At 38.2% G+C, this 72,089-nt stretch overlaps 2 protein-coding genes and 2 long non-coding RNA genes across 5 annotated transcripts; 3 read left to right on the top strand and 1 right to left on the bottom strand.

The window, feature by feature from the left end:
- Positions 1 to 3,308: 3,308 nt before the first annotated feature.
- On the bottom strand, positions 3,309 to 5,939 carry LOC103430983 (uncharacterized). 2 transcript variants are annotated; one of them, XR_003768595.2, is made up of 6 exons: positions 5,778 to 5,939; positions 5,451 to 5,628; positions 5,185 to 5,313; positions 4,721 to 4,816; positions 3,967 to 4,070; positions 3,309 to 3,556 (listed from the first exon to the last, which is right to left on the bottom strand). It is a non-coding gene; the product is annotated as an uncharacterized lncRNA (long non-coding RNA). The 2 variants fall into 2 exon arrangements; XR_003768596.2 differs by having other exon boundaries at positions 5,785 to 5,935.
- Positions 5,940 to 29,733: 23,794 nt separating this feature from the next.
- LOC103454167 (E3 ubiquitin-protein ligase PUB24) lies at positions 29,734 to 31,361 on the top strand. Its single transcript, XM_008393757.4, has one exon. It carries the CDS (start codon positions 29,950 to 29,952, stop codon positions 31,159 to 31,161), a length of 1,212 nt encoding a protein of 403 aa, XP_008391979.3. The 5' UTR covers positions 29,734 to 29,949; the 3' UTR covers positions 31,162 to 31,361.
- Positions 31,362 to 39,765: 8,404 nt separating this feature from the next.
- LOC139191428 (uncharacterized) lies at positions 39,766 to 41,316 on the top strand. The gene is made up of 2 exons (XR_011575485.1): positions 39,766 to 40,677; positions 41,090 to 41,316. It is a non-coding gene; the product is annotated as an uncharacterized lncRNA (long non-coding RNA).
- A 9,726-nt stretch (positions 41,317 to 51,042) lies between these two features.
- Positions 51,043 to 51,474, top strand: LOC103454231 (uncharacterized). The gene has a single exon (XM_008393824.3). The coding sequence runs from the start codon at positions 51,043 to 51,045 to the stop codon at positions 51,472 to 51,474; it is 432 nt and encodes a 143-aa protein (XP_008392046.3).
- Positions 51,475 to 72,089: the final 20,615 nt, after the last annotated feature.

Consider the following 72,089-nt stretch of genomic DNA (forward strand, 5'->3'; position numbering starts at 1 on the left):
CTTCGTTTGGAATCTAGAAAAATGGATTTACAATGCTTTTACTCTCACAGCATAAAAGTGGAGATCCCTATAAACTTTAGGCATAAAAATATAGTCGGCAATATTCTAATGCATGAGAGAGAGAGAGAGAGAGAGAACTTGCAAGCTTAAGACAAAAACAAAGAACACCAAATACTACACAAAGACTATCGTTTGGCCAAGTATCAAATTATTTATGGGAACTTTAACGAAAAGCACCCGGTACTGTTTACTTTAACGAAAAATCACATTTTTACACTAAAAAATCAATCCTGGTACTATTCACTTTACCCTTTATTTTGTCCTTATCATTAAAACTCAAAGTTTTCAAGCTCTTTTCATTAGTTTTCCTATTATTTATATGATTAAAACACAGTGAGAGAGGCCATTTGATTTTTCTTTATGTTGTTTTGAGATTTCTCGTATGCCAAACACTAAAACAATGAGTTTGTAAACTATAGGCAATTTGTCATTCTAGAAGCAGATAAAAAACGACTTGTAAATCTTAAACCTTACTCCATCTCATATTTTTTTAGATGAGAGTCAACAGAACAGTAAGAGCACCCACAAGATCATAACCAATTCCAATAAATAATATTTTTGTATGTAAAAGGGAGACAATTCTCACTGACATCTCTCTTCAAATGAGGCATTCATACTTACAAAATTAGACCTTAATTTTCTTCGACTTGTTTCGTGAAGAACCCTAACAATTCCAATTTCAGAGTAAATAATTGTTGCTTGCCAAATTAACTAAAAAAATAGAAATAAAAAGTAAAATATCAACATTGGAAGACAGAAAAGTAAGTTTGATTCCGCTGCTTTCTGTTTGCTTCTCTTTCTCTGAGTGGTCAAGTGGGTCTTTTGGGTTTGAGACCCATCACTATATGAGGTAAATGAGGCCTAACATGTTGGATCAAATATTTTAGAGCCCATATTTTACTTATTTCTTTGGATCTTTGTTTAAAATTAGAAGTTTGGGTTTACATGTATATTTCGTCTTTTGTTTTTTGCAGTTTTGTTTTCATTTTTTTTAAATACTTGCCATTGCCAAACGAATTATTTATTTTTCTTGTTTTTTAAAAGGTGAAAAATGAAAATAAAATGATTATTAAACTTCACCTTAGCAATGCTCTTATAGCATTTTATTGCCGTTAGTTTTCTTCACTTTGATAAATGAAAACAAATCTCTATTTGACTTAAAAATTGACAAATATGAGGCAAACTAATATGTTTTGAGAGATTATGGACGCTCATATCAAATGAAAGTCCATTGGATATTCGGTTGACGTGTGGTTTAACGCAAACCTCTTATAGTGTACATAAATCAAGCTCGTAGCTTTCACTTTCACTCTTACCGATGTGGTGGTTTTGCTCCACCATTATTGCTTTATCCCCTCTGATGATATGAGTTATATGGGATCCACAGTTTCTTGCACAACAGAGCCTCTCGATGTGGCCGGTGGTTGCAGCAGTCGGCGGGGGCTGTCTCGGACTCTCAGCTACCGTTGTTGCACATGGTACGAGTCAATGGGTTTTCTTTTGGAATATCAATCCTTGCTATATATGCAGACAATGAGACCCTTGGAAGTTCTTGCTTTCAGTTCCACGAAGCAGCCCAAAACTTGTTACAAGTGGAGACATAATTTCGACAATTAATCCTATGATACATTTGATTTTATTTTTAAATGTTTCAATAAACATAGAATCTTGAAATTAAGAGATTACATACTTGTGGGGTAAATTTGGTATAGCAATAAAAATGAGGTGACTCATCCGACTTATATTTCAACTAGCCTCTCTGCACGCGCTCACGAGCATGAGAGAGACATTTTTACATCACGGGTGCTACGTGCCCCAAAAATGTGTTCTTTTAGATATTCTTATATTTCTTAAGTGATGACCAAAAATAGATAGGATGTCATTGCCAAAGGAGATGGCCTCGTCCAACTATTTAGGGAAAAACTTAAAATGTAATTGAAATTGAGAGACTCTCTCAAAAGGGGATTAGATTCTTTCCCCTAAATCGCAAATGAAGTGCTTGTAGTGACTCTCATTGTTTCTACCTCGGACTGTATTGCTCTTTTTTTTTATTGTCAAATGATAGATTTTGTTAGATTAGCTATTGACGGAGTTCGAACTCATGCCTTCATGCAAGGAGTCAACATCTTTCCACCATTATGGTAAAGGGGCCACTTGCAGGACTGTATTGCTCTTTGCTAAAAGATGAACTAAAATGTGTAATCTGAGGATGTTTTAACCCTCAGATTACTCAAAAAGTCATTGCTCATTGTTCATTTGGTTTAGATATTAATAGTGTCCCTATTGTTTGAAGTTACAAGCAAACTAATTAAGTCTGAGTGGTCAAATAGAATTTCTCCAAGTTGAATGAAATTTGCATTCTATTGAGAAAAATACGTTATATTCTTCTTTTAACAAATTCAATATTGAATAAAACTTGCTCACTGTCTGGATTATTTTCTAACAACCCACACAAAACAATGAGCATGAAGATCACAGTTACCTACTAGGCAAAATAGTCAAATACAGATATGTACCACAAAAGATCTTTTACATATCTCAAAACCATATACATCATTTGACATAGGATTCATCATAGTATTTGGTAGAGAAAATTAAAATTATTTTTTTGTTTACACCACAACACCGACACCATAAATATTAGCAACAAAGGCAGTCAGTCCCTTTCATTATGCAGCCTATAATAGGAAAAAAAAAAGAAGCTCAAATATGTCGGCTTACTTTGCAATAGTAGATGTTGTACTAATAATTTAGGATGCTCTTCTCTCCAAATTTTCTCAAAACTATCCTTTTCGTATAGCTCGTATGAATGCAACTCGAAAAATTGCTCGGAAGAAATATATACAAACTAAAAGTAAGCTATTGAAAGAAATTTAGAAACACACAAACATCATAACAACTCAGACTTAAAACTCAACAAACACCAAATAGTAGAAACTGAAAATATATATGCTCTTGAATCGAGAACTTCATCAAACGAACAACAATAAATCTAATACAATCTGTCAAAAACCAAAAGGGAAAGAGATAATTTCAAGGCACTGTAATGTCGAGGCCTCATACGGTAACACAATAATCTTGTACAATTATACAATTTCAAGGCTTTGACACGAAATGATTGCAAAAAAACCTTTTTTTAATCACAGCGGGCTGCGCGCAACTCACATTTTAAACGTATTTATCTATGTGAATTGCTTCACTTGTTTGTATTTCATTATTTTCTTTCTTTATGAGACATATGAGAAACATTAGAGAAAGGCGATTATCATGTCACATAATGCAGAGAGCAATTCAAAGTTTACAGAAGTTGAGGGAGAATATTTTATAGAATTGAAGCATTGTTCGTACCAAGTAGGATAAAACCCCAAACGGAGGAAAAAGACATCCTAACACTGAGAACAATTTATTTAAGAAGATGACAACCTGTGCTATATTGCTCCTATCATTTCTCTCCATACTTGATATGTTGAACTCCTGTTGAAAACTTTTTGTATTCCTACATAAAAAAAATAAATAAATAAATAAACACAATAATTTATTTGACAAAGGAAATGAGCACATAAGGGAAAAAATTACTGAAACAGTTAACTAACATATGAAAGTGATACTATCTCAAATGTGTATCATCAATTTAATTAAACTATAGTGAGCATCACATTAGTCTTTTTTATTTTTTGTTTTTCTTTTTTTGTACGTGCAACAACATAGTGCAAGGGTTAGAATATATTTGCACGTATATGTTGCATAATATAACATGCGTAGAAGTTACATATGTGTTTGTGTTTCTTCAATTTTGAGTTCAAAATGAACGTCATAATTTCAAGTACTTCATCTAATAGCTAATAATGACAATTGACATGCCAAAGAGGTGGAAGAATTCAAGTGATTAAGGCATTTGAAATTCACCAGTGGGGCTGGAATCGTCTTTGAAATAAAAAAGCTGCAGAATTCGTCCTCTCTGAGAAAAACTTAGTTCTTCTCTGAAAATTGAATCACCCTCCCTCAAGGTCCTATGGATAAATATGAATGTTTTCAAAGCTACTGTCAATGCCAAACACAAAAATAATACAAACAAAGTTTAACAGGAATCAAAACATATGTATACATATACATTAGCATATTAATCCATAAGTCAACGATGATCCATATACAACCGATAAGAAAAGTGTCATATAAGTGTTGCATCGTCCCATGTAAACTGGGACAACATTGAACTGGCCAGTAGAAGATTCACTTCAGAATAGTTAAAATTATATAAACTTATTTTTCCGTGTAATTATGCAATCAAACTCTTGTATTTACTTTCTTGCTCATCCATGGTATCACAAATTAGTGCACCATTGACAATGGATTAAACATTGCCCAAAACAGCAAACACCAAGGCCTGCCTAACCAATGAGGTTGCACGTACAGATCCTCTCACATGACTCTGTTATGTAAATCATCAACACATTGTATGCAGTGAGGCAGTGAACAAAGGACTACCTTGGTTCTTAGATTTTTAGGTTTAAGGTAATAAGCAATTTGTAAGCTAATAAGCAAGCAAGACATCGATATTCCAAAATCCCATGACTTTTGGCAAATACTTACTAAATCTCAAGTCCATATAACAACTCAAAACATTTTGAATTGCACCAAGACAGAAAGCTAGCAATCATACCTCAGCTAACCCACCAGCAATGACTTCGATCGACACAAAGGTTCGAATCTGATCCACGTTAACAAAAAAACCCACTCGCTAAAATCAATCCAATACCTGTTTCACAATTACAAAATGCGTTAAAAACCAAAAATGGACGAAAAAGCAAACAAGAAGCATTCAAGAGATTAAGGCATTTAAAAATTAGATAAAGTGGACAGAGATCAGTAAAAAGTTGGGGAGGGAAGTGATAATCTTTGCAGTGTGGCAATAAAAAATGAGTCCAACTAATCCAATCTATTCCCTTTTGTCTACTGGCTATTGTGCCACATAGTCCCAAAGTTTAGTTTTCTAATTTCATATGTTTGATAAATGTGTCAAACCCATTTAAATAAATACACTTAAAAGAAAATTCAATGAGAAAAACGTAGGAAAAGTAAGTATTCAAACTCTTCAATGGAAAAGGAGAAGGCGCGGAGAATTACCGTTTCACTCCGTTCTGGGCTTCAGAGAGTGAGGGAGGTCTTCATCGCAACAACTTTATTTCCATCGCTATAAACCGAAGCATAAACCTTACAAACTTCCATTACAGATAGGAGGGATTACATATGAACCTGTGCATTGAAAAAATTAACATCTAAAATTTCTTATTCGTGAAAATTGAAAGGAAAATGGATGACTGAAATGGAAGAAGAACAAAAGCCCAATCACATACTCGAAAGGAACACAACATATATAGCTGTAAACGTACCTTTGCAGACCTTCTCTTTGAGCTTTAGGAACCGGATTTGCATTTACTGTAAATCCGAACTGAAATGAAAACCCAATGAGGGGAATCCCTAATCAAAACAACATCCATCCCTGAACGTGGTGATTCAGTTTCAGCTGCAACAATCCTTCCCTGAAAGTATAGCCCGTATGCTAGCAGCCTAAAATCCAAAAAACACATAATAAAAAATTCAAACTTTGAAGCGATTTCACAAATTGGGATCAATAATCTGAAAACGTAGTTCAATTTTTCATTGCTCGGATGGAGAAAATTGAGGAATGAAAGAAAAAATTAGGGTTAAGATTGAACTTGGCACTTGAACTAGAGACAGTTGGCCGAGGCCGGCGTTGTAGAGAGCTTGAGAAACCTTATCGAACACACCGAGTGACGTCCACGAAATGCTTTCTTCAATGAAAAATTTATCTCATCCGTCGTTTTTAGTACGCAAAATTTATAGTATTTTGAATGTTTCATTATTTTAAGATGTGCACTTTATATATAAAGATATAATATAATATATATACAGGGAGCTTAAGGGGAGGGATCCCCATTTTTTAAAAAAAAATGGGGACACGCTCCCCACCGTTAGATTGACTTTAATGAAATTGTGTGGTTGGGATTAAAACACAGGTCATAGAATCTCAACCACAGGATTTCATTTAATTCAAATCCAACGGTGGGGAGCGTGTCCCCATTTTTTTGAAAAAATGGGGATCCCTCCCCTTAAGCAATTCCATATATATATATATAATCTTATAAATATATATATAGATGATAACAAATAAAGTGTATTATTTTTAATAATGACTTTAAAACGTGGACTTATATCAAGTTTATTCATTTTTAAAAATAATTATTTTTTCATTTAATTTACATGGCATGATTTGTGGGCCCACAATAATGCCATGTCATAATACGATTTATTTTTAGATATGACCCTTAAAATTTGATTTTGATTTAACTTTGCACCGTGAAACAAAAAAATCAACACTTTGTTTTGAAACTCAAATTTCACTTCATTTTGGCATGTTTCCATTAAATTCATTAAACATCCATTTAATTTGCTTATGTGGCTTATGTGTAAGACCCACCACCTAATATGCCGATGCCACGTGTCCAAGACAACTAAGTAATTAACTATTTAACATTTTTTAATGATTTCTTTTTCAAAACCAAAAGAAACCCACCCATGAACTTTTAATAAGACCTTTAATTATGCAAAACCCTAAGGGAGGCTACGTTCTTATCGAAGAGACCTCCTCCCTTCTCAATTGCCCATCCCTTTTCTTTACCACGTATGCTTTTTTTTCAAGAGAACTTTAATAAAAAACTCCCGGTATTATTCATTTTAACGAAAACTACATTTTTATATTAAAAAGTCAATCCTTATAGTATTCACTTTATTCTTTATTTTGTTCTTATTGTTAAACTCAAAGTTTTTAAATAATTTTCATTAGTTTTTTTTTTTCAATCTACGTTAGCATATTTGACAGTTTTTTAGACGAAATTAACAGATAAGGGCAATGTGAAGCAAAATTAAGTTTCAAGGAATAAACTACGACTTTTCGATTTCGGAAAAAAAAAAAATCAAAATTGAGTTTCAGAGAGTGTGGCTAAAAATAATCCTCAGGATAGTAACAAAAGTTCTAATGAAAGTGGACTGTAGGGACAAGTTTGATGACCAAAGCAATAATGAAGGACCAAGTTAATGAGTTTAAAACATAAAACACCAAACTGATGATTTTCCAAAACATAAAAGTTTGTGATAAAACCCCTTAATTATATTTAGATATACAAATATGTAACATAATTTATGTGGGAAGAGTCAACCCCTGCCTCTTGGGCTGGGGAAGACACATTTACAGGAGTGGGATATAATGAGCCCGAAGGACAGCTTGATTTGTATGTGGGCCCGAAAGCCCTAGATCGGTAGGGCAGTCATATGCCAGGCCCTCTGAGGTCTGGTGTGGTCTGCTCACGATGCCAAGGGTAAATTTTATCATATTAAGCTAAAGGTTAACTGATCGTTCCCTTATTTAATATGGTTAATTTATATATATCTTCACAGTTTATATAACTTTTAAAAGCAGTCGCAAGCGATATCGTTTAAATAAAAAAAACTAATGTTCGCTTTGCTCTTATTTAAAAACTATTGTGTGTAAACATTTTTTAATACATAACTGTAAAGTGAAGCAATTTTTTAATAAAAGAAATAAGGAAAATTTTATTTAAATCCATGTAACCTCTTTTTACATCAAACTTAGATTTTAAATGTAAATGATCATTTTTACCCTATTGCATAATTACCATCAAATACAAAATGAAATTTATAATAAAATTAAAATTTATCAATAAACCCACACTATAATTAAATCTTACTATCACTCATTGTTTATTATGTGTTCATTCTGACTGAAACCCTAATAGCTTTTAAGGAGAAAACAAGTTTTTTTTTTATCGATGGATGGTGATTTTTAAGTTTTAAATTCTCCAACAAAGGTATGACTTGATTTATGGAAATTTTTGCTCGTCAGATTTCAATTTTTTTTAGAACGTAGAAGATGAATATTTGGGTTTCAATTCTTTTTTCGTCAACGAGGCTGCACATAGTTTGTTAAACTTTCTACAATAGTCGTAGTTTGTTAAACTTTCTACAATAGTCGTAGTGAAAGTATTGATATATAAGACCTTTTATATTGAAAGTGAAAGTATTTGTAATTTGTTTGGCTTTGGCATATCAGAAAGCGATAGTTGTTGCCATGCTAGTCTGTCCTCCTATACGAAACTCTTCACTTCAACTTCATATTACAATTTGTTGTCGTTCTGATTGACATTTGTTATCCTTCTAATAAATTGCTTGGGATAGTGCATGTTAGCGAGTGCAGGTTTAATGAATTTCTTTCATCAACAACAACAACAACAACAACAAAGCCTTTTCCCACTAAGTGGGGTCGGCTATATGAATCCTAGAACGCCATTGCGCTCGGTTTTGTGTCATGTCCTCCGTTAGATCCAAGTACTCTAAGTCTTTTCTTAGAGTCTCTTCCAAAGTTTTCCTAGGTCTTCCTCTACCCCTTTGGCCCTGAACCTCTGTCCCGTAGTCACATCTTCGAACCGGAGCGTCAGTCGGCCTTCTTTGCACATGTCCAAATCATCGGAGCCGATTTTCTCTCATCTTTCCTACAATTTCGGCTACTCCTACTTTACCTCGGATATCCTCATTCCCAATCTTATCATTTCTCGTGTGCCCACACATCCCACGAAGCATCCTCATCTCCGCTACACCCATTTTGTGTACGTGTTGATGCTTTACCGCCCAACATTCTGTGCCATACAACATCGCTGGCCTTATTGCCGTCCTATAAAATTTTCCCTTGAGCTTCAGTGGCCTACGACGGTCACACAACACGCCGGATGCACTCTTACACTTCATCCATCCAGCTCGTATTCTATGGTTGAGATCTCCATCTAATTCTCCGTTCTCTTGCAAGATAGATCCTAGGTAGCGAAAACGGTCGCTTTTTGTGATCTTCGCTAGATTGCTCCGGTCATTAGTGTGGATAAGTATATAAATGGATAGAGATAGGAAAGCAAACACAAGATGTACGTGGTTCACCTAGATTGGCTACGTCCACGGAATAGAAGAGTTCTCATTAATTGTGAAGGGTTTACACAAGTACATAGGTTCAAGCTCTCCTTTAGTGAGTACAAGTGAATGATTTAGTACAAATGACATTAGGAAATATTGTGGGAGAATGATCTCGTAATCACGAAACTTCTAAGTATCGGAGTGTGGTGTCGTCTTGACTTGCCTTATCTGTCTCATAGGTAGATGTGGCATCTTCTCTGGAAGTACTCTTCCTCCATCCAGGGGTGGTATCTTTAACTGGTGGAGATGCACAAGGTAATGTATCAATTTCACTTGAAGCTTACTTGTAGTCTCAGGCTTGGTCAAGCGCGATACAAACCATGTAGTAGGAGTCCCCCAAGTCGCCGAGCTAGGGGGTCTGCTGAAAGAGGTGACAGACAAGGTAAGCAATCAGAGCTCCGACTGATTGTTCACCTTCTCCCCATCTTGCAGCAGCATGAAGGATAAAGAGAAGAAAAATGAGAAGAGATGATATGAGATACTTTTGCTTTTGAAGAAGTAACTTTCCACAGGCTTATTCTTGAACTGAGCTGGAGGGTTTTCTGGTTTCCTCCAGAGTATAAGGCCGACTGAAGAATTTGAGGGTCAAAACAAGTCCATCAAATCTAGAGTACGTTCCACCCTGCTGATATGGGATACTTTTGCTTTTGACAGAGTAATGGGTGTATCGGCACGTGTGCTGTTACGCTTGTCTCCACATGCTTCCTTGTATCCTTCGCACTTGCCCTATCTGTTCCTCAAGCAGATGCGGAATCTTCCCTGGAAACATAAGATGTTGAAGATGAGTACTCGAGAGCAATGCCAGGTAAGTAATCAGGTAAGGGGTTCCAGGCAGTCAGTTCCTGGCTGGAAGCTTGATCCAAGTGCTGACTGATTGCTCTCTTTCTCCTTGTCTTGCAGGTAAAAACAAGGCCAAAGGAAAAGACAGGGAAAAAGCATGATATGGGATACTCTTGCTTTTAACCCTGATGATATGAGATATTCTTGCTCTAGTATAGCTTGTTTGCAGAGGTATTATCGGGGGGAAAGAAAGCTGAATATTTCGAAAGGCTTCGTTGGGAGTGCCCTCTCAGATATGATGAAAGGTTGAGCATTTTTGCAGGTCTGCCTGTCCGTTGGGGATGGAGGTCGACATATATAGGAGTCTCCCTAACAACAAGTAGTAATGCTATTCCTTTACCCTGCTTGGTCATAGCACGGTAGTGGGAGCTGCCAGTTTCACATGTTTTAACTCTGTCAGAGCACTTTGAAAAAGTGGTCTGTGGTATCTGGCTCTCGAGATTCGGAGAACGATGCCTTTTCGATTTTTGAGAAAGCAATCATGCTGGGGGTCTGGCTCTCGAGATTCGTAGAGCAGTGTCTCTTCGATTTTTGAGGAAGTAATCATGTTGGGAGTCTGGCTCTCGAGATTCGGAGGGCGGTGCCTCTTCGATTTTGGAGCAAGCAATCCTGTTGGGAGTGTTGTCTCGAATGTGAGTAAAGGTTGGGCATGTTTGCTAGTCTACCTTGCCACGAAGCACAAAGGTTGACACACAGAGACTTTCCAATTATCCAGCAATGGTACTGTTCCTTTACCCTCTCTTCGCTTTTGAGAAAGTAGTCATGTTGGGAGTCTGGCTCTCGAGATTCGGAGGACGGTGCCTCTTCGATTTTGGAGCAAGCAATCTTGTTGGGAGTGTTTTCTCGAAAGTGAGTAAAGGTTGGGCATGTTTGCTAGTCTACCTTGCCACGAAGCACAGAGGTTGACACACAGGGACTTTCCAATTATCCAGCAGTGGTACTGTTCCTTTACCCTTGTGGGTAATAATATGGTAGCTAGACCTTCAAAATTTATGTGTCTAAACTTTGTTAGTGCTGTTTCTTTGCTATTCTTTTACCTTTCTTGGTCAGAGCGATGTAGTGGGAGCTGCAAGCTTCACGTGCTCAACTTTGGCAGAGAACTTTGGCAAAGTTATCTGTGGTACCCATGAGCTATTGTTGCGTGTGGGAAGTGGGTGATTGAACAGTAAGATTCATGTGCTTTCTACTTCACCAGAAGTCTTCGACAGAATGCCCATAATTTCTGCAAAGCTGAGTGTGCGTGTGACAGGTGCTGACAAGGCTAGAAAAGTAGGTGCCTCTTCGATTTCTGAGATCGGCCCTCGTGGTCTCTGAGCAGCCCAGCTTTTGAGAAAGCGAGCGCCTCTTCGATTGATTCGGAGAACGATGCCTCATCGATTTTTGAGAAAGCAATCATGCTGGGGGTCTGGCTCTCGAGGATTCGGGGAGCAGTGTCTCTTCGATTTTTGAGAAAGTAATCACGTTGGGAGTCTGGCTCTCGAGATTCGGAGGGCGGTGCCTCTTCGATTTTGGAGCAAGCAATCTTGTTGGAAGTGTTTTCTCGAATGTGAGTAAAGGTTGGGCATGTTTGCTAGTCTACCTTGCCACGAAGCACAGAGGTTGACACACAGGGACTTTCCAATTATCCAGCAATGGTACTGTTCCTTTACCCTCTCTTCGATTTTTAAGAAAGTAGTCATGTTGGGAGTCTGGCTCTCGAGATTCGGAGGACGGTGCCTCTTCGATTTTGGAGCAAGCAATCTTATTGGGAGTGTTTTCTCGAATGTGAGTAAAGGTTGGGCATGTTTGCTAGTCTACCTTGCCACGAAGCACAGAGGTTGACACACAGGGACTTTCCAATTATCCAGCAATAGTACTGTTCCTTTACCCTTGTGGGTAATAATATGGTAGCTAGACCTTCAAAATTTATGGGTCTAAACTTTGTTAGTGCTGTTTCTTTGCTATTCTTTTACCCTTCTTGGTCAGAGCGATGTAGTGGGAGCTGCAAGCTTCACGTGCTCAACTTTGGCAGAGAACTTTGGCAAAGTTATCTGTGGTACCCATGAGCTATTGTTGCGTGTGGGAAGTGGGTGATTGAACAGTAAGATTCATGTGTTTTCTACTTCCCCAGAAGTCTTCGACAGAATGCCCATAATTTCTGCAAAGCTGAGTGTGCGTGTGACGGGTGCTGACAAGGCTGGAAAAGTAGGTGCCTCTTCGATTTCTGAGATCGGCCCTCGTGGTCTCTGGGGAGCCCAGCTTTTGAGAAAGCGAGCGCCTCTTCGATTTCTGAGATCGGCCTTCGTGGTCTTTGAGAAGCCCAACTTTTGAGAAAGCAAACGCCTCTTCGATTTCTGAGATCAACCCTCGTGATCTCTAAGCAGCCCAGCTTTTGAGAAAGCAAACGCCTCTTCGATTTCTGAGCAGGCGCCTCTTCGATTTCCGAAGCTCCGTCGAGTGCAGATTTTTATAGAGGCTGACATTAAGTTCCAAAGCACACTTGAATCTCCACCAGTAGAAGCTTCATTCTTGCACTTCTAAGATCTTGATTTGTCCGACCTCTTCTCTCTTCAATACCTTTGAAAATGTCTGGCCCCTCCGACCGTCGTTTTGACTTGAACCTTGTTGAAGAGGCAGCCCCGCCTTCTCCAGACAACATATGGCGCCCATCCTTCGTCTCCCCTACTGGTCCTCTTACCGTTGGGGATTCCGTGATGAAGAATGATATGACCGCTGCGGTGGTGGCCAGGAACCTTCTCACTCCCAAAGATAACAGACTACTTTCCAAACGGTCTGATGAGTTAGCTGTTAAGGATTCGTTGGCTCTCAGTGTTCAGTGTGCAGGTTCTGTGTCTAATATGGCCCAACGCCTATTTGCTCGAACCCGCCAAGTTGAATCCTTGGCGGCTGAAGTGATGAGTCTCAAACAGGAGATTAGAGGGCTCAAGCATGAGAATAAACAGTTGCACCGGCTCGCACATGACTATGCTACAAACATGAAGAGGAAGCTTGACCAGATGAAGGAAACTGATGGTCAGGTTTTACTTGATCATCAGAGATTTGTGGGTTTGTTCCAAAGGCATTTATTGCCTTCGTCTTCTGGGGCTGTACCGCGTAATGAAGCTCCGAATGATCAACCTCTGATGCCTCCTCCTTCTAGGGTTCTGTCCAGTACTGAGGCTCCAAATGATCCCCCTCCGGTGCCTTCTCTTTCTGGGGCTCTACCGACTGCTGAGACTTCTCCTAAGCAACCTTTGTGAAGGCTCCGTCTTGTGTGTTTATTTTGACTCATGTATATGTACATATTTGTAGCTGATCGGGGATATCAATAAATAAGCTTTCCTTCATTTCAACGTATTGTGTTAAATACACCAAAGCCTTCTTCGCTAAGTTCTTTGAATTTTCTTTTGTTGAAGCTTGTATGTTGAAGCTTTCTGAGTGGAGCATGTAGGTTGGGGTAGTGTTCCCTTAATTTCCCGAGTGAGGAAAACTTCTCGATTGGAGACTTGGAAAATCCAAGTCACTGAGTGGGATCGGCTATATGAATCTTAAAACGCCATTGTGCTCGATCCTGTGTCATGTCCTCCGTTAGATCCAAGTACTCTAAGTCTTTTCTTAGAGTCTCTTCCAAAGTTTTCCTAGGTCTTCCTCTACCCCTTCGGCCCTGAACCTCTGTCCCATAGTCGCATCTTCTAATCGGAGCGTCAGTAGGCCTTCTTTGCACATGTCCAAACCACCGTAACCGATTTTCTCTCATCTTTCCTTCAATTTCGGCTACTCCTACTTTACCCCGGATATCCTCATTCCTAATCTTATCCTTTCTCGTGTGCCCACACATCCAACGAAGCATCCTCATCTCCGCTACACCCATTTTGTGTACGTGTTGATGTTTCACCGCCCAACATTCTGTGCCATACAGCATCGCCGGCCTTATTGCCGTCCTATAAAATTTTCCCTTGAGCTTCAATGGCATACGGCGGTCACACAACACACCGGATGCACTCTTCCACTTCATCCATCCAGCTTGTATTCTATGGTTGAGATCTCCATCTAATTCTCCGTTCTTTTGCAAGATAGATCCTAGGTAACGAAAACGGTCGCTTTTTGGTATTTCTTGATCTCCGATCCTCACCCCTAACTCGTTTTGGCCTCCATTTGCACTGAACTTGCACTCCATATATTCTGTCTTTGATCGGCTTAGGCGAAGACCTTTAGATTCCAACACTTCTCTCCAAAGGTTAAGCTTTGCATTTACCCCTTCCTGAGTTTCATCTATCAACACTATATCGTCTGCGAAAAGCATACACCAAGGAATATCATCTTGAATATGTCCTGTTAACTCATCCATTACCAACGCAAAAAGGTAAGGACTTAAGGATGAGCCTTGATGTAATCCTACAGTTATGGGGAAGCTTTCGGTTTGTCCTTCATGAGTTCTTACGGCAGTCTTTGCTCCTTCATACATATCCTTTATAGCTTGGATATATGCTACACCGAAACACAAATAAATCAAAAACAGCGGCCATGAAAAATGCTATAATGTTGTAAGCAGCTCCAGTAGAAATTAGAAACTTTACCAAAAAATCAAGTAAGATGCAGTGAAGCAAAAAAATGCAGGAAGACATTTGAAAAACAAAAAGCTCAGTTTCTAAAGAGCTCAAAGGGGAGACAAAGGACTCAGAAGTTCTTTTACTTTCGAGTTTATTTGAGATTTTATTTTATAATGGGTGTAAAGATAAATATACTTTTTAATTGGGTTTGATAGGATACTTTAGGTAATAAATTTGGATTTAAAGAGATATTAATTCTTTAGTTAAAAATAATATAGGTGTAGAGAATAAGTTGAATGTAGAAAGATGTTAGATGGGTTCAAATAAAATTTTCCAAGAAATAAAACTCTAAACGAGGGTATTAGCAAATAAAATGAGAAAGAGATATATACGGTCATCATAATGTTTGCCAGCTTCTCATAGAAGATTTTGTTTCCTTTCCTGAGTAGGTTGGGGTATTGGAAGTTGGAACCTCTTTTAAAATATATCACTAAATCAATAATTAGTTGATTCCGTTGAAATTATAAAATGATAAAAACACATTAATATAAGTAGTGCTACATTTATCATTTATTTGTATCATCTCTCTAATAGAAGTAGGGCACACCAACACATGTGGACCTTATCTCTATTAGGGAGGTGGTACAAATAGATAGTAAAAATAACATTTTTGTATTAATATATGTTAGGTTAACACCTAAATTTAGAGCATGCTGCATGCATATATATCCATTACTTGATGCAAGAATAAACAATTGTTTGCAATATCTTTCAATTCAGGGCGTGTTTACTAATCGGTAATCAGATTGAGAGGAATTGAATTGAGGAGAAATTTGATTGAGGAGGAATTGGAATGAGGTGGAATCAGAATTAGATTCATGTTGAAGTTGTTTACCAAAACTGTGTGGAATCGGAGTAGGAATGACATTGATGTATATAAACTGTTTACTAATTCACATGAATCAGAATGATAACTAATGTGATTACTAAAGTACCCCTATTTTAACTAATTTATTTTAGGGGTGTGCTATCCACACACCCCATTTTACTTCTCACACACCCCTTAATAATGTCTGTCCGTTGATCTTCTTCAATTCATCTGATACGACGGCCGAAAATTAAAAAGGTGTCTGAGAAGTAAAATGGGGTGTGTGGATATCACACCCCTTATTTTATATGCTAATTATTTTTAGTAAAACTTTTATTCTTTTTTTTTTAATTTTTTACTAGAGAGAAGAATTTTTTTATCTTTTATAAAACTTTTAAATTTTCCTAATCGCATAGATTACTTCAAATTTGATATGAAAGAATCATTTTTTATTTGCTTCTAACTCTTAATCACCCTAAACCCTATTAGAAATACCTACATAAAGTAAACTAAAATATAATTTTACTTCCTTCTCTCACTTCCCCCTTTCTTTCCCCAATCTTCTTTGTCTACAACCCCTTTCTTTCCCTTTTCTTTCCCCAGTATGCAATATCCACACCCCACCATCCAATCTCAGGATGAACCACGACCCACCCCATCAACCAAAAAAAAATTCCAATTTTAAAGGTGAAAGTGATAAAAGTTATTTCCTTCTCTTCTGTTTGGGTATGCAAATCGCAATTTCCTTGAGGATTTGGGCGTTCGTTGTTCCATATCATGTTCATCATTGTGGCGTCGTTTCAAACCCCGGGCGATCATTGTTCCAAATCGTAGGCATTCGTCGTTCAGTGCTAAGGCATCATTTCAGATTGCGAAGGTGGGATGGTATGTGCTGTGAGAGAAATAAATACATAGGGGAGTGATTGATGAAGGTAGGAGTTGTTTGAGGAATATACATGGGTATTTTGCGTAGAAAACTTTGATTCGTGGTGGAGCCCTCTACCCGGAATTCAATTACCACCTTTACGGAGGGAATCCAAGTTTGGAGAAATCCGGAATTGAACTCCTGAAATTGGCTGGACCCCACATAAAATATGATTCCCCAATTGCTAGTAAACAGCAGAATGCTTGGGGAGGAATTCAATTTCATTTCTCTCCATTCCACTCCCGATTGGTAAACACGTCATCAGAGTAGTGGAAGAAAAGTAGTAGGTTGGTCCTGCACCTTTAACTTCCTTTAAAACGTTTTCTACACATCAAATTTGTAAACTTTTATCTTTTATATATAAAGCCAGAGCCCTAATTTGGGGTCACAGCTTTGATAAAAATATTAGGATAAAATTGCCCCTCAACCAAAAAAAATGGGAAGAGAAAAAAAAAAATGGAAGGATGAGTGAAAGTTGATCATGCCCACGTGAAAGAGAAAGAAAAATATAATAAAAAAAATAAGAAAAATCATGAATGTTGTATTCAAAACATCTTAAGAGGCAAGTAGTGCCGGTGATAAATTAGTAAAGTTTTTTTTTTTTTAAATTAGTACCTTACAATAGGCTAGCAATAATGTAATTCAATCAGATGTTCATGAAATATTATTTTCTCTAATTTTAAATACGTTCAAAACATCTTAAGAGTGTATAATGCCGGTTATTAAAAAAGGTATTTCCCATGCGGATAATAATATGATTAAATTTGTTGTCAAATGATTATTTTTTATTTTTTTTTTGAAAAAATGATGTTATTTTTATTAACATTAAATTAGTTGTCAAATGGTTTTTTTTTTTAAACAAATGATATTATCTACACTATAGGGGAGGGGATGTGCTTAGCCTCACAATGGGCTAGCAATAGTGTGATTCAATCAATTGTTTATTTAATATTATTTTCTCTATTCTTAAAGTAAATTTTATAGAGACCGATTTAATTTTGTGGATTCAGCTGCTTTAATTGGTTTATGAGGGTTTTTTCTAATGTGATGTAAGATTATTCATTTACTTCAAATATTTGACTTTTTTTTTTGTCAATTTACGTATATAAATACATTTAAAACGTGTAAGTCGTGCATGGCACGCCATGATTCAAAAAATGTCTTTTGCACGCACTCTACACTAAGGGTGAGGGGGTGGGCTTAGCCTCAAAATGGTTTAGCAATAATATGATTCAATTAGTTGTTCATTCAATATTATTGTCTCTATTTTCAAACACGTTCAAAACATCTTAAGAGGCATGTAATGCCGATTGTAAAAAAGGTTTTTCACACGTGGATAATAATGTGATTAAATTAGTTGTCAAATTATTGTTTTTTTTGTTTAACAAACGATATTATTTACACTAAGGGGGAATGGGTGGGCTTAGCCTCACAATGGGTTAGTAATAAGATGATTTAAAAATTGTTTATTGAATATTATTTCTCTATTCTTAATGTAAATTCTATAGAGACCGATTTTATTATGTGAATTCAGCTGCTTTAATTGATTTATGAGGGGTTTCTTCTAGCATGATTTAAAGATTATTCATTTACTTCAAATATTTGACTTTTCTTTTGTCAATTTACGTATATAAATATATTTAAAACGTGTAAGTCACACGTAGTACGCCGTGATTCAAAAAATATTTTCTGCACGCGCATGTGCAAGAAGGCTAGCCGATAATATGCGGAATGGTTTTCACAATTGTAACCTTGTGAAAAGTGTTTTCCAATTCTGAACTGTTGTAAATAGTGCGTATGTATGCCTACATGCATATAGTAAACCTTTCACAAGTTTAATAGTGTTTTGTTTGCTTTTCAAAATGTTTGCTCTATAAATAGAGCATTACAAGTGTTCAAAATGTGGGGATAAAAGGAAGAAGAGAGGAAGAAGTGAGAAGCCACAAGGCTCACGACAGAGAGAGAGAAAAGAGAGAGGAGAGTTATTTTTGTAATCTTATTACTTCAAATTATAAATAAAAGCACTGCTGCTACGCCGATGACGTACTCCAGTCACACTGACTGTAGACGAACCTCATAAATTTTGTGTCTTGTTTGTTTATTCCACTGCACACACCGTCGATTTTACAACACATTATCAGCACGAGAAACTCTCATGTCAGTGGAAAGTACAGCGCCACAAATCATGTTCACCTCCTTTAGCTGGAATCTCACAGATAAGAAATTTTTTTTATTTCATCTTCAAATCTCAGTACAATTGATTTTCTTGAAGCAACTATATATATTGTTGTATGACTGTATATCATCCTTTGCAAAAGCAAAAGAGTACAGACTCAAAATTCGTAAAGAATTTGACAGCCATGTAAACAGCCTCAGAACTCTAACTTGCGGACCTCGGATTGAAATACTTTCTTCTTGAAAGTTGTTCGTCCGCTCAGTATCTACAACATATCAAAATTTTAGAAAACGTTAACGGTGAGATCATCACAGATGTCTGAATTACTAAACCAGTTTTCAATTTCCGCAGAAAACTGGACAGCCACCTTATGAGTACCACAACTCCATTTCTGTAGCTCAAATCAAAATTGTTTCTTCACGAAAGTTATTTGGTATCCTCTTATCCATATCATACTAAAATTTGAACTAAATCTAACGGTTTAATATTCTCATAAGTTGCAGACATTCTTGACTCCAAAACTTATGGGAACCGTTTCGACTTTTTTGAAACTCACCGGAAGAGGAACACCAATTGGAACTTATTGTTACTATTATTTACTGAGTAACCAAAATGACTTCAGAACTATGAAATAAAAATAAAAATAAAAGGAATCAAACAAAAGAAGTGGCAGACCAAGAAAAAGAAAAAGCAAAAGATGAGGACTTAATCATTGCATTTTCTGTTTTGGCATATTTATGTGCATGGTGTTGGTTTAAAGCTCATGTCACAAGTTCTATTTATTTAAAGAAATTTATTTATAGTGGGTAGAATTATTACCCTTTGCTTTAAAGCTTTGATATTTATGTGAATGTTGCTGAATCAAATCCCTTGTCACAAGCTTTATTTACTTAAAAGCAATTTATTTACCATGACTGTAATTACCGCTTATTGCTTTAATTTATTTATTGTACTTCTTTTGTCTTGAAGTTTTGATGATTATTGCATGTCATTAGCCATTGATGTTGAACACCATGTTCCTCATGTTCATACTCAAAATGATTTTGCAGAAGTATTTATTAAGCGGATGAAATTGATTACACGCGCTTTGCTCATGAAAAAGAAATTGCAAGTTTTTCTATTTGTGGACATGCCATTTTACATAATTCATTATTAAGTTTGGTTGAGATCAGTTACCAACCATCAATATTTCTCAGTATAACTCGTGTTTGGGCAACAACCAAACATTATACATTTACGAGTTTTTTTGGTTATGTTGTCTATATGCCTATTGCACTGTCATAATGTACTAAAATAATGCATCGATACAAACTATGGATTTATGTTGGATTTGATTCACCATATATTATTCAATATTTGGAACCCTTTAATGGGGGTATGTTTACCGCATGGTTTGCGGACTGTCATTTTGATAAGACAATTTTCCCGCCGTTAGGGGGAGATAACACCGTTCTAGAATAACGATGAGAAAATATCATTCCAGAAGAATGATGAGAAAAGACTGTTCCAGAAGAACGAAGAGAATTTGTCTTATTTTGATTCACGAAGCAATCAATGAGAAAATGAAGTAAGAATAATTGAATGAAGCAACGATATATCAATCAAATGCCAGATGCATTTAATGATGCAACGAAAGTGATGAAATCACATATACTTGCTGCAAATGTTCCTACAAGAATTGTTGTCCTTGTTAGACAATATAGTAAGGCAGCAAATGATTTATCTGTTGCACACCTGAAGAGTGGCAGACCCTTAGACTAAAAATATTTAGTCTTCCGAAAGAAGAAGAATATGACACTACTGAACTATTGCATTCCTGAAGCATAATTGTTGCATACCAGAAGCATGACAGTCGCCGTATAGATACACGTCCCATAAACGACAATCCACGGACATGACAGTCACCGTATAGGTTCCAATGACTCAACTCCCAAAAGTGGAGATTAAAATCCAAGCTCTATAACGCTCAAGAAGAGGTTATGATCCACATTCTCTATAACGCTAAAAAAGAAATGAAAAGTTTTTATGCATGCGCATGCACATGAGAATATGAGATCACATAATGATGATAACCAATGGTAATGTTGGTTTTTACATGTAGCTACTAAATTCATCAATAAGCCGTGTTGATATTAATTCCTGTTCTTTTTCGTCAACAAAATTATTGGGCAAAAAAATATGGAGAAAGGCAATTCCATTACACTTTTGTAAGAACGTGAAAAAATAGACCTATATACTTGAATACAATACAAATAGCTAAACGATGTTGAACCAAGGAAGTTACATTGGGCATTTGTAATACAGTGAAATACACTCACATGATATGACACATGATATTGAAACCTGAAATTATACTCTTGTAAACAAGTTCATATGAATGGAGAATTATATACGAAGGGTTGTGAGTCGCCCACATCATATCTCCATAAGTAAATTCCTCAATTATACATAGGGCTAGAAAAAAATCCCAAAAATACCAAACCAAACCGAAAAATTCCCGAAATCGAACCGAAAAATTCCCAAACCGAATTTCCCAAAAATTTCGGTACCCAATATTGAACCGATCCTGAAATTTCGGTACGGGAATCGGTCTCAAGTTTTTGGGATTTCGGTAATCCCAAACAAAACCGAAAAAATATATATATATATTATTTAATTTTTAAATATATATTTAGAATTTTAATAGCCGTTGGATTTTGTTGAAAATAAAAGGGAGTCCATAGAAAATAAAGGCTTCAATAGAAAAAAAAGGGTTCAATAGTTGCACATATTGTAGTATGAATGATTTAACACTGCAGTTTATAGAAAATAAAGGCTTCAATAGTTGCACATATTGCGGTATGAATGATTTAATAGTAAAAAGAACAAACTAGCGAGGGAGTGTGTTAGATTAGACATGTTGTAGCAGAGAATATTATGCTTGTTTTGATCCTATTTGAATCAAAAGGCATAAAGACCCTTTAGCTTTATTATATTTTGGTCCCTTATGTAGTTGCCACTTTTTTCTCCACGTTGTAGAGGAATGGGCCAATGGCTTTGTTTTGATATATAAAGCACTCTGTTTGGGGGACGGGCTTTTGGGTTCAAGTTATATGTTCAAACAGATTAGCAACCCAAAAGCATAATATGTTAAAATGTTGAATTTTAGTCCAAAAGCATAATATGTCAAATTTTAGTCCAAAAGCTTAAAATCATTTCAGGATTCCTGATTTGTCCCGAAATCCCGAAACTATTTCGGGATTCCCGAAAATTTTAGTTTGGGAATCGGGACAAGGGTTTCGGTATGGGATCCCATACCAAACCACCGCTAATTATATATGGAAGCAAGTTGCTCTGTATAAATTCCGAATGAAAATGTGTCATGAAGTTTAGAAAATCCCTGAAGGATTCAAATTGCTTGAAATAAGCCCCCGAAGGGTAAGGCATGAAATATGTACTCAATACCAATGAATGGTATAAATTGTCTTAGTGAATACTATCATTATGATATTATTGCAACATATTAAAATCTCTTGCAAGAAGTTGATTATATTAAATTAGAACTCTTGAAGAGTTGATGATAATAAATTGGGACTCCTGAAGAGTCAAGAAAGATTATAAAGTGTTGAGAGAAATATTGTCTCGAGTTGCTGATCGAACAATCTACCAACATGAATCTTATCCATGATGTTTATGATATTAAAGAACCATATGAATTGAAGATTATGAGTTAAATACTCAAATAATATCGACACTAAGAATGATCATTTATCTTCGTGAAGGTAAAGATAAATTGATATTTGGTCAAAAAGTACCATATCTTAGTGAAGTATATGCTTTATTGTATTTAGCACAATACACTGAATGAAATAAAATTTATCTATTAATATCTCCGAGAAATTACAGATATGTACATACACATGAGTTAAAACAAACAAACAGAATGAAGCATTCACAAAGGTTGCTCATGTGAAGCCTCAGTATTCGGAAGTACCCCAGAAGGGAGAGGCATTGGAGATTAATCATGTGGCACCCTAGTACTTGGCAAAACACCAGAAGGGGAAGACATCAGTTGCTTTCTGATCTATCAACGAACCTCTGGTGATCACTTTGAATCCGACTTCCGAATTCCTGCAGCTGGTCGAGCTTTCTTTTCATGCTCGTTGAGTAATTATTTGCAAGCACGTATAACACTCTATTCTTGTGCTTAAGCCTTCTGATCTCTTGTTTAAGACTTGCCACCTCAGCCATCAATGTTTCAACTTGGCGAGTTTGAGCAAGTAGGTGTTGGCCCATACTGGATACAAAGCCCGCACATTGAACAATGAGAGCCAATAAGTCTTGAACGGTTGACTCATCAGATCATTTTGAAAGGATTTTGTTATCCTTTTGAGTGAGAAAATTCCTAGCTACCACAGTAGCGGTTATGTTATTCTTCATCACAGAGTCCTCAACCGTAAGAGGACCATTAGAAGAGAAGAAGGACGTGCGCCATATATTATCCTGACGTTGGTCGTGTGTATCACTCCTAAGACTTAAATCTAAGTAAATGTTAGATGAGCAAGTCATTTTCAAAAATGATGAAGGAAAAAAAGGTCAAATAAAATCTCAGAAGTGCAAGAAGGGGAAAATTTCTACAGGTAGCAACTTTTTTAGCATACTCTTGAACACAATTGATGTCTCTATAAAAGAAGAGGCAACATAGCCACTTGTTCAGAGATCGAAGAGGCACCATTCTCCGAATTTCAAAAGCTAGATTTTCCTGAATAAAGTTTGTTGGCATTTTTCAGACGCAATCTCAGCTTTTTCTGATATCGCATGTAACTTTGTCAAAGATCTCTGACAAAGTTGAAAACGCGTAAATCTTACTATTCCAACTACAACATTGTTGCCGACAAGCGTGGATGACAAAGCCACATCCACACCACTACCTGATATTGGGGAAATCTCTCTATATGTTGACCTCCGTTCTCCATAACAAGGCGGACTTGCAAGAATACTTAACTTTTCCTCATCTCCGAAAATGCATCTCTAATAAAGCATCTCGAAATACTCAGTTTTCTTCCTCTCCGAGAATACGTCTTCAAAACAAGTCACACCAGAGCAAGACTATCTCATATCATCAGGGTATAAAGCAAGAGTATCTCATATCATGCTTTCTCCCTGTTCTTTCCTTTGTACTTGTTCTTACTTGCAAAGATAAGGATAAAGAAAACAATATGTCGGAACCTCCACTCAAACTCCCGGTAAGGAACCGACTGCCTGAAACCTTTCCTGATTGCTTACCTAGTATTGCTCTCGAGTAGTCATCTTCAATTGTTGTTAGAGCTGGGTCTCCAGTCACCAAGAAGTGATGAATCATCCAAATGCAAGGGTTGCATTCCATTCCTGCATCAGTGGACAAATTCTAGAAGAGAAGATGCCACACATGCATGGGGGAAAACCAGGGAAAATACCACTTATGCAAAGGGAACAAGTAAGGCAAGTGAAAATGATATATTGAAGCATGTGGAGACAAGTGCAACGAACACGTGCTGATTTATCCCCGACAAACTTGAAGATCACTTGCCACGTGAAGCTCCTCATCGTCCAATTTCATTCAAGATCAAGCCTCGTAGTCCTTGAAGAAATCACAAGTCCGATTCAAGATCAAGTGTCCACCACACTTGAATCAAATTCCTCTCCAGATAAAAGGAGTAAATTCAGACCTTTGATGCAAGTCTAGCAGAAAGCCCTCCAGCCCAGTTCAAGAACAAGCATGTGGAAAGTTAACAACAAGTAAAACACCTCTTTCTGCAACTCTGCTTGTTAAGGGACTGAAGCATAATGATCAATGATTAGCCTAAAAAAATTGAAATTAAGGGGAGATACTAGTCAAGGGGAGCATAAAAAAACAGATCTAGATTTTAACAAGTTAATTGAAGAGTTATGTGGGCATCCAAGGGGGAGTGTTGTAAATAGTGAGTATGTATGCCGACATGCATATAGTAAACCTTTCACAAGTTTAATAGTATTTTGTTTGCTTTTCAAAATGTTTGCTATATAAATAGAGCATTACAAGTGTTCAAAATGTGGGGATAAAAGGAAGAAGAGAGGAAAAAGTGAGAAGCCACAAGGCTCACAGAAGAGAGGGAGAAAAGAGAGGGGAGAGTTATCTTTGTAATCTTATTACTTCAGATTATAAATAAAAGCACTACTGCTGCCCCGATGACGTACTACAGTCACATTGACTATAGAGGAACCTCGTAAATTTTGTATCTTGTTTGTTTATTCCACTGCATACACCGTCGATTTTACAACATGAACATGAATCTTTGAGTGTTTTTGTAACTGTACAGCCAAACATAAATTATGTCAAATCACAGAAACAAACAAAAAGGAATGACTTGAATCACCATCGTATTCAAAGGACAAGTCCCACATCCAGCCGACATTGTTGACCAAGAATGCTTAAGAAAAGTCCAAGTAAACGCGCATGAACGTAATAGAACAATGATAAGAGACCTCCAGAAGCTGTCATCCCAAAGTCAAATAGAAGTATTTTAAAAATAATTTACTAGAGCTATTGATCAAATTGGTGGGCCTTATGATACTAAAACGAACGCCCTATATTTGAGCATATACTAAGCCTGATAGTATGAATTTGTATGTAATGCATTAAAGCGACTAATTGTATTTATATGAAGGATAAGCAATAGAGAGAGATTCATTATCATCTTGTCACATTAAGCACGATCTAAATTTTTATTTCTCATTTAAATTAAAAAAATAAAACACACCATTAATTAAAAAACGTGCTTTTAATTGATTACATTATCAAGCGTCAGATTGTGAGACTACGTGCTAAAAAAATTATTATTATTTATAAATATTATCCTATTTAAACCAAATTTTATAAACTGTATAAGATGGTTGTTGATGATTGAATTATTACTTAAGTGTTGATTAACATGTTTATTTCTTATTAGTGACACATCACATAATTTACGAATATGATATGAAAATTTGGTTTATTTAGCATTACTCATATTTAAAACAACAGAAATATGTTCTTATTCGAGTATGTTGAAAAATCTGACTAGAAAATGATTTTTTTTATGTTTTATATTGATGTTTATTGCCTGCACTGAGCAGCCTCTTTGAGCTATATCATTATCATATTTTTGGATGACTTGACTTGGTGAACGAATGTAGGTAAATACTAAATAGATGGCGATCGAATTATGGTAAGTTGGTAAATATATGCATTGACTATAGATGGTGATCGAATTATCAGAAATGAAAAATCAGGTAGTATTCCACATGTTTTGACTAAGAAGTAGTGATCCACATTTTCTGATGAACAGTTTTAAGCATGCATTAGTTGAATCAAATTGTTGAATAGTGCTTAAAGAAAGTTCATATATATGTTTTATATTTTTCTTTGGTCTTGTTTCATTTGCCATTTTTTTTTAATTTGATCATTTTCTTTGTGCTCTTAAGCTTCTTTCTTGTGTGTGTGAGTTTAGAGGAAGACCAAAGAGACAAACAAAACAAAATAAGACAACTAGGTCTTTCTTTCGTTCTTTATCACTAATTGCAACCGTAATTACAAAATTTTTAAGTTCAACTTGAATGAACCCCACTTAATTCTTTTCAACTTGAATGAACCCCACTTAATTCTTTAATTTCAACTAATTGTGTGGAAATTCTAATATTTGAGTATATCAAAGGATGTTTGTATTCTTGTTTACCAGCGTAGTTTTAGATTCGTAACTTCAAAATGCTCTGGTGCTAAATTATTTCAAATCTGTTTTTATTTCCCCAACCAAAATTACAAAATGTGTATGTTTAACTTGAATAAACCACTTAGTCATTATTAAGTTCAATTATTGGAAATCCTAATATCTGAGTATGCATGGAAGTTGCATGCTTGTATTCTTGTTTTTGGTTGTAGATTCGTTTAGCTTCAAAACGCCTTACATCCCATTGGAATATAATGATATGATGTCAATTGGCATAACTGTCGAGTTGTACTATCCTTCATGCAGGTTCAGATTTCTCATATTTTTAGAGAGGGTAATCAAGTTGCTGATTGTTTGGCCAATTATGGTGTTGATCACCCTGGTGTCCATTGGAGGGATTCATGCCCTCCTTGTGCTGCAACTGCTTATTCTCACAACCTTTATAAGCTTCCTTGTTATAGGTTTTTCTGAAATATGTTTTGAATTGTTTTTATGAATTCTTTAATGGTTTGGGTTTGGCCTCAAGTCCCACCTGACATATTGTATTTTTCTTGTTTATCAATAAATTCTCTTCAAAGTCTCTTCCCATGATAACAATGCTGGAGTGGGACGGACTTTGCGGCAAAAAAAATAAAATTAAAATTAAAATTGGAGTGTAACAGAAAAGGTATATAATTATTCAATGGTTTTCTCGGCTTGGCTTTTGAGATCAAGGATGTATACTTTTTACATTCTAATGAGGAAGGACAATATTCTTCTGCCTTGAATACAAACAATGGCAAATGACTTGATGCAAGGACGAAGCTTATCTTCTTCCCTTTCTTTATTTCTTTCTCTTTTTTTTTTTTTAAAGGGCATTTTTAGGATGATCATAAATTTATGCCTGATACCATTACATTTATCACGATGCATATAATTAAGATCCAATCAAATAAACTGATTAATTAGCGTGACATGTACACATCATTTATTATATCTGATGATACAAAAAATGTGGCCTCCCAACCATTAAAAAAAAAAAAAACTTGAAAATGAAAATTAAAGTGGGAGGTGGGGGGCTACAATGTGGCAAGAATGTGATATGCGTGTGGCCTCAACCAGTACCATACTACTGGTATTCGTTTGCTAACTAGATGATCATTGAATACAGGGACCTACCTCACGACGACTCGACCTTTTTGACTGGATAATTGAGCTACTGGCTTTAGGAAGTTTCGTGTGTTCTGCATGTTAGTCACTACATGCCATAACATTATTATCCATCACGAGAAATTCTTGTATTGGAATTTGGATCTTGTTGGGTTCCTAGTGTCCGGAGCTTAAAAATAAGGAAATTCAAGTTTTTGGTTTGGATGAAAGAGAAACTGGAGTTCTTGATTTGTGTGAGGCGGGTTAGCTGAATGCGTTAAGGGGGATTGAGTGGTCCGAATTGTCTAATTCTTGGGCACCAAACAGTAAGATTCTATGTGAATCTTTCTCCCTTGTATTAGACACAAAAATTTGGGGTTATAAATCTTCATATTATATTATAAAATATAATTAGTAACAAGCTTATATACACATAATGATCGGCTAACATGGTGTATATGATCATAATCTGTATGATTAGGGTTATACATATTGGTGTGTGAAGTTTAATAACTTTTTTATTATGTGTACGTCGATCATGAGGTGTGCCAACTGATTGGAATGCGATCTTACACTACGGGAATTTGTAGTACAAGCCTTTTGTGACCAAGATTAACCTTTTAATCTATTTATAGGGGAATTTGCATAAATACCGTCTAGACTTTTATTGGTGTGCGCATCTATCATCTAAACTTTTAATTTTATTTTTTACTACTTAAACTTTGTATTATATTGCAATGTACCACCTACCGTTAAAATTTTTGTTAGTTAACATGTACGACATAGGCTTAAAATTTCCGGCTGATGTGGATGCCACGTTGTAAACAAATATTTATTACTTAAAATATTATAAATGAATATAAAAATAAAAAAAAACCTATGATATTTTTCCTCATCAACCAGCAACACGTACGCTAGCCAACGTCTTCCCCCGCTACCACAGCTGGTGGGGGAGTTTAGGAGGGGTGTAGACACAAGAGCTGCTACCATTATTTGATTCCTTTTTTTTTTTTTTTTCCAAAATTAAGAAAAAAAAACTAATTTGTGTCCTAGAGGTGGAATGAGGATCCTCTCTGGATCTTCTTTATGAGGATTCAGGGGATTTTGTGATCATGTCCGTTAGTCATAAATCATACGATCAGTTTTCGTCAGATATTATTTGTGTTCAATTTTAAGTATAAAATTTAAAACGATTTCTGATCGCACGGTATACGATGAATGTACATTATTAGAGGAACCATGAGATTCTCACAAAAAAGATTGGGAGAGAATCCTCATTCCTAGGGGTGCACCAGTGGGATCCACGTCAGCCAAGATGTAGCCTATGTGATCCACATCATCAATTAATAGGAATTTTAACAATAGGTCGTACATTGCAAGGAAATTCTATGTGGTAAATAAAAAAAAACTAAAAGTTCAGGTGATAAATATGCACACCAGCAAAAGCTTAGGTGATATTTGTATAAAAGTATACCAATAATGTTAGGAACACTAAATTTATTGATAAAATTTGCAAATTAAATTATATGTCATCAATAGTAATAACACATTTATCAATATTTAAATAATAATTTAATCATCAATTTTTATATTATTTAATTTACAAAATTTTATCAATAAATTTCGTGTTTCTAGCATTAACTTATTCTACAGGTTACTCTGTCTGTCTGTCCATTCCCTTCCTCTCAGTCTCTGTTTTTACTGGGTCTCACCAAATTCGAATAAACCCAACAAGCGTAATTGTACCGATTCAAGAACCTCCCAGCCATAATCATCCTTCAAATGTAACCCAACCACCAGAATAAAAATATAAACAAATTTCGGATTCCCTGCTCTTTGCTTTGTTATTAAATTATTGGAACTTAAATTTAAAGATTATTCTTTGTGCAAACTTTGGCTTTTGAGTTTAATCTAAAAGAATCAGTCCCATTTCTTTTCCGTATAGGCGGCTAATACTAATTTAATAAGTGAAGTAGTCATCTAACCAATTGGCCTGGACACTAGACCGCTTGTGCCCGCCCATTCCGTCTCGCCATAAATGGAATGGCTCTCTTATTTATGCTGCGTCCCAACCCGGGTCCCTCGTCCTCTCTTCACCGCTCAGTAACCCAATAAGTTGGTTTTGCCACCACAACAGTAGGAGATTCTCTTAAAAGTGAAATTTTTTATAAATTCTTCTTAATATTATGAAATATTGTACAAAAAATATGAGATGTCAAAAAACCTATACGAAGTTTCATTTTTTAAAGTCTCCTTAGCATTGTGCCAAAAACATTCCGTGTTCCTTTTAACGAGCATCTGGCCACAAATTTCTTCCTTTTGACCACAACACTGTGCCTTGGAATGACTAGTGTTACCTTCTAGCTAGAACAATTGTCCCAATCACACTCCACACACACACACACACAGACATATATATGTACGTCGACTCCATGAATAAAGAAACTACTCTCTCTCTCTCTCTCTCTCTCTCTCTCTCTCTCTCATCACCTTGGTCAAATATGTAGCCGCATACTCTTACCACCTCCCACAAGGACAAAAATTCCCACCTTCCACACTCAATGTATCAATATCTTCATCATTTAATCCAATTTCCAGCTTCTTAGTTCTCATCCCCTCCATCAAATTTTATCATTTGTTAAACATACAACCACTTTTTTCTCATGGATGGCATAGAAGTTCCTCAGTATTTCATCTGCCCAATATCTCTTCAGATCATGAAGGACCCTGTGACAGCCATTACAGGCATCACGTACGACCGGGAGAGCATCGAGCACTGGCTATTCCAGAGCAAGAACATCACATGTCCCGTCACCAAACAGCCACTCCAGAAAGACTCCGAACTAACGCCTAACCACACATTGCACCGCTTAATTCAGGCATGGTGCATTAAGAATGCCTCCTACGGCATTGATCAAATACCAACTCCGAAAACACCTCCCAACAAAGCTCAAGTCCTCAAGCTCCTCAAGGACTTCTGGCACCCTCAGCTCCAGCTGAAGATTATCAGAAAGTTGGAGCTCCTGGCGGTGGAAAACGAAGGGAATAGGAAGTACATGGTGGAAGCCGGCGTGGCTAATGCCATGTTGTTATTCATTACAAACAGATGTTACAAGAACGACCAGGTGGATGGCCTAGAAGAAGCCCTTAGCATACTTCACTTTGTTCGGATTTCGTCCGAAGAATTAAACCGTCACTTTATGGAAAACTATCATATCATCGATTCGTTGACATGGGTTTTTGGTTGCGAAATGGAGAATCAAATCACGGTGAGTACGTATGCGGTGTTGGTCCTAAAATATATCATCCAAAAGGCAAACTCACGCGTGCTAGAAACCCTAAACCCTGATTTTTTTAAGAAACTTGTTGGGGTTTTGAGAAATGGGGTCACAGAACAAGGGATGAATGCAGCTCTACATGTCATGTTAGACGCTTGTCCTTGGGGAAGAAATCGAATCAAGATGGTCGAAGCTGGGGCTGTTCACGAGCTCATCGAGCTTGAATTTGGTGCACCGGAAAAGAGAACAACGGAGCTCATTTTTGGTATATTATTTCATTTGTGTTCTTGTGCTGATGGGAGATCTCAGTTTATTAGTCATAAAGGAGGCATCTCCGTTGTGTCAAGGAGACTTCTTAGGGTTTCTCCAGCAGCTGATGACCGAGCAGTTTTGATCCTTTCTATGATATGCAAGTACTCAGGAACCAACTTGGTGCTTCAGGAGATGTTGGAGTTTGGAGCTGTTGCTAGGCTTTGCACTTTGATCCAAGTTGACTGTCCTCCATACTTGAAAGGCAAAGCAAGGGAAATCCTTAGATCACATTATGAGGAGTGGAAGAACTGTCGTTGTCTTGGTATTTCTATGTATCCCAAATGACCAAACACAAAATGTGTTACATACAAATTAATTAAATTTACCTACTGTTTATGATATGTTCAAAACTTGAGGGGGTTTTGTGAAAACACAAAAAACCTCAAGGGATGTATGTCTAATTAATGTAATTAATTCCTATTTTCACAACAATAGTGTCAACCACCTTCAGTCTCTGCAATCTACATTGCAGTTTTACAAATTCACTCTGCATTGCAATTTCTTTTTTATTACGGTCAAATTTGTCTCACCTTTTCTCATTTTCAACTAGAACATATTTCGAATCAAGTTAATCGCTTAGGGCTTACGGTTTACATCTCTAGTTTTGTAATCCACAATCCAAAAAGCACTAGAAAATCCTAAACCCAAACCGAATTTAAACGTATAAGGACTTGTTTGGAAGTGCTTTTAAAATGACTAAAACCGTTTTTAAAATAACTAAAAAGTGGAATTGATTTTAAGTTTCAAAAGCATTTCAAGTGCTTTTTAGAAGAAGCACTGGATATGTAATTCTTGCAGCAATCATTTCAATTGCTTTTCCAGGATCCATTTTACTAAGAATTGGTTTAAACAATATTTTCACCAAAAGCGTTTCCAGTATTCTAAAATCACTTCCAAACAAGTCTAGTACTCATTCTAAAACTCCAACACCAGAAGCTAATATTAAATGCAACTAATTTGACTATAATAAAACGAAAACTATAATGTAAAGTCTGAATCTGCAAACGAAACCTGCAATTGAGGAGTTCTGTGTGTCATATTCCTTATGTCTTGTGTATTTATTTTTACTAACAAGGGAGAGAGAATCCTTTTTGCTCTCCAAGTATACAATTAGATATTTGTAGAATTCTACATATAACCTACTAGGACTTCCACAATCACACTCCTAATGAAATTAGGCCTACAATTATAATAGGATTTTTACCATCTGCAAAAGTAGGAATAAAACACTTAAAATACTTACAAGAGTACTGGATAGTTATAGTATGAATACTCATGCAAGGTCATTCTTTGTAGAAATTATATAAAATAAGTTATGTTGAAACCGAATCTTAATTAATTATTTAAAACAAAGTTTAGAAAAATTGATTTTATAATTTAAAATAATAAAAAAAGAATTTTAATAAAAACAATTAAACGAATCGGCAAGAAAGCAAATTTAAGAAACAAATTGTAAAAAACACGATTTTGAACCAATGATAAAAAGACACTAGGGTTCTGCAACCCCTTTAATAATACTATGTAGTTTTACCATTCACTTATGAATTACACATGGAACTTTAAAGGTTAGGTTTCCTAATGCTTATTCTACTTGTGGCATTCAAGATAGAACACATATTAAACATGCAATTCATTTGTGGCATTCAAATCAAATGTAAATATGCATGACTCATTATATTTTGTGAAAACCTTTTGAAAAATCATGCGACCTGTAAGAGCATGACATTCGTCTTAAGTGAAATAACAATTATCAATCACAAGAGCCCCTACTCAATCTTGCGGTGATATTCTGACCGAATTACATCTAATTACTCGTCTAAACATCCTAATGGTGGCCAATCATCAAGACATATAGATAATTTAAAAGTAGTAATTAATAATTCAAAGTATACATGCATAACATCATAAGCAATTTAATAACGACTACATATTCATGTTAAGGCTCGTGGCCTCGTCCTAGCACAAGGAATTAGTTACACATAATCATAATTAAAAACCAAAATATTATTATGAAAATGATAGAGAACACCTTGTAAAATGAAGTTGAATCGTAAAAGCTCTCTATGCCTAATTCTCCAAAGTAGTGCACTGAGAACTCTAATGGCTAGTTGTGCCTTATTTAAACAAATACAAATCCTTCCTAGAAAACGTCTTTAAAAAACTAGGGTTAAACTCTATTTACTACCCTCATGTTTTGTGGTTTTCAACATTTAGTACATCAAGTTTTTTTCGTCCCAGAGTCATACCTAAAGTGTAAATTTTGGGACAGTCTCATACATCCGTTAGTCAAACTGTTAAGTCTTCCGTTAACTGATGACGTGGCGCTTACGTGGACAATGACTAGGCGCCATGTGTCATTAAAAATATTAAAATAATTAATTAAAAAAAAACCCAGAATTCCCTTTGTCTTCCTCACCCGACACCCCTTCATCCCCTTCATCCCCTCCACCCTCTCCACCCCTCCATCCCTTCCACCCATCACCCACCGACACGCTTCTCTTCCCTGATACCCACCCCTACCACCAAGCCTTTTCTCCTTCCCCAAAAACCCAGCCCCTTCCCTTCCCCCAAAATTCCCTTCATCTCTCTTCCCTGCTCGACAGTAATGTACTTCTTCTCACCCTCCATTGTTGTACAATCATAATGAATTCCGATCCAAATACAATCAGGCTTCCAAACAAAGGATCCGGATATGGATCGGACAACACAAACGAATCAAACCCAGATAACCCTTTCAGATCTAGGTTTTGGGTTTTGATACAAACACAAAAGCAAATCAAAATCCTGCACTTTTAATCCAAAAAAATATATATATAACAGCAGAAATGCAGAGAAAAGAATGAGAAAGATTGAAGCTTTCTTCCAGATTCAATCACAAACTAACAGTTATAGCAAAATACTGCAAGTTATAAAGCAAAATGCAGAACATAGTATACTTAATATGGACAAAAAAGGAGAAAGATTGAACCTTTCCTCAAGCATTTAGTCAAAACCCACGCTCTTCCCAGCAAAATATCCCCCCACTTTCCGAGGAATTAGACTAAAATGTTGAACGGGTACACACCCACTTTCCAAATTTTCTCCAACTACCCCCAAAGTCTTCTGGGTTTCCAGAAGAAATTTCAAAACTGTCTCCAAGATATTTTCGAGCCTTCTGCTGCTACGTTTTACAACGCTAGTGTGTTTGTGTGAGAGAGAATATATCCGAAGAGAAAGGGAGAGGGAGAGATAGAGACCCACTAATGGACAAAGCCACAAAACAGGTTAAGTAAATCAGCGAGATTTGAGGTCGCCTCCGGCGAGGGAGCACTGACCAGAGCTTCTTCTTCGCCTCCAGTAACCACATCGTTTCGAGGTTCTGCAGCGCATAGATAGATTTGCACTTCATTTTTTGAATTAAGTTTGAAATTAGAATTTGTGAATTTGCAGAGAGTTTGTGTGAGGGCTGTTTTGTTGTTTTGATTTGCAGAGAAGAGAAGAGAGGGAGGGAATTTTGGGGGAAGGGAAGGGGCTGGGTTTTTGGGGAAGGAGAAAAGGCTTGGTGGTAGGGGTGGGTTTCAGGGAAGAGGAAGGGTGTTGGTGGGTGAGGGGTGGAGAGGGTGGAGGGGATTCTGGGTTTTTTTTTAATTAATTATTTTAATATTTTTAATGACACGTGGCGTCCAGTCATTGTCCACATAGGCGCCACATCATCAGTTAACGGAAGACTTAACATTTTGACTAACGGATGTATGAGACTGTCCCAAAATTTACACTTTAGGTATGACTCTGGGACGAAAAAAACTTGATGTACTAAATGTTGAAAACTATCAAATATGAGGGTAGTAAACAGAGTTTAACCCAAAAAACTAAGAAACAAAATAAATTAAGATAAACTAGAAAACAGTCTCCTACACTAATGTGGACCATCATCCCAACCACAAATCTGCCACGTTTATGGGCCAAATCAGCTCCATAATTGGCCCAAGAGATCTCTTTTTAAAGTTTGAGTTGTCCTAAACATGTTTGTAGAAGGGCCCATCACCAGAAAATGCCATCTTAGACACCAAAAAACCCAAATAAACCTGAAACATCACTTTACCAGCTTTGCGTGATGATCCTTCCTTTATTTATTCGTCATAAATTAACAGCTCAACATAACAATATGAAACTTTGACATGAACAAGTTGAAAGACTCACGAACATCCTCCAATTGGAATTGCTCCAAAATTCATATGTTTGATCACTTTTTACTCAAGAGAGATTCGTATGTCCTACATTAAAAATATAATTCAAAGTATCAAAATCTCACCAAAATATACTAAGAATAGGATGAAATAACACTACAAGAAAACAAGCTTTAGGTGACGGAATTATATGTGGCGCTAAAACTTTCATCACATTTAAATAAAATAAGTGAGGACTTTTGAAAAAGTGTCACATAAAGATTTTTTTTGGGACAATTTTTTTTTAAAATTTTTGTCTGTCACATAAGAATCTTAAATTCGTCACAAAATCAAGTGCGGGAAATTTTACCGCCCAATGAATTGTGAATAAGTGGCGAAAATACATAATTTGTCACGTAATGCAAAAGAATTCAACATAAATATATGTGAGGATAAGCAATGCGCCACCCATTATAGTAAAATTAGAAATTAAAAAAAAGAATTTACCCTCTCAGGGTTTGATGCAATCGCAACCTCATACAACATCTTTAAATCATTTCAAATTCATACATTTACTATTATTTTATTTCAGTTTCATACAACCGTTACAAAATCTGTTAAATTAACCGTTAAGTGATGACATAGCAAATATGAGACTCTTGTTTGTGCTAACGTGGCTGCCACATTTGTGCCACGTGGCTAAACACTTCATAAAAAATTTAGAATATTAAAATAATTAATTAAAGAAAAGTAAAAAAAAAATTAAAAAAATAAAAACCAAAAATCCCCTTCGTCTTCCCCACTTGAGCCCACCCCTTTCTCCCATCCCTATCCCCCACCCCTTCCTTTATTAATTCTACACCTCCATCTAACCCAAAATTCCAAATTCCCCTTCTTCTTCCCCACCCGAGCCCACCCCTTTCTCCCATCCCCCATCACCCACCCATTCCCCCATTAATTCTGAACTCCTCAAACCCAAAATTTGCAAAAAATTACTCACACAATGAAGACTTTCTTCAATTCGTGCATAGGTTAGCAATGGATTTGGATCTAGGTGGAACTGGGTTCATATTTGAGTTCTTTGAGTTGCGGGTCTGGCTGGAGGGTCCAAATCAAGCAACATCGACATCAAGGTTCTACCGTGATGTTAGTGCGAGACTTCTGTGCTCCACTTCCATCAAATTCTTGAAGGCAGCTGAGAGTTCTGTGCACAACAATGCTCTCGTCCAGGTTCCGATTCGTTCGACCAGTGCACATTCATTCATCTGGGTCTCGTCGGGGTCCTAGTTCTTGTCGACAAGGGCATCCACGAGAACCCTAGCGAGGAATTTGGAAATTTGGGTTAGATGGAGGTGCAGAATTAATGGGGGAAGAGGTGGGTGTCACATCCCAGCCCGGGCCCCCATCATATCCCGAACTCGACTCCTCCATAGCACGATATTGTCCGCTTTGGGCCCCGACTACGCCCTCACGGTTTTGTTTCTGGGAACTCACACGAGAACTTCCCAATGGGTCACCTATCATGAGATTGCTCTCGTGTGAACTCGCTTAACTTCGGAGTTCTGATGGAACCCGAAGCCAGTGAACTCCCAAAATGCCTCATGCTAAGTAGAGATGAGAATATACATATAAGGATTATTCCCCTAGGCGATGTGGGATCTTACAATCCACCCTCCTTAAAGGGCCCGAGGACCTCGTCGGCACACCACGGCCAGGGTTAGGCTTTGATACCAAATTGTCACATCCCGGCCCGGGCCCCCATCACATCCCGGGCTCGACTCCTCTATAGCATGATATTGTCCGTTTTGGGCCCCGACTACGCCCTCACCGTTTTGTTTCTGGGAACTCACATGAGAACTTCCCAATGGGTCACCCATCATGGGATTGCTTTCGCACGAACTCGCTTAACTTCGAAGTTCCGATGGAACCCGAAGCAAATGAGCACCCAAAAGGCCTCATGTTAAGTAGAGATGGGAATATACATATAAAGATCATTCTCCTGGGCGATGTGGGATCTTACAGTGGGTGATGAGGATAAGGGAAGGGGTGGGTGATGGGGATGGGAGAAGAGGGTGGGCTGGGGTGAGGTAGACAAACAGGATTTTTGGTTTTTTTTTTTACTTTTCTTTAATTAATTATTTTAATATTCTTAATTATTTTATTAAGTGTTTAGCCATGTGGCACAAATGTGGCAACCACGTCAGCACAAACGAGGACCTCATATTTGCCATGTCATCACTTAACGATTAATTTAACAGACTTGGTAACGGTTGAATGAAATAGAAATAAAATAATAGTAAATGTATAAAATTGAAATGTTTTAAAGACGTTGTATGAGGTTGCAATTGCATCGAAACCTGAGGGGTGGTATGTAATTTACCCAAAAATAAAGTAAAAAAACTGACCCCCAAATCTTAAATGAAAAAATCCCCTTTGTTCTGCTCTCTCACGGTCTCCCCACTTTCGTCTCTTGACTGTTTGGCTATCATGTCGACTTCGACAACCAGCCAACTAATGGTTGGCCACCGGCGGCGACCACCACAACTCTCTAATCCTCTGCACCTTGCTTTTATTATCTGCCCTCTCTGGCCTAACAAAAAAGAAAGAGGAATCTTCGATTATTCTGCTCTCTGTAACTTTCAAAGCTCCTTTTTAATTTCTAATTTGATCTTTGCTTCAGTATTGTTATATGATTTGTGCTGAGGTGAGTGATATGGATTTTTACTACTCATGTGAACAGGCTTAAATCTCCTATTTTACTTGCAAGAATCACAAGGTTATTGTAGTATAAACGGATTTCGCAAGGTCATCTCCACATGGATTATTAAATAATTCGAACTAATCAGATTCCATTTAATTATTGTAAAATAGAAATTGAAGTGATTGATTTTATAACCTAATTAAAATAAAAACGAATTTAATGAATTAAAATAAACAATCTGCAATATTAGGACTAGAGAGAAGAAAACAGTTTTGAGAAAATCAAATTAAGAAAGCACTAGGGTTCCACCATCACCTAGCAATCTTATGAATTTTTACCAATTACTTATGATCTACACATGCCACTTTGAAGGTTAGATTTTCCTAATTCATATTCTACTTGGAACCTCCAACATAGAACGTATATCTAACATGCAACCCGTCCGGACGTTCGGATCAAATCTAAACATGAAGGACTCATTATGCTTTATGAAAATCCTTTGAAAAACCATGCAATCCTTAAGACGTGATATTCATCCTAAGAGAAATTACAATTATTAATCACAAGAAACCAACGTCAATTTCAGGGAACCTTCCGACCAAAATTGCATCAAATTACTTTTCTAAAGATCCTAATGGTGATCAGGCATTAAGACAATTAGATAGTTTTTATCCCGGTGATTAACAATTCAAAATATGCATGCAATCAATCATAAGCAATTAAATAAAAATCACATATTCATGCTAAGGCTCAAGGCTTCGCCCTAGCAAAAGAAATTAGTTCCGCATATTCATAATTGAAATCATAGAAAATATATTCAAGAAAAGGATTGAAAGCACCTTCAAGTAAAAAGTCTTCAAAACCCTAACAATTCTCTGTCTCCAAAATTGCATAAAAGAAAACGTAGTCTAAAACTGTAGACGGCCAAGCAATATATTTGCTAAGCCACCACACAAACCCTAGCAAACTAAAATTAATAAAAACCCTAAATAAAAATAGTAAAATTCGTCTAAAATCTGAACAGCCACGTTTTGGCCCATAAGCTGCTCCAAAACTGGCCCAATATAGCTGGATTTGATGTTTGGAATATTCTGAACACTTTTCCAGAAGGTCACGAACCCATCCGAGGTCATCTTGGGCTCCAAAAACGTCATTTAAGCCCAAAAACGTCATTTTCCAGCACTGTGCACTGCTTCTTTATTTCATCGCCAGAAAATAACCGCTTGGTGGAAAAATCCCAAATTTTGATACGATCAAGCTAAGTGACTCACGAACGTCCTCCAACTGGAATTACTCCAAAATTCGTCTATTTGGTCCTGTTTTGCTCCAGAGGAAGTCGAAAGTCCTATATTGAAAATACAATTCAAAGTATCAAAATTCTTCCAATATATTAACCAAAATATACTAAGATTAGGGTAAAATATATAATATAAAATCTACTCATCAGTGAGACTAACAAGTATTCTTGGACAAGGAGCTTTGAAAGTGAATGAGATCATGGTCTCAGGGAAGCAGAGCTCTTGGCATCTGTCAAACCTTGTTGATGCATCACAAGAGCTCTCGATTGCAAAATATATACTCGGCTAAAATACTACTCTAGTAATATTTAAGATGGACCATCCACAAATAAAGAAACTCATATTGTAAAGAATCCCAAATGTTTAATATCTGCCAATCTGGATACAGTAATGAGCTATTTTGTACCCATCATCTTATGTGATTTCTAGTTGATGGGTGTATGTAGCAAACATCAGACAAGATGAGGGTGGTCAATTTTGTGATCCTTCAGACTTTGAATCATCATCATCTCCAATTAGCCATTTCATACTTTAGTATTATCGTCAGATCTAATCATATTGGTCACCACCTTAATTATGAGTTTAATTAGGTCATTTGGGTAGTTAACTATATATATATATATATCTCAACTATTACTAGAGTAATATTTTAGCCGAGTATCTATTTACTATTTTGCAAGGTATGACTAATAAACTCTCTTTTTCTTTTCTCGACTTTTTCCTTGAGAATCATACCCTTTCCTTTTGTTTGGGAACTATGTACAAGTTTAGTAAGCTTGGTAATAGCCACGATTAGCTGATGTTTGTCTATGTTGCATGGATACTCGGTCAACGCTCCGGACACGGTTAAGACACGGCGGGGGCTGTTTTGTAAATATTGAAATTGAATTTGTGTTTCTGAGCTAATACGGAATTGAATTTCTGCTTCTGTGGGAAGATATGAAATTCCATAAATTGGAAACTGCAATTCAATTGCAAATCAGAAGTTGAAAACTAGAAACTGCAATCGAATTTAGAGGTAGGCAGTTGGAAGGATAGGTAAATTGATAGCAAAGCTCAATCGTTGAATATAATTTGGTTGAATGAATGGCAGGTAAATTGATAGCCCGCAGTCTTCGTCGAGCAGGGAGAGAAAAGAGGAGAGAGAGTAGTTTTCATTGGCTTCCTAGTTTACTTTTTTTTTTTGGTCATTCTTCCTAGTTTACTTTGTTGGTGTTCAGTATTTTCTTTTGGTAGGTTTTGTACTTGCACAGATTTAATCTATCTCTCTCTCCGTTGGAGTATTGTTTTTAATATATGTATTTTGTAAAATAATTGCGATCTCTCTGTTATGTTGTTGTGTTCTGTTTGAATTTTGTAGAAGCTGAAAGCTGGTTTGATTTTTTTTTTTCGAGAACTGGAGAAATTCATTAACCAGGGTCCAAGCTAAAGATACACAGAAAGCCACACGGGCTAACAACATGAGAAGAAAGCAACACATAAAGGGTAAGAAACACGACATGAAACCAATATGTCACCCAAATAAAGTAAACTACAAAGTGGGCGGAGGACAAAGAAGACCATTATTGTTCAAGATACGAACAAACGAAGATGGGTGCTTATCAAAGATGTGCTTCCCATCTCTTCCCATGAAGCTCTAGCTTTTGATAAGGCCCAGGTAACTCTTTCACCGACTTGAGATTAGGTCCTACTAATTTTTTAAGTATTGTAGTTTTCCCATAAATAATAGTTGTCCTTAACTTGTTCCTATGAATAATTTGTGCTTTTGCTTTCAAAGCAGCATGATTGTTGTGCTTTTGCTTGTTGATGGTGATTTTGCTTGAACTTGGTGTCATATAAAACTTCTGAAAATTTACTAGGATTTGAGCAAGGGCTGAGCCATAAGTAATGTTTATATAAATTTGAGCTCTGAGATTATTTAATAACAGTCCAAATAGCTGGGGTTGCAACTCCAGCCCCACAATTAGCTTGAATGAATTTCTTCTTCTTCTTCTTCTTTAATTTTTAGGTAATAGTTTACGGTTACAAGTTGATAGCTAGTTGACTGACTTCTCTCCTTGTTATTTCAGTTACAGGTTTATTATTTACCATACTTACCTTGGCATCAAATTGAACTATACCGAACTAGAATTTGTGCACTGTGAGTATAGATTAATTGAGTTTGTTTGCTTTTTGTCGGCCAAGTTACTTGCGCTCTCCAACCAACGGTGTACATGTTTAGTTTATCAAATATGTTACTAATGTAAAAATTACTTCCATTGAATTATAAATTGTCATTATGATGTAGTTCATATTATTCATTTGCTTCTTCATTGAAATTAAAGTTTTAATTACAGATTATCACCCAAAATTATGAAAATAATTAATTGAGAAAAACAATATAAAATTATATTGAATTTAACACAGTATGTGACAAAAGCATAAGTCATCACACATTTCAAGAATAAGTGACGCCCAAAGCATCACATATTGGTTCAACTATGGAATTTGAGCTGAGAATGTGTGAGGAAAGTTGGGTCACATATAGAGATAATAAGTGACAAATGAAAATTTTGTCACATATACTTTCGGTGACGTGTCATAGGTGAGGCCTGTTGTGACGCATGATATTCGTCACATATAGGTATGTGTGACGAATTTCAGTGTATATGTGATGAAACCCGATCCTCATATAATCCATGTTTTCTTGTAGTATATATAATATCAAATCGACTCATCAAAATACATACGACATTACATGAACAAGGGCGCAAGGGCAACACACACCTAAAACGCCTAGTTTACGGTGCATATTTATTTGAGGGGAACATGGTTTTTTGATCGCGGTAGTATGATTTTCGGGCCCTTTCCTCGTTCTCTCTGCTAGCCTATTGGGATGGTATAGCAATGAACATGGGGATGCTACTAGAAAATATGGTCCAAATGAATCGCATATTAGTGTGATTTGGCTAGTAGAATCACTTGTATATATTTTATATTTTTTTTATTTGACGTTATCTTTTTGTAGTTTTACTTACATAAGGTAGTTTGCTTACTTAGCGCTTTCGCTGAGGATATTTGGATTTGAAGAAAATGTTAGGTAGACCAAATTTTTAAACCAAATGATCCAAACATCAATAACCACATCATTTGGTTTACCAAAATTTGATTTAAAAATTTAACCTCTTTAGCATTACTTTTTTTGTTTTTAAAAAAAAAACCTTCTCTTATTAGCCACATAACGCAATCCACAAAATTGGCTTCTTTTTTGTTTTTGTTTTTTTTGTTTTTTGAACAAACAATATTATCTGTACTAAGGGGGACGGATAGATTTAGCCTCACAATGGCTTAACAATAATATGATTCAAAATTTACCTTTGACGATAATTGAACCTAAGACCTCTCACTTACAAGTGAATAGGAATATAACTAAACTATACTAAGTGACTTGTTAAAAAAAAAAAAAAGAGAGAGGGAGAGAGAGAAAAAAACAAAGCAGACTTTTCGTAGTCGGCGATGATTGTATTGAAATTCAAAGTCGCATTTCTTGTGATATATGTATATATACTTATTGTCTAGTCGGAGAGAGTCAAGACTCAAAAAAACCATTTGGATCGAATACCTTATATGACTATCAGTGATAATAACGTATAGGCCGTTGACATTCAAGGAGATCAAACACCTACCTTAGTTGACAAATCATCTCCACATATGGAGAAAAAAAACCAAAGAATGGAAAAATAAATAAGGGTGTGACCATAACCATCAATTAAAGATTTTTTTTTTATTTTTGTTTAAGTTGCTCACCTTGTAATTTGAATAATACAGACTTATCTTTCATTAAAAAGAGAGAGGGGAGGCGAACCACAGTTCTTCACTCTTTTTAGATTTGGAGGTTAGTTGGGAATTATATTCTACTCATGGTCACGATTTGTAAAACTTTGTTTGAATGACAATGAGATTACAACTAGACTACTTGGGTGGCACTTAACTAGTTGTACTGGTTATGTGAAACACAAGGAGTCTGAGGGCCTTAGTACGAAAAAAGTCATGGAGTTTTATATATTGCAGCTGATCTATTTAAATCCTTATCGAATATATACTAGTATGTAGAGTAATGATGAGACTTAAACTTATTAAAAAGATAGAGATTATCACTCTTTCTGATAATAAGATGGACCGAGTGAATCTCTAGCCATATGTATGGTTGCATAAATAGATGAAGTCTCTACTTCCTCACATACGCTCTTTGATATCTAAAACCCTATTCACTTAGAGAGGAGTATTTTGAGTGTTGGAAGTAGAAGACTTCTTCTGTTGATTCTTCAATGGCGATACCTCCAGGTAAGTTGATCTTATAGATTACAAGTTGTTGTGAATCTGATATTCATTTGGTAATCTTAGTGTTGTGTTGGTTTTCTACATTGATGTAGTTCATATATTCATATACTGCTTACATGTGGTATCAGAGCTAACCCAACATGGCTAGGGTTCCTTTATCTATACATGGTTAACTCGATAAATATTATGTGCCTACAAGAAACTAAGTGGGTTGGGCGTAAGGCAAAGGATCTAGAAAACTCAGGGTTTAAACTATGGTATTCGGGCACAAATAGAACGAGAAACGGTGTTGGCATCATCGTGGACAAGACCTTGACACAAGATGTTGTAGATGTCAAGAGGGTAGGAGATAGAATCATGGCAATCAAGATTGTAATAGGACAAGAACTTATCAATGTGATTAGTGCGTACGCACCTCAAGTAGGGTTGGATACGAGTTCGAAGGAGAAATTTTGGGAAGACCTTGGAGACTTGGTGCAAGGAATTGCTCAGACGGAGAAGTTATTTATAGGAGGAGATTTAAATGGACACGTGGGCAGGGAGACAGGCAACTATGGAGGTTTTCATGGTGGCCATGGTTTTGGGGAGAGAAACGAGGATGGGGAAGCTATCTTGGATTTTGCAATGGCATATGATCTCTTCTTAGCCAACACCTTCTTTAAGAAGAGAGAAGAACATGTGATCACCTACAAGAGTGGGTCGTCAAAAACACAAATAGATTTTCTTCTAATGAGGAAAGGGGATCGTATAACTTGTAAGGATTGCAAAGTTATACCAGGAGAGAGCGTGGCTAATCAACATCGCTTGTTGGTGATGGATGTACATATCAAACGAGTGAGAAAAAAAAACAAGACTTGGAAGTGCCCAAGGACTAGATGGTGGAATCTAAAAGAAGAAAAACAAGTCATTTTCAAAGAGAAAGTAATCACCCAGTGTGTGTGGGATAGAGAGGGGGAAGCTAACCAAATGTGGGATTCCATGGCTAGTTGTATCCGAAAAGTAGCAAAAGAGGTATTAGGAGAGTCCAAGGGCTTTGCCCCACACCAAAAGGAATCTTGGTGGTGGAATGAGGAGGTACAAACAAAGGTGAAGGCTAAGAAGGAATGTTGTAAAGCCTTATACAAGGATATGACCGATGAAAATGGTGAAAGGTATAGAAAAGCGAAGCAAGAGGCGAAGAAAGCTGTGAGAGAAGCTAAGTTAGCGGCTTATGACGATATGTATAAGCGACTAGATACCAAAGAAGGAGAGTTGGATATCTATAAACTAGCTAGAGTAAGGGAAAAGAAGACAAGGGACCTAAACCAAGTGAGGTGCATCAAGGATGAGGATGGAAAGGTTCTTGCTACAGAGAACGCGGTTAAAGATAGATGGAAATGTTATTTTCATAATCTTTTCAATGAAGGACATGAAAGGAGTGTTTCTTTAGGGGAGTTGAGTAACTCAGAAGAGTGTCGAAACTACTCTTTTTATCGTAGAATCCGGAAGGAAGAAGTGGTTGTAGCTTTGAAGAAGATGAAGCATAGAAAAGCAGTAGGCCCAGACGATATACCAATCGAAGTGTGGAAAGTTTTGGGAGAGACAGGTATAACATGGCTCACTGACCTTTTCAATAGGATTTTGAAAACGAAGAAGATGCCAAATGAGTGGCGAACGAGCACTTTGGTGCCTATCTACAAGAATAAGGGCGATGTACAAAATTGCATGAACTATAGGGGTATTAAGCTAATGAGTCATACAATGAAACTCTGGGAGAGAGTCATTGAGCATAGATTGAGGCAAGAGACACGGGTTTCGGACAACCAATTCGGGTTCATGCCAGGGCGCTCAACCATGGAGGCAATCTATCTCTTAAGAAGATTGATGGAAAGATATAGAGATGGGAAAAAGGATTTACACATGGTCTTTATAGATTTGGAAAAAGCGTATGATAGGGTCCCAAGAGACATCATTTGGAGGATTTTAGAGAAGAAAGGAGTACGAGTAGCATATATCCAAGCTATACAGGATATGTATGAAGGAGCAAAGACTGCCGTAAGAATTCATGAAGGACAAACCGAAAGCTTCCCCATAACTGTAGGATTACATCAAGGCTCATCCTTAAGTCCTTACCTTTTTGCGTTGGTAATGGATGAGTTAACAGGACATATTCAAGATGATATTCCTTGGTGTATGCTTTTCGCAGACGATATAGTGTTGATAGATGAAACTCAGGAAGGGGTAAATGCAAAGCTTAACCTTTGGAGAGAAGTGTTGGAATCTAAAGGTCTTCGCCTAAGCCGATCAAAGACAGAATATATGGAGTGCAAGTTCAGTGCAAATGGAGGCCAAAACGAGTTAGGGGTGAGGATCGGAGATCAAGAAATACCAAAGAGCGACCGTTTTCGTTACCTAGGATCTATCTTGCAAAAGAACGGAGAATTAGATGGAGATCTCAACCATAGAATACAAGCTGGATGGATGAAGTGGAAGAGTGCATCCGGCGTGTTGTGTGACCGCCGTATGCCACTGAAGCTCAAGGGAAAATTTTATAGGACGGCAATAAGGCCGGCGATGCTGTATGGCACAGAATGTTGGGCGGTGAAGCATCAACACGTACACAAAATGGGTGTAGCGGAGATGAGGATGCTTCGTTGGATGTGTAGGCACACGAGAAATGATAAGATTAAGAATGAGGATATCCGGGGTAAAGTAGGAGTAGCCGAAATTGAAGGAAAGATGAGAGAAAATCGGTTACGGTGGTTTGGACATGTGCAAAGAAGGCCTACCGACGCTCCGATTAGAAGATGCGACTATGGGACAGAGGTTCAGGGCCGAAGGGGTAGAGGAAGACCTAGGAAAACTTTGGAAGAGACCCTAAGAAAAGACTTAGAGTACTTGGATCTAACAGAGGACATGACACAGGACAGAACACAATGGCGTTCTAAGATTCATATAGCCGATCCCACTCAGTGACTTGGATTTTCCAAGTCTCCAACCGAGAAGTTTTCCTCACTCGGGAAATTAAGGGAACACTACCTCAACCTACATGCTCCACTCACAAAGCTTCAACATACAAGCTTCAACAAAAGAAAATTCAAAGAACTTAGCGAAGAAGGCTTTGGTGTATTTAACACAATACGTTGAAATGAAGGAAAGCTTATTTATTGATATCCCCGATAAGTTACAAATATGTACATATACTTGAGTCAAAATAAACAAACAAGAGGGAGCCTTCACAAAGGTTGCTTAGGAGAAGTCTCAGCAGTCGGTAGAGCCCCAGAAAGAGAAGGCACCGGAGGGGGATCATTCGGAGCCTCAGTACTGGACAGAACCCTAGAAGGAGGAGGCATCAGAGGTTGATCATTTGGAGCTTCATTACGCGGTACAGCCCCAGAAGACGAAGGCAATAAATGCCTTTGGAACAAACCCACAAATCTCTGATGATCAAGTAAAACCTGACCATCAGATTCCTTCATCTGGTCAAGCTTCCTCTTCATGTTTGTAGCATAGTCATGTGCGAGCCAGTGCAACTGTTTATTCTCATGCTTGAGCCCTCTAATCTCCTGTTTGAGACTCATCACTTCAGCCGCCAATGATTCAACTTGGCGGGTTCGAGCAAATAGGCGTTGGGCCATATTAGACACAGAACATGCACACTGAACACTAAGAGCCAGAGAATCCTTAACAGCCAACTCATCAGACCGTTTGGAAAGTAGTCTGTTATCTTTGGGAGTGAGAAGGTTCCTGGCCACTACCGCAGCGGTCATATCATTCTTCATCACGGAATCCCCAACGGTAAGAGGACCAGTCGGGGAGACGAAGGATGGGCGCCATATGTTGTCTGGAGAAGGCGGGGCTGCCTCTTCAACAAGGTTCAAGTCAAAATGACGGTCGGAGGGGCCAGACATTTTCAAAGGTGTTGAAGAGAGAAGAGGTCGGACAAATCAAGATCTTAGAAGTGCAAGAATGGAGCTTCTACTGGTGGATATTCAAGTGTGCTTTGGAACTTAATGTCAGCCCCTATAAAAATCTGTACTCGATGAAGCTTCAGAAATCGAAGAGGCGCCTGCTCAGAAATCGAAGAGGCGTTTACTTTCTCAAAAGCTGGGCTACTCAGAGACCACGAGGGTCGATCTCAGAAATCGAAGAGTCGTGTGCTTTCTCAAAAGCTGGGCTGCTCAAAGACCACGAAGGCCGATCTCAGAAATCGAAGAGGCTTGCTTTCTCAAAAGCTGGGCTGCTCAGAGACCATGAGGGCCGATCTCAGAAATCGAAGAGGCACCTACTTTTCTAGCCCTGTCAGCACCTGTCACACGCACACTCAGCTTTGCAGAAATTATGGGCATTCGGTCGAAGATTTCTGGCGAAGTAGAAAGCACATGAATCGTACTGTTCAATCACCCACTTCCCACACGCAACAGTAGCTCATGGGTACCACATATAACTCTGCCAAAGTTCTCTGACAAAGTTGAGACACGTGAAACTTGCAGCTCCCACTACATCACTCTGACCAAGAAGGGTAAAAGATTAGCAAAGAAACAACACTAACAAAGTTTAGACACATAAATTTTGAAGGTCTAGCTACCATATTATTACCCACAAGGGTAAAGGAACAGTACCACTGCTGGATAATTGGAAAGTCCCGGTGTGTCAACCTCTGTGCTTCGTGGCAAGGTAGACTAGCAAACATGCCCAACCTTTACTCACATTCGAGAAAACACTCCCAACAAGATTGCTTGCTCCAAAATCGAAGAGGCATCGTCCTCCGAATCTCGAGAGCCAGACTCCCAACATGATTACTTTCTCAAAAATCGAAGAAAGGGTAAAGGAACAGTACCACGGCTGGATAATTGGAAAGTCCCTGTGTGTCAACCTCTGTGCTTCGTGGCAAGGTAGACTAGCAAACATGCCCAACCTTTACTCACATTCGAGAAAACACTCCCAACAAGATTGCTTGCTCCAAAATCGAAGAGGCACCGCCCTCCGAATCTCGAGAGCCAGACTCCTAACATGATTACTTTCTCAAAAATCGAAGAGAGGGTAAAGGAACAGTACCACTGCTGGATAATTGGAAAGTCCCTGTATGTCAACCTCTATTCTTCGTGGCAAGGTAGACTAGCAAACATGCCCAACCTTTACTCACATTCGAGAAAACACTCCCAACAAGATTGCTTGCTCCAAAATCGAAGAGGCACCGCCCTCCGAATCTCGAGACCCAGACTCCCAACATGATTACTTTCTCAAAAATCGAAGACACCGCTCTCCGAATCTCGAGAGCCAGACCCCCAGTAGGATTGCTTTCTCAAAAATCGAGAGGCATCGTTCTTCGAAACTCGAGAGCCAGATCCCCGACAGGATTGCTTGTTCGAAAACCGAAGAGGCACCACTTTCCCAACTTCAAGAGCTGGATCTCCTTGGATAAAGTTTGTCTGTAATCTTCACACGCAACATCAGCTTTCCAGATACCACAGACCACTTTTTCAAAGTGCTCTGACAGAGTTAAAACTTGTGAAGCTGGCAGCTCCCACTACCGTGCTATGACCAAGCAGGGTAAAAGAATAGCATTATTACTTGATGTTAGGGAGACTCCTATATATGTCGACCTCCATTCCTAACGGACATGCAGACCTGCAAAAATGCTCAACCCTTCCTCTTATCTGAGAGGGCACTCCCAACGAAGCCTTTCAAAATATTCAGCTTTCTTTCCCCCCGATAATACCTCTGTAAACAAGCTATACTAGAGCAAGAATATCTCATATCATCAGGGTTAAAAGCAAGAGTATCCCATATCATGCTTTTTCCCTGTCTTTTCCTTTGGCCTTGTTCTTACCTGCAAGACAAGGAGAAAGAGAGCAATCAGTCAGCACTTGGAATCAAGCTTCCAGCCATGAACTGACTGCCTGGAACCCTTACTTACCTGGCATTGCTCTCGAGTACTCATCTTCAACATCTTATGCTTCCAGGGAAGATCCCGCATCTGCCTGAGGAACAGATAGGGCAAGTGAGAAGGATACAAGGAAGCATGTGGAGACAAGCGTAACAGCACACGTGCCGATACATCCACTACTCTGTCAAAAGCAAAAGTATCCCATATCAGCAGGGTCGAACGTACTCTAGATTTGATGGACTTGTTTTGACCCTCAAATTCTTCAGTCGGCCTTATCTCTGGAGGAAACCAGAAAAACCTCCAGCCCAGTTCAAGAATAAGCCTGTGGAAAGTTACTTCTTCAAAAGCAAAAGTATCCCATATCATCTCTTCTCATTTTTCTTCTCTTTATCCTTCATGCTGCCTGCAAGATAGGGAGAATGTGAACAATCAGCCGGAGCTCTGATTGCTTACCTGGTCTGTCACATCTTTCAGCAGATCCCCTAGCTCGGCGACTTGGGGGACTCCTACTACATGGTTTGTATCGCGCTTGACCAAGCCTGAAACTACAAGTAAGCTTCAAGTGACATTGATACATTACCTTGTGCATCTCCACTAGTTACAGATACCACCCCTGGATGGAGGAAGAGTACTTCCAGAGAAGATGCCACATCTACCTATGAGACAGATAAGGAAAGTCAAGACGATACCACACTCCAGTAATTAGAAGTTTCGTGGTTACGAGATCATTCTCCCACAATATTTCCTAATGTCATTTGTACTAAATCATTCACTTGTACTCACTAAAGGAGAGCTTGAACCTATGTACTTGTGTAAACCCTTCACAATTAATGAGAACTCCTCTATTCCGTGGACGTAGCCAATCTGGGTGAACCACGTACATCTTGTGATTGCTTTCCTATCTCTATCCATTTATATACTTATCCACACTTATCTAGCGAAGATCACAAAAAGTGACCGTTTTCGCTACCTAGGATCTATCTTGCAAGAGAACGGAGAATTAGATGGAGATCTCAACCATAGAATACAAGCTGGATGGATGAAGTGTAAGAGTGCATCCGGCGTGTTGTGTGACCGTCGTAGGCCACTGAAGCTCAAGGGAAAATTTTATAGGACGGCAATAAGGCCAGCGATGTTGTATGGCACAGAATGTTGGGCGGTGAAGCATCAACACGTACACAAAATGGGTGTAGCGGAGATGAGGATGCTTCATGGGATGTATGGGCACACGAGAAAGGATAAGATTGAGAATGAGGATATCCGAGGTAAAGTAGGAGTAGCCAAAATTGAAGGAAATATGAGAGAAAATCGGTTCCGGTGGTTTGGACATGTGCAAAGAAGGCCTACTGACGCTCCGGTTCGAAAATGTGACTACGGGACAAAGGTTCAGGGCCGAAGGGGTAAAGGAAGACCTAGGAAAACTTTGGAAGAGACCCTAAGAAAAGACTTGAGTACTTGGATCTAACGGAGGACATGACACAAAACCGAGCGCAATGGCGTTCTAGGATTCATATAGCCGACCCCACTTAGTGGGAAAAGGCTTTGTTGTTGTTGTTGTTGTTGATTATATAATTAACTATTACCATGTATACCTCCAGTTGTGTTTGCTATCTTGTGCAAAGAACATCATTGAAAGAACAGTTACAATACTGGAAACTCAATCAAGAAGAACTTTTGGATTCATATTTTATTTGTCAAAACCAAACTGATAAATAAGATTTGAATTGTAAACAAGTATTAGGTTTTGGGAAAAGATTAGGCGTAATCTTTCCTTCTGTTTGTTGACACCTAATGACTAACAACTATTAAAATTAACATTTGGCAACTCCTCACATGACATCCCTCAATTTCAACAATATTGAGACTTTGACAGGTTCTAACTACAAGAAGTGGAAGGAGGATGCTGAAATGGTTCTTGGCCTTATGGATCTCGATTTGGCATTAAAGGAAGAAAAACCTGCAGCTATTACTGCAGAGAGCACTGCAGATCATAAGGCAAAGTTTGAAAAGTGGGAAAGAACAAACCAAATGTCACTGATGATTATTAGGAAAGTTATGGCTCCATCAGTTAAAGGGGGTGTTCCAAAACAAGACAATGCGAAAGACTTCTTGGCTGCAGTTGGAGAAAAGTTTAAAGAATCTGACAAGGCTAAAATTAGGACTTTTCCCACTCAAATTACTTCCATGAAATTTGATGGTGAGGAAAGTGTCAGAGAATACATTCTCAAAATGGTTGATCTTGCACAGAAGTTGAAGTACCCATGACTGACCAGTTCTTAGTTCATATGGCTTTGAACTTCTTGCCTCCAACATATGGGCAGCTCAAGGTTTCTTATAACACTCAGCAAGATAAATAGGGCATCGATGAACTGATTACTATGTGTGCACAAGAAGAAGATTGGCTCAAGAGTGACAAATCAGTAGATGTGAATTTTTTGCAAGGAGAAAAACGCAAAAGGGACTTCACTCAAGGTTCAATCGTGGCTGCTGATAAGAAGAAGAAAGAAATTTTTTCTTCATTTAAAAATGCTAACATCACCTATAAGGGATCTCATAAAATAAAGCACGTTAACACTGAAACTGAGAAAGAAAAGTGTTATTTTTGCAAAGAAACAGGTCACTTAAGAAAGAATTGCAATGGCTTCAAGAATTGGCTTGTTAAGAAAGGTAATGAAATAAATGTTTTTGTGTGTGTTGAGTCTAATTTAGTTTACATTCCTCCTAAAAGTTGGTGGTTTGACACAGACTGTTCTATTCATATAAATAATTCTTTGCAGGGCTTTTTAAAAACAAGGGTGATAAACAATGAAGTCTACAATGTCTATGTGGGGAATGGGAGCAAAGTTGATGTCAAATCCATAGGAAGTGTCAAATTAGTTCTTTCATCTAACTTTATTTTAGACTTGAGTCTAGTACTTTATGTACCTTCCATGCGAAGGAATTTAATTTCTGCATCTAAGCTAGTTAAGTCCGGCTTTACATTTGTGGGTGACAATCAAAGTGTAAAGTTTTTCCATTCAAATAATATGAATAAATTACTTGGCGAAGCTTATCTTAAAGTTGATATGTGGCAAATTAATTGTACTTATGAGATTGAATGTTTTAGTGTCGGTTCTAAACAAGTGCTCACTCATGAAAAAACCTCAATGCTTTGGCACAAAAGGTTGGGGTACATCTTTAAAGAAAGGATCATCACACTTACAAAACAAGACTTATTGCCAAAACTTGATTTCAGCAACTTTAAAGAGTGTATTGATTGTTTTAAAGGAAAACTCACCAATACTAGGAAAATAGGGTCAAATTGTAGCCAATCTCTACTAGAAATTATACACACTGATATTTGTGGACCTTTTTCAATTAAAATCATATGTGGAAAGTCATATTTTATAACATTTATTGATGATTTTTCACGGTTTGCATATGTTTTCTCATTTCTGAAAAATCTGAAGCCTTGAATTGTTTTAAAACATTTCATTTGGAAGTTGAAAAACAACTAGAAAAACATATTAAAATTGTTAGATCTGATAGAGGTGGTGAGTATTTTGGCAGGTTCACTGAGGCTAGACAACACAAAGGACCCTTTGCAACTTATCTTGAACAAAATGGCATCGTGGCTTAGTATACTACCCCTAGGACTCCTCATCAAAATGGAGTTGCTGAATGAAGGAATCAAACTCTGAAGGACATGATCAAGTCTATGTTTACACAGTCAAAGCTTCCAATGTTTCTTTGGGGATAAGCGCTGAAAACTGCAAATTATATATTGAATCATATACTGAGCAAGTTCGTTGACATGGTACTAAGGGTGGGCAAACGGGTCTTGGACCCGCGGATCAGGGCAGGTTCACAAAATTAACAAGGTGAGGCGAGTTCAAAAGTCTGAGAAAACGGGCCCCCAACCCGAACCGTGCGATGGAACAAGTCTGTAAGTCTCGAATCATACTTGACCCACCAAATCTCTATCTCTCTTGTCGGTCATAAACACAAACCCACATTTCATCTCCCAAATCCCAAACCCTCAAAATCCACCTACAAAAAAATTAATATAGACTTCCAACCAAATCTCTCCATCTCCTTGTCGACCACAAACCCTTCCTTCATCTCCCAAATCCCAAACCCCCCAAATCCACCTATAAATTTTAATAAAGGTTGAAGCTTTCACTCTCACAGGCACTGAGAAGGAAAGGCAGTGAAAACCCACATGGATTCAGATCAGGGAAGCTTTTGGTGGGATTTAATGGGAGACATCGGAGGATAAGCTTATGAGTACTTCAGCAACTAAGACGACATTTTGCAGACGGCGGTCATGTGGTTTTGGTAAATCCTGTTGTTCTCGATAAGGTTCTTCAATTTAAGAACACCATTGATGGTAGAACAGTGAGATTCAAATTCTCATTTTTTTAATTTTTTCGATGGTAGAACGGTTTGTGGTTTCAAAACAAGGAGAAGATGGTTGGAGACTTGAAAAACAACTCGAGTCTCTGCAGAAGTCAGGCATAGTAGAAGAAGAGTTCGTTGCATAGAAGGACGAGTTCTCTGGAAAATGACCCGTGTGGACCCGTATGAATCGACCCGTTTTATACAGGTTGGGTTAGGTCCGGTTCCACCTCTAAATTTTTTATTACCTAATCTGACTCGCCCCGTGTTATTTTCAAACAGGTCGAGTCCAGTTCTTGCAATTTTGGGCCCAGCTCGTGCCCACCCCTACATGGTACCATTCAAAGCTTGGATTGGAAGAAGGCCAAGTTTTAATCACTTTCGTGTATAGGGTTGTAATGCCGAGGCCAGATTTTATAATCCAACTAATAAAAAGCTTGATCCAAGAACCACCAGTTGCAAGTTCATTGGGTATTCTGAGAAGTCTAAAAGGTATAAGTTATATTGCCCTAGCAATCACTCGAGGGTCATGGAAACACATAATGCAAAATTTCTCGAAGATGAGGATGAGATTGACATAAGTACATCATCAACTTCATCCCCAAAGTTCGAAGAAATCCCACATTATAGTGAGTTACTTGATCAACAAGCATCTACTATCATTATTCCCATTGACTTGCAACCACGTCTTTCTCATGACAACTTACATATATCCCAGGAAGATGAGATAATAAATGAGGAACAAGTGCCCCATGCAGGTGCTTAAGAAAATGAAATACATGCACATGCACAACCAATTGAAGAACATTTCACGAATGCTCCAGTCACTGTAGCTTTGGAATTAAACGTTCAAAAATCACAGCAGGTATGCAAGGTAGTGATGTTGCCTGATTTCGTGTATCTTAATGAGGTTGAACATACCATAGGTGATGAAGATGATCCTTTGTCCTACAATCAAGTTATAACAAGTGCACGATCAAAGTTATGGAATCAGGCCATGCATGAAGAACTAGAGTCTATGGAGAATAACAATGTGTGGAGTCTAGTTCCAAAGCCAACTGGGATAACAAAAATTGTTGGTTGTAAGTGGGTATTTAAGACAAAACGAGACTCACATGGCAATATTGACAAACACAAAGCAAGGCTAGTGGCAAAGGGTTTTATGCAAAGGGAAGGAATCGTGTAACAACCTGTCGCGGGATTTACGAAACAAAAAGAGTATTTTTGTATTTTCACTAAGTTTGGGGATATTTTCCTTTTAAAAATGGTTTTTGGGTCTTAAATGGTGTGCCCAAGGGGCCCACCCCTGATTTATCCCCCGGTTCCCTCCCCTTTTCCTTTTTTTTTTCTGAATTTTTTAACTTTCTCTCTCTCTTTCAGCTCTTTCCCATCTTCTTTCCCTCTCGAGCTCATCTCTCTCTCTCGGACTCTTTCTCGATCGACACCCACACACACCCAGTTACCCCCACACCCAAGGAGACTTCGACGACAACACCACCCTCCGATCCCACACTCTTTCTCCTTCTCACCACGGTGTAAATATTCCCCGACGAGTTATCATCATTTTCAACGAAGGTAGGTCAAAACGCCCTTCCATCTTTCTCCCTAGTAGTCTAGAAGGATTCATGGTTACTAAAATGTGATTTTGGTGAAGGTTTGGACATGAAAACATGTCAGGGAGACTTCCCCAGATTTCCAGCGAGGAACCTGTCACATTTGAGGTAATTTTCGGCCAAACCAAGGCAAGTTGGCTGGTGTGTAAGGTATCAATCTCTTCATCTCGTTGAGTACTATAAATTTCCTTTTTGTTTCACCCAATTTCGTTGAGTATTGAAAAATTTATATCCATTTGAATCTTACCCAATTTTCAGCGACCTCGGTGGATTTCGAGGCGTTTTCTGGCCAAACAATGGCGAGTTAGACATCATGTGAGATACCATTCTCGTCTTCTCGTCGAGAACTATGATTTTTGTTTTTGAATCACTTGATTTCGTTGAGTATTGACCAAGTTATGAGCATTTAAAGTTTGTCTAATTTCCGGCCGAAATTCCGGCCTTCTCCTTCAATTGGTTTTGGCGACCCACATAACAAACGGGCCAAAGAACCAGCTCGAGGGAGCCTAGCCCAAACCAGCGCCGAGCCCAACCTAAACCAATTCCCTAAGCCCAAGCAAATGAAACCCAAACCCATTACCCTTTAAAGCCTAACCTAAAACCCAAACCTTGTTAGTTTACGCCTTTAGGCCGTAAAGGACTCGGGCCTCAAGCCCGTTAATCTCTTTAAAACCCAACCCAAATCCTTTTATTTTTATTTATTTAATTTCAAGCTCAAATCCATTAGAAACCATTTTATTTATTTATTTATTTTATTTGTTTGAAATTAAACCCAAACTCTTAAAACCCAACCCTTTTTTAAAAAGCCTAATCTAAACATTTTTAACCTAGGGCCTTAAGCACTAAATCCTTTAACCTTTCAAACCCTAAACCCTAACCGGTCCAAACCCTTTACGTGGAATATTCTGTCAAGGAATATTCTCTGGAATATTCTATGGACTTTTACAAAATTTAACCGGGACCCTTCTTAGGATAATTCAACGTCCTGAATCCGTTTTCAACGTCTGTTTTCCCAAATTCAATTGTTATAGTAGAGTTTTATTAATTGGACCCTTTATGTGCTTAAGGGAAATTATTGTGGCGTCTCTGTCTTCGCTAGTTTGCGTGGCTCTTCGGCGGCTAAGTATCTGTAAGTGGACCCCTTCTGAAAATGCATGTTTTTAATAGTAGAAATGCATACATGCAAAGCATGATTTGATGATTACGTTTTATGAAACGTTTTGTGAGATAATATGCTTACTAAGGTTATTTTGAATTATTACTATTTTTCCTATAACTTGTGTTCTTATTGAATATCGGATGGATGACGATATGATATTTAGAACATGTTTAGAACACCTCTTTATAGTATAGATGATGGATGACTTTATACAATGAAGTTGTTTTTCAATATATTTATGTTCAATGGTTTTGTACTTACCTAGTGGTCCCTATTCCGCTACAGGACGAAGGGATAGATTCCGATCCATCCCAGACGACAGTTTGGTGTTGGCATAGGGCCTGGAGTGTGTTTCCTCTAGCTATTTAGCACATGGACGGGGAGCCAGCATCGGGCCTGTAGCGTATTTTCCTCTAATTGTCTGCTCAGAGACGGGGAGCCGACATGGGGCATGGGGGTTATCGGACATTCACTAGTGATTATTATATATACAAATTATGATTTGAGACATTGCACGGCATACTAGGTTTTGAAAACCTATGTTTATCATGATAAATGTGTTTTCATAAAACCTGGGGGTTAGTATGTTAATAACTGTTTTATTATATATATATATATATATATATACTTGGTCCACTCATGTTTGTTTTGCGCCCCCTTCAGGACTTAGAATCGAGGCATACAATCCCGGCGTCCAGACACTTCCGCATCGGCATCTTCGAGTCCTCTCGGTGTAGGACCCACTCCTTTGTTAATTCAATTTTTATATTAATTCTTTTAGTGTTATAGATTAGATATGTGCTCTGAACACATTCCTTAAATGTATATTCTTGATTCTTTTATATTTATAAGTCTTATCCATCTTTTATTCTCAGCATTTGCACTCAATAAATAGCTTTCGTCACCCTCAGGTGTCGGCCAACATGTGCTTATCCTGGTATTCGAGGAATATCAGGATCGGGGCGTGTCACATCACCCAGGGGAGTGGATCCTGTAAGCCTTATACGTATATTCTTATCTCTACCTAACACGAGGCCTTAAAGGAGCTCATTGGCTTTAAGTTCCATTGGAACTTCGAAGTTAAACGAGTTCACGCGAGAGCAATCCCATGATGGGTGACCCATTGGGAAGTTTTTGTGTGAGTTCCTAGAAACAAAACCGTGAGGGCTTGGTCGGGGCCCAAAGTGGACAATATCGTGCTACGATAGAGTCAAGCCTGGGATGTGGTGGAGGCCCAGGCTGAGATGTGACAATTTAGTATCAGGGCCAATCCATGGCCGGATGTGTGCCGACGAGGACGTCGGGCCCCTAAGGGGGTGGATTGTAACATCCCACATCATCTAGGGGAGTGGATTATGTAAGCCTTATATATATATTCTCATCTCTACCTAACATGAGGCTTTTTGGAAGCTCACTGGCATTGGGTTCTATAGAAACTTCGAAGTTAAGCGAGTTCACGCAAGAGCAATCCCAGGATGGGTGACCCACTGGGAAATTCTCGTGTGAGTTCCCAGAAACAAAACCGTGAAGGCGTGGTCGGGGCCTAAAACGGACAATATGTGCTACGGTGGAGTCAAGCCCGGGATGTGGTAGGGGTCTGGGCTGGGATGTGACAAATCGACTATAATGAGACATTTTCTCCAGTCTCAACAAAAGATTCCATGAGAATAATCCTAGCTCTTACGACACACTTTGATTTATAACTTCATTAAATGGACGTCAAGATGGCATTCCTAAATAGAGAACTTGAAAAAGATATTTACATGCAACAAGCACCTGGATTTGTTGAAAGGGGGAAAGAAATGATGGTTTGTAAGTTGAATAAGTCTATATATGGCTTAAAACAAGCCTCGAGGTAATGGAACAAGAATTTTGATCAGGTAATGGCAACTTCTGGTTTTCAAGGGAACAAAATGGATGAGTGTATTTATTTGAAAGTCCTTGGCTCAAGGGTAATATTCTTAGTATTGTATGTGGACGATATATTATTAGCCAGCTCTGATATTTCTCTACTACAGTCAACTAAGAGTATGCTCACTCAAAACTTTGACATGAAGGATTTGGGGGAAGCTCGATTCGTTTTGGGAATAAAAATTATAAGAGATCGTGCTAAGAAGTCTCTTGGTTTCTCTCAAAGGTAATACATCGATGAAGTCACTAAAAGATTCAACATGGACAAGTGTTCGAATGGAGAATTGCCTATTGGTAAAGGGGACAAATTGAGCATTGATCAATGTCCCAAAAATGAATTGGAGAATGAGGGAATGAAAGACAAGCCCTATGCATCTCTTGTAGGGAGTCTGATGTGTGCCCAGGTATACACAAGATCGGACTTAGCTTTTGCAGTGAGTGTACTAGGTAGGTTTCAATCAAATCCCACATTATAGTGAGTTACTTGATCAACAAGCATCTACTATCATTATTCCCATTGACTTGCAACCACGTCTTTCTCATGACAACTTACATATATCCCAGGAAGATGAGATAATAAATGAGGAACAAGTGCCCCATGCAGGTGCTTAAGAAAATGAAATACATGCACCTGCACAACCAATTGAAGAACATTTCACGAATGCTCCAGTCACTGTAGCTTTGGAATTAAACGTTCAAAAATCACAGCAGGTATGCAAGGTAGTGATGTTGCCTGATTTCGTGTATCTTAATGAGGTTGAACATACCATAGGTGATGAAGATGATCCTTTGTCCTACAATCAAGTTATAACAAGTGCACGATCAAAGTTATGGAATCAGGCCATGCATGAAGAACTAGAGTCTATGGAGAATAACAATGTGTGGAGTCTAGTTCCAAAGCCAACTGGGATAACAAAAATTGTTGGTTGTAAGTGGGTATTTAAGACAAAACGAGACTCACATGGCAATATTGACAAACACAAAGCAAGGCTAGTGGCAAAGGGTTTTATGCAAAGGGAAGGAATCGTGTAACAACCTGTCGCGGGATTTACGAAACAAAAAGAGTATTTTTGTATTTTCACTAAGTTTGGGGATATTTTCCTTTTAAAAATGGTTTTTGGGTCTTAAATGGTGTGCCCAAGGGGCCCACCCCTGATTTATCCCCCGGTTCCCTCCCCTTTTCCTTTTTTTTTTCTGAATTTTTTAACTTTCTCTCTCTCTTTCAGCTCTTTCCCATCTTCTTTCCCTCTCGAGCTCATCTCTCTCTCTCGGACTCTTTCTCGATCGACACCCACACACACCCAGTTACCCCCACACCCAAGGAGACTTCGACGACAACACCACCCTCCGATCCCACACTCTTTCTCCTTCTCACCACGGTGTAAATATTCCCCGACGAGTTATCATCATTTTCAACGAAGGTAGGTCAAAACGCCCTTCCATCTTTCTCCCTAGTAGTCTAGAAGGATTCATGGTTACTAAAATGTGATTTTGGTGAAGGTTTGGACATGAAAACATGTCAGGGAGACTTCCCCAGATTTCCAGCGAGGAACCTGTCACATTTGAGGTAATTTTCGGCCAAACCAAGGCAAGTTGGCTGGTGTGTAAGGTATCAATCTCTTCATCTCGTTGAGTACTATAAATTTCCTTTTTGTTTCACCCAATTTCGTTGAGTATTGAAAAATTTATATCCATTTGAATCTTACCCAATTTTCAGCGACCTCGGTGGATTTCGAGGCGTTTTCTGGCCAAACAATGGCGAGTTAGACATCATGTGAGATACCATTCTCGTCTTCTCGTCGAGAACTATGATTTTTGTTTTTGAATCACTTGATTTCGTTGAGTATTGACCAAGTTATGAGCATTTAAAGTTTGTCTAATTTCCGGCCGAAATTCCGGCCTTCTCCTTCAATTGGTTTTGGCGACCCACATAACAAACGGGCCAAAGAACCAGCTCGAGGGAGCCTAGCCCAAACCAGCGCCGAGCCCAACCTAAACCAATTCCCTAAGCCCAAGCAAATGAAACCCAAACCCATTACCCTTTAAAGCCTAACCTAAAACCCAAACCTTGTTAGTTTACGCCTTTAGGCCGTAAAGGACTCGGGCCTCAAGCCCGTTAATCTCTTTAAAACCCAACCCAAATCCTTTTATTTTTATTTATTTAATTTCAAGCTCAAATCCATTAGAAACCATTTTATTTATTTATTTATTTTATTTGTTTGAAATTAAACCCAAACTCTTAAAACCCAACCCTTTTTTAAAAAGCCTAATCTAAACATTTTTAACCTAGGGCCTTAAGCACTAAATCCTTTAACCTTTCAAACCCTAAACCCTAACCGGTCCAAACCCTTTACGTGGAATATTCTGTCAAGGAATATTCTCTGGAATATTCTATGGACTTTTACAAAATTTAACCGGGACCCTTCTTAGGATAATTCAACGTCCTGAATCCGTTTTCAACGTCTGTTTTCCCAAATTCAATTGTTATAGTAGAGTTTTATTAATTGGACCCTTTATGTGCTTAAGGGAAATTATTGTGGCGTCTCTGTCTTCGCTAGTTTGCGTGGCTCTTCGGCGGCTAAGTATCTGTAAGTGGACCCCTTCTGAAAATGCATGTTTTTAATAGTAGAAATGCATACATGCAAAGCATGATTTGATGATTACGTTTTATGAAACGTTTTGTGAGATAATATGCTTACTAAGGTTATTTTGAATTATTACTATTTTTCCTATAACTTGTGTTCTTATTGAATATCGGATGGATGACGATATGATATTTAGAACATGTTTAGAACACCTCTTTATAGTATAGATGATGGATGACTTTATACAATGAAGTTGTTTTTCAATATATTTATGTTCAATGGTTTTGTACTTACCTAGTGGTCCCTATTCCGCTACAGGACGAAGGGATAGATTCCGATCCATCCCAGACGACAGTTTGGTGTTGGCATAGGGCCTGGAGTGTGTTTCCTCTAGCTATTTAGCACATGGACGGGGAGCCAGCATCGGGCCTGTAGCGTATTTTCCTCTAATTGTCTGCTCAGAGACGGGGAGCCGACATGGGGCATGGGGGTTATCGGACATTCACTAGTGATTATTATATATACAAATTATGATTTGAGACATTGCACGGCATACTAGGTTTTGAAAACCTATGTTTATCATGATAAATGTGTTTTCATAAAACCTGGGGGTTAGTATGTTAATAACTGTTTTATTATATATATATATATATATATATATATATATATATATATACTTGGTCCACTCATGTTTGTTTTGCGCCCCCTTCAGGACTTAGAATCGAGGCATACAATCCCGGCGTCCAGACACTTCCGCATCGGCATCTTCGAGTCCTCTCGGTGTAGGACCCACTCCTTTGTTAATTCAATTTTTATATTAATTCTTTTAGTGTTATAGATTAGATATGTGCTCTGAACACATTCCTTAAATGTATATTCTTGATTCTTTTATATTTATAAGTCTTATCCATCTTTTATTCTCAGCATTTGCACTCAATAAATAGCTTTCGTCACCCTCAGGTGTCGGCCAGCATGTGCTTATCCTGGTATTCGAGGAATATCAGGATCGGGGCGTGTCACATCACCCAGGGGAGTGGATCCTGTAAGCCTTATACGTATATTCTTATCTCTACCTAACACGAGGCCTTAAAGGAGCTCATTGGCTTTAAGTTCCATTGGAACTTCGAAGTTAAACGAGTTCACGCGAGAGCAATCCCATGATGGGTGACCCATTGGGAAGTTTTTGTGTGAGTTCCTAGAAACAAAACCGTGAGGGCTTGGTCGGGGCCCAAAGTGGACAATATCGTGCTACGATAGAGTCAAGCCTGGGATGTGGTGGAGGCCCAGGCTGAGATGTGACAATTTAGTATCAGGGCCAATCCATGGCCGGATGTGTGCCGACGAGGACGTCGGGCCCCTAAGGGGGTGGATTGTAACATCCCACATCATCTAGGGGAGTGGATTATGTAAGCCTTATATATATATTCTCATCTCTACCTAACATGAGGCTTTTTGGAAGCTCACTGGCATTGGGTTCTATAGAAACTTCGAAGTTAAGCGAGTTCACGCAAGAGCAATCCCAGGATGGGTGACCCACTGGGAAATTCTCGTGTGAGTTCCCAGAAACAAAACCGTGAAGGCGTGGTCGGGGCCTAAAACGGACAATATGTGCTACGGTGGAGTCAAGCCCGGGATGTGGTAGGGGTCTGGGCTGGGATGTGACAAATCGACTATAATGAGACATTTTCTCCAGTCTCAACAAAAGATTCCATGAGAATAATCCTAGCTCTTACGACACACTTTGATTTATAACTTCATTAAATGGACGTCAAGATGGCATTCCTAAATAGAGAACTTGAAAAAGATATTTACATGCAACAAGCACCTGGATTTGTTGAAAGGGGGAAAGAAATGATGGTTTGTAAGTTGAATAAGTCTATATATGGCTTAAAACAAGCCTCGAGGTAATGGAACAAGAATTTTGATCAGGTAATGGCAACTTCTGGTTTTCAAGGGAACAAAATGGATGAGTGTATTTATTTGAAAGTCCTTGGCTCAAGGGTAATATTCTTAGTATTGTATGTGGACGATATATTATTAGCCAGCTCTGATATTTCTCTACTACAGTCAACTAAGAGTATGCTCACTCAAAACTTTGACATGAAGGATTTGGGGGAAGCTCGATTCGTTTTGGGAATAAAAATTATAAGAGATCGTGCTAAGAAGTCTCTTGGTTTCTCTCAAAGGTAATACATCGATGAAGTCACTAAAAGATTCAACATGGACAAGTGTTCGAATGGAGAATTGCCTATTGGTAAAGGGGACAAATTGAGCATTGATCAATGTCCCAAAAATGAATTGGAGAATGAGGGAATGAAAGACAAGCCCTATGCATCTCTTGTAGGGAGTCTGATGTGTGCCCAGGTATACACAAGATCGGACTTAGCTTTTGCAGTGAGTGTACTAGGTAGGTTTCAATCAAATCCCACATTATAGTGAGTTACTTGATCAACAAGCATCTACTATCATTATTCCCATTGACTTGCAACCACGTCTTTCTCATGACAACTTACATATATCCCAGGAAGATGAGATAATAAATGAGGAACAAGTGCCCCATGCAGGTGCTTAAGAAAATGAAATACATGCACCTGCACAACCAATTGAAGAACATTTCACGAATGCTCCAGTCACTGTAGCTTTGGAATTAAACGTTCAAAAATCACAGCAGGTATGCAAGGTAGTGATGTTGCCTGATTTCGTGTATCTTAATGAGGTTGAACATACCATAGGTGATGAAGATGATCCTTTGTCCTACAATCAAGTTATAACAAGTGCACGATCAAAGTTATGGAATCAGGCCATGCATGAAGAACTAGAGTCTATGGAGAATAACAATGTGTGGAGTCTAGTTCCAAAGCCAACTGGGATAACAAAAATTGTTGGTTGTAAGTGGGTATTTAAGACAAAACGAGACTCACATGGCAATATTGACAAACACAAAGCAAGGCTAGTGGCAAAGGGTTTTATGCAAAGGGAAGGAATCGTGTAACAACCTGTCGCGGGATTTACGAAACAAAAAGAGTATTTTTGTATTTTCACTAAGTTTGGGGATATTTTCCTTTTAAAAATGGTTTTTGGGTCTTAAATGGTGTGCCCAAGGGGCCCACCCCTGATTTATCCCCCGGTTCCCTCCCCTTTTCCTTTTTTTTTTCTGAATTTTTTAACTTTCTCTCTCTCTTTCAGCTCTTTCCCATCTTCTTTCCCTCTCGAGCTCATCTCTCTCTCTCGGACTCTTTCTCGATCGACACCCACACACACCCAGTTACCCCCACACCCAAGGAGACTTCGACGACAACACCACCCTCCGATCCCACACTCTTTCTCCTTCTCACCACGGTGTAAATATTCCCCGACGAGTTATCATCATTTTCAACGAAGGTAGGTCAAAACGCCCTTCCATCTTTCTCCCTAGTAGTCTAGAAGGATTCATGGTTACTAAAATGTGATTTTGGTGAAGGTTTGGACATGAAAACATGTCAGGGAGACTTCCCCAGATTTCCAGCGAGGAACCTGTCACATTTGAGGTAATTTTCGGCCAAACCAAGGCAAGTTGGCTGGTGTGTAAGGTATCAATCTCTTCATCTCGTTGAGTACTATAAATTTCCTTTTTGTTTCACCCAATTTCGTTGAGTATTGAAAAATTTATATCCATTTGAATCTTACCCAATTTTCAGCGACCTCGGTGGATTTCGAGGCGTTTTCTGGCCAAACAATGGCGAGTTAGACATCATGTGAGATACCATTCTCGTCTTCTCGTCGAGAACTATGATTTTTGTTTTTGAATCACTTGATTTCGTTGAGTATTGACCAAGTTATGAGCATTTAAAGTTTGTCTAATTTCCGGCCGAAATTCCGGCCTTCTCCTTCAATTGGTTTTGGCGACCCACATAACAAACGGGCCAAAGAACCAGCTCGAGGGAGCCTAGCCCAAACCAGCGCCGAGCCCAACCTAAACCAATTCCCTAAGCCCAAGCAAATGAAACCCAAACCCATTACCCTTTAAAGCCTAACCTAAAACCCAAACCTTGTTAGTTTACGCCTTTAGGCCGTAAAGGACTCGGGCCTCAAGCCCGTTAATCTCTTTAAAACCCAACCCAAATCCTTTTATTTTTATTTATTTAATTTCAAGCTCAAATCCATTAGAAACCATTTTATTTATTTATTTATTTTATTTGTTTGAAATTAAACCCAAACTCTTAAAACCCAACCCTTTTTTAAAAAGCCTAATCTAAACATTTTTAACCTAGGGCCTTAAGCACTAAATCCTTTAACCTTTCAAACCCTAAACCCTAACCGGTCCAAACCCTTTACGTGGAATATTCTGTCAAGGAATATTCTCTGGAATATTCTATGGACTTTTACAAAATTTAACCGGGACCCTTCTTAGGATAATTCAACGTCCTGAATCCGTTTTCAACGTCTGTTTTCCCAAATTCAATTGTTATAGTAGAGTTTTATTAATTGGACCCTTTATGTGCTTAAGGGAAATTATTGTGGCGTCTCTGTCTTCGCTAGTTTGCGTGGCTCTTCGGCGGCTAAGTATCTGTAAGTGGACCCCTTCTGAAAATGCATGTTTTTAATAGTAGAAATGCATACATGCAAAGCATGATTTGATGATTACGTTTTATGAAACGTTTTGTGAGATAATATGCTTACTAAGGTTATTTTGAATTATTACTATTTTTCCTATAACTTGTGTTCTTATTGAATATCGGATGGATGACGATATGATATTTAGAACATGTTTAGAACACCTCTTTATAGTATAGATGATGGATGACTTTATACAATGAAGTTGTTTTTCAATATATTTATGTTCAATGGTTTTGTACTTACCTAGTGGTCCCTATTCCGCTACAGGACGAAGGGATAGATTCCGATCCATCCCAGACGACAGTTTGGTGTTGGCATAGGGCCTGGAGTGTGTTTCCTCTAGCTATTTAGCACATGGACGGGGAGCCAGCATCGGGCCTGTAGCGTATTTTCCTCTAATTGTCTGCTCAGAGACGGGGAGCCGACATGGGGCATGGGGGTTATCGGACATTCACTAGTGATTATTATATATACAAATTATGATTTGAGACATTGCACGGCATACTAGGTTTTGAAAACCTATGTTTATCATGATAAATGTGTTTTCATAAAACCTGGGGGTTAGTATGTTAATAACTGTTTTATTATATATATATATATATATATATATATATATATATATATACTTGGTCCACTCATGTTTGTTTTGCGCCCCCTTCAGGACTTAGAATCGAGGCATACAATCCCGGCGTCCAGACACTTCCGCATCGGCATCTTCGAGTCCTCTCGGTGTAGGACCCACTCCTTTGTTAATTCAATTTTTATATTAATTCTTTTAGTGTTATAGATTAGATATGTGCTCTGAACACATTCCTTAAATGTATATTCTTGATTCTTTTATATTTATAAGTCTTATCCATCTTTTATTCTCAGCATTTGCACTCAATAAATAGCTTTCGTCACCCTCAGGTGTCGGCCAGCATGTGCTTATCCTGGTATTCGAGGAATATCAGGATCGGGGCGTGTCACATCACCCAGGGGAGTGGATCCTGTAAGCCTTATACGTATATTCTTATCTCTACCTAACACGAGGCCTTAAAGGAGCTCATTGGCTTTAAGTTCCATTGGAACTTCGAAGTTAAACGAGTTCACGCGAGAGCAATCCCATGATGGGTGACCCATTGGGAAGTTTTTGTGTGAGTTCCTAGAAACAAAACCGTGAGGGCTTGGTCGGGGCCCAAAGTGGACAATATCGTGCTACGATAGAGTCAAGCCTGGGATGTGGTGGAGGCCCAGGCTGAGATGTGACAATTTAGTATCAGGGCCAATCCATGGCCGGATGTGTGCCGACGAGGACGTCGGGCCCCTAAGGGGGTGGATTGTAACATCCCACATCATCTAGGGGAGTGGATTATGTAAGCCTTATATATATATTCTCATCTCTACCTAACATGAGGCTTTTTGGAAGCTCACTGGCATTGGGTTCTATAGAAACTTCGAAGTTAAGCGAGTTCACGCAAGAGCAATCCCAGGATGGGTGACCCACTGGGAAATTCTCGTGTGAGTTCCCAGAAACAAAACCGTGAAGGCGTGGTCGGGGCCTAAAACGGACAATATGTGCTACGGTGGAGTCAAGCCCGGGATGTGGTAGGGGTCTGGGCTGGGATGTGACAAATCGACTATAATGAGACATTTTCTCCAGTCTCAACAAAAGATTCCATGAGAATAATCCTAGCTCTTACGACACACTTTGATTTATAACTTCATTAAATGGACGTCAAGATGGCATTCCTAAATAGAGAACTTGAAAAAGATATTTACATGCAACAAGCACCTGGATTTGTTGAAAGGGGGAAAGAAATGATGGTTTGTAAGTTGAATAAGTCTATATATGGCTTAAAACAAGCCTCGAGGTAATGGAACAAGAATTTTGATCAGGTAATGGCAACTTCTGGTTTTCAAGGGAACAAAATGGATGAGTGTATTTATTTGAAAGTCCTTGGCTCAAGGGTAATATTCTTAGTATTGTATGTGGACGATATATTATTAGCCAGCTCTGATATTTCTCTACTACAGTCAACTAAGAGTATGCTCACTCAAAACTTTGACATGAAGGATTTGGGGGAAGCTCGATTCGTTTTGGGAATAAAAATTATAAGAGATCGTGCTAAGAAGTCTCTTGGTTTCTCTCAAAGGTAATACATCGATGAAGTCACTAAAAGATTCAACATGGACAAGTGTTCGAATGGAGAATTGCCTATTGGTAAAGGGGACAAATTGAGCATTGATCAATGTCCCAAAAATGAATTGGAGAATGAGGGAATGAAAGACAAGCCCTATGCATCTCTTGTAGGGAGTCTGATGTGTGCCCAGGTATACACAAGATCGGACTTAGCTTTTGCAGTGAGTGTACTAGGTAGGTTTCAATCAAATCCCACATTATAGTGAGTTACTTGATCAACAAGCATCTACTATCATTATTCCCATTGACTTGCAACCACGTCTTTCTCATGACAACTTACATATATCCCAGGAAGATGAGATAATAAATGAGGAACAAGTGCCCCATGCAGGTGCTTAAGAAAATGAAATACATGCACCTGCACAACCAATTGAAGAACATTTCACGAATGCTCCAGTCACTGTAGCTTTGGAATTAAACGTTCAAAAATCACAGCAGGTATGCAAGGTAGTGATGTTGCCTGATTTCGTGTATCTTAATGAGGTTGAACATACCATAGGTGATGAAGATGATCCTTTGTCCTACAATCAAGTTATAACAAGTGCACGATCAAAGTTATGGAATCAGGCCATGCATGAAGAACTAGAGTCTATGGAGAATAACAATGTGTGGAGTCTAGTTCCAAAGCCAACTGGGATAACAAAAATTGTTGGTTGTAAGTGGGTATTTAAGACAAAACGAGACTCACATGGCAATATTGACAAACACAAAGCAAGGCTAGTGGCAAAGGGTTTTATGCAAAGGGAAGGAATCGTGTAACAACCTGTCGCGGGATTTACGAAACAAAAAGAGTATTTTTGTATTTTCACTAAGTTTGGGGATATTTTCCTTTTAAAAATGGTTTTTGGGTCTTAAATGGTGTGCCCAAGGGGCCCACCCCTGATTTATCCCCCGGTTCCCTCCCCTTTTCCTTTTTTTTTTCTGAATTTTTTAACTTTCTCTCTCTCTTTCAGCTCTTTCCCATCTTCTTTCCCTCTCGAGCTCATCTCTCTCTCTCGGACTCTTTCTCGATCGACACCCACACACACCCAGTTACCCCCACACCCAAGGAGACTTCGACGACAACACCACCCTCCGATCCCACACTCTTTCTCCTTCTCACCACGGTGTAAATATTCCCCGACGAGTTATCATCATTTTCAACGAAGGTAGGTCAAAACGCCCTTCCATCTTTCTCCCTAGTAGTCTAGAAGGATTCATGGTTACTAAAATGTGATTTTGGTGAAGGTTTGGACATGAAAACATGTCAGGGAGACTTCCCCAGATTTCCAGCGAGGAACCTGTCACATTTGAGGTAATTTTCGGCCAAACCAAGGCAAGTTGGCTGGTGTGTAAGGTATCAATCTCTTCATCTCGTTGAGTACTATAAATTTCCTTTTTGTTTCACCCAATTTCGTTGAGTATTGAAAAATTTATATCCATTTGAATCTTACCCAATTTTCAGCGACCTCGGTGGATTTCGAGGCGTTTTCTGGCCAAACAATGGCGAGTTAGACATCATGTGAGATACCATTCTCGTCTTCTCGTCGAGAACTATGATTTTTGTTTTTGAATCACTTGATTTCGTTGAGTATTGACCAAGTTATGAGCATTTAAAGTTTGTCTAATTTCCGGCCGAAATTCCGGCCTTCTCCTTCAATTGGTTTTGGCGACCCACATAACAAACGGGCCAAAGAACCAGCTCGAGGGAGCCTAGCCCAAACCAGCGCCGAGCCCAACCTAAACCAATTCCCTAAGCCCAAGCAAATGAAACCCAAACCCATTACCCTTTAAAGCCTAACCTAAAACCCAAACCTTGTTAGTTTACGCCTTTAGGCCGTAAAGGACTCGGGCCTCAAGCCCGTTAATCTCTTTAAAACCCAACCCAAATCCTTTTATTTTTATTTATTTAATTTCAAGCTCAAATCCATTAGAAACCATTTTATTTATTTATTTATTTTATTTGTTTGAAATTAAACCCAAACTCTTAAAACCCAACCCTTTTTTAAAAAGCCTAATCTAAACATTTTTAACCTAGGGCCTTAAGCACTAAATCCTTTAACCTTTCAAACCCTAAACCCTAACCGGTCCAAACCCTTTACGTGGAATATTCTGTCAAGGAATATTCTCTGGAATATTCTATGGACTTTTACAAAATTTAACCGGGACCCTTCTTAGGATAATTCAACGTCCTGAATCCGTTTTCAACGTCTGTTTTCCCAAATTCAATTGTTATAGTAGAGTTTTATTAATTGGACCCTTTATGTGCTTAAGGGAAATTATTGTGGCGTCTCTGTCTTCGCTAGTTTGCGTGGCTCTTCGGCGGCTAAGTATCTGTAAGTGGACCCCTTCTGAAAATGCATGTTTTTAATAGTAGAAATGCATACATGCAAAGCATGATTTGATGATTACGTTTTATGAAACGTTTTGTGAGATAATATGCTTACTAAGGTTATTTTGAATTATTACTATTTTTCCTATAACTTGTGTTCTTATTGAATATCGGATGGATGACGATATGATATTTAGAACATGTTTAGAACACCTCTTTATAGTATAGATGATGGATGACTTTATACAATGAAGTTGTTTTTCAATATATTTATGTTCAATGGTTTTGTACTTACCTAGTGGTCCCTATTCCGCTACAGGACGAAGGGATAGATTCCGATCCATCCCAGACGACAGTTTGGTGTTGGCATAGGGCCTGGAGTGTGTTTCCTCTAGCTATTTAGCACATGGACGGGGAGCCAGCATCGGGCCTGTAGCGTATTTTCCTCTAATTGTCTGCTCAGAGACGGGGAGCCGACATGGGGCATGGGGGTTATCGGACATTCACTAGTGATTATTATATATACAAATTATGATTTGAGACATTGCACGGCATACTAGGTTTTGAAAACCTATGTTTATCATGATAAATGTGTTTTCATAAAACCTGGGGGTTAGTATGTTAATAACTGTTTTATTATATATATATATATATATATATATATATATATATATATATACTTGGTCCACTCATGTTTGTTTTGCGCCCCCTTCAGGACTTAGAATCGAGGCATACAATCCCGGCGTCCAGACACTTCCGCATCGGCATCTTCGAGTCCTCTCGGTGTAGGACCCACTCCTTTGTTAATTCAATTTTTATATTAATTCTTTTAGTGTTATAGATTAGATATGTGCTCTGAACACATTCCTTAAATGTATATTCTTGATTCTTTTATATTTATAAGTCTTATCCATCTTTTATTCTCAGCATTTGCACTCAATAAATAGCTTTCGTCACCCTCAGGTGTCGGCCAGCATGTGCTTATCCTGGTATTCGAGGAATATCAGGATCGGGGCGTGTCACATCACCCAGGGGAGTGGATCCTGTAAGCCTTATACGTATATTCTTATCTCTACCTAACACGAGGCCTTAAAGGAGCTCATTGGCTTTAAGTTCCATTGGAACTTCGAAGTTAAACGAGTTCACGCGAGAGCAATCCCATGATGGGTGACCCATTGGGAAGTTTTTGTGTGAGTTCCTAGAAACAAAACCGTGAGGGCTTGGTCGGGGCCCAAAGTGGACAATATCGTGCTACGATAGAGTCAAGCCTGGGATGTGGTGGAGGCCCAGGCTGAGATGTGACAATTTAGTATCAGGGCCAATCCATGGCCGGATGTGTGCCGACGAGGACGTCGGGCCCCTAAGGGGGTGGATTGTAACATCCCACATCATCTAGGGGAGTGGATTATGTAAGCCTTATATATATATTCTCATCTCTACCTAACATGAGGCTTTTTGGAAGCTCACTGGCATTGGGTTCTATAGAAACTTCGAAGTTAAGCGAGTTCACGCAAGAGCAATCCCAGGATGGGTGACCCACTGGGAAATTCTCGTGTGAGTTCCCAGAAACAAAACCGTGAAGGCGTGGTCGGGGCCTAAAACGGACAATATGTGCTACGGTGGAGTCAAGCCCGGGATGTGGTAGGGGTCTGGGCTGGGATGTGACAAATCGACTATAATGAGACATTTTCTCCAGTCTCAACAAAAGATTCCATGAGAATAATCCTAGCTCTTACGACACACTTTGATTTATAACTTCATTAAATGGACGTCAAGATGGCATTCCTAAATAGAGAACTTGAAAAAGATATTTACATGCAACAAGCACCTGGATTTGTTGAAAGGGGGAAAGAAATGATGGTTTGTAAGTTGAATAAGTCTATATATGGCTTAAAACAAGCCTCGAGGTAATGGAACAAGAATTTTGATCAGGTAATGGCAACTTCTGGTTTTCAAGGGAACAAAATGGATGAGTGTATTTATTTGAAAGTCCTTGGCTCAAGGGTAATATTCTTAGTATTGTATGTGGACGATATATTATTAGCCAGCTCTGATATTTCTCTACTACAGTCAACTAAGAGTATGCTCACTCAAAACTTTGACATGAAGGATTTGGGGGAAGCTCGATTCGTTTTGGGAATAAAAA

The sequence above is a fragment of the Malus domestica genome, chromosome 14 (genome assembly GCF_042453785.1).
Source record: "Malus domestica chromosome 14, GDT2T_hap1".
Classification (NCBI taxonomy): domain Eukaryota; kingdom Viridiplantae; phylum Streptophyta; class Magnoliopsida; order Rosales; family Rosaceae; genus Malus; species Malus domestica.

Coding starts and splice junctions, on each gene's coding strand:
- LOC103454167 (XM_008393757.4), top strand. CDS start 29,950: ATGGATGGCATAGAAGTTCCTCAGTATTTCATCTGCCCAATATCTCTT.
- LOC103454231 (XM_008393824.3), top strand. CDS start 51,043: ATGACATCCCTCAATTTCAACAATATTGAGACTTTGACAGGTTCTAAC.